This window comes from Lycium ferocissimum, chromosome 10 (genome assembly GCF_029784015.1).
Source record: "Lycium ferocissimum isolate CSIRO_LF1 chromosome 10, AGI_CSIRO_Lferr_CH_V1, whole genome shotgun sequence".
NCBI classification, from domain to species: domain Eukaryota; kingdom Viridiplantae; phylum Streptophyta; class Magnoliopsida; order Solanales; family Solanaceae; genus Lycium; species Lycium ferocissimum.
In genome coordinates, this window is record NC_081351.1 from 30,246,816 (window position 1) to 30,318,565 (window position 71,750).

The window sequence follows — 71,750 nt, forward strand, 5'->3', positions numbered from 1 at the left end:
CCTCTAATTATAAGTCATTACTAATATAACGAATTATTAAGTGATAAAATCTTCAATTATTTATGTTTTATTGTTTCTTCATATTTTAAGGTAATATAATTTTAAAATAGCTGAATATGCTTTGAAAATCGATCGAAAACACAAAATTTAGTTAATCAAAGGTTAGATTGCTTAACCAATACCACATGGATCAAAACCAAAATTTATCAATAACCGTTGGACCAAAAGCCCAATTATTTCAAATATAAAAAACCAAAGATATATATCATTTGATTAATTTGCTGTTTCAAAACAAACGGTCCATTTCGTTTTTGTCTTTACATTTCTAGTGTACCTGAGGCAACTAGTCCAAAAGTACTGCTAAATATTTGATTTCTAATTTTTTTACTATTGTTTTGATTATTGTGGAATGGTATGGGGAGTAGAAGAGATGAGAGAAAAGACAGTAAAAACGGTACAAACAAACATAAAAAAGGTTCAATAATTGAGAAGCTAAAAACAGGGTAGTTCATTGCTTTCAATAAGAGACATTTTGATAGCAACATATGTGCATTATTCCGATCCCCTAGTACATACTGTACATACTTTGAGTAGTTGTACTCAACTACTAGACATTGTAGCTATATTCCAGCTCTTCGAATAGAGACGAATTTAAAATTTTAATTTGATGGGTTCAATTTTTAAATGTTTATTATTGAATCTATTTTACTTAAAAAATTATAAATTCAAAATGTAGTAATTGTTATAATTTAGTAATTCCTTACATATATACTTATACTCCGTGCTAAAAATATTTTTTGAGTTCAGTTGAACCCATAATTTACTGGCTGCGTCCGCCTTTGCTTTCTGAACTCTTTATTCTAAAGCTCCTCCAAGAGCAAAACTATCTTTTTGCACAAGAGTTTTGCTTAACACGCGGTGTAAAAATATCTTTAACAATTAAATCATTACAAAAATGACCTCACACTGTTAAATATTCATGATGAAAAGTGAAACTAGTTATTCAGAAATAGAAAAGAATTAACTTACGTTGATAATGTAAAATTGTTTACACTATCAGTGGATATATAAGTTTAATCATTTGTGGAGTACAATATAATGGCTGTGAATTCAGGGTGAATTTATGAACATATGGGTCACACTTTATAGCAATATAGCTACTACTGCCTTCTCATATATTACTTGAAATTAATTATTAACGCTGTTGCTCCATCAATCCATATATATATATATATATATATATCGGACTCCAAATCGAGATGCAACTACAAAATCCTACTATTTGTTACATAACAATAGTGCATAGTAGTAGGGCCTCTTTTTACACATTCAAGTTGGTACTGATGAAAACTGGAAGTACTTATGAATTTACCTGTAGACCAGGGAAAATGACAGTAATAAGTCTCTGGATTGTTGGACCCCATTGAAATGGAACTTGAGTGTGTACAGAAAATTAATACGCAGACAAAAAATTTGAGATAATTCTGTTTATTACCGTCACTGTACCTTTTTTTCCCCTCACAATATGATGTTATTATTTACTCGTTTATTGCAAGTATATAAGCTGACAACTTAAGAAATAAGATAAAATAACCTGCAAAAATATGTTAACCTACACTAATATCGCAAAAAATATTTATATTACCCGTATATATAATTTAATTATTGAATCATTGTTTTTCTTGCGTTACGTGATGCCTTTTGATCATTATCTTATATAGTCTTGGACAATCTCATAACCTCGTGAGTTAGTTTTTGAGATTGAGTTAGACACCAGGTCCATCTGATTTCTTAGTTAAACCGATTTTGAACTACCTTATTATATTATCCACGATCTATATGTTTTAATATATTATCTTGGGCAATTGGTTCCTTTCATCCTTTAATTTGGATTACCTTCTTCGCTGCCGGCGAACTTTTGGAACCATATCTACTTCAAAATGACATGCTCTCTGTCTGCCTCAGGATTCTACTCTCACCTTATTCCCTCTGATAATATCTTTTGTATTTTTTTAACTATATGAACATTTAGGTCATTGGAGTATTTGGTTATTATAAAATGTTCTTTTTGTATATGGTCTGTTTGGTCAAATTTTTAAATTTTTTTATTTTGAAAAGTGTTCTTCAAAATACTATTTTTCTTGAAAAATAATGTATGTTTGACTAATCAATTTGAAAAATATTTTTGCCAATATTAGATCAACAATTTATGCTTGATTAAGGTTTCAAGAGTGCTTTCGGAGAAACACTGTTTCTTTTAGCACTTTTTTTTTTCTTCTAACAACTTGGCCAAACACCTCATCTCTATAAAATAAACAGTTTTTTTCTTCAATAAAAAGCACTTCTGCCTTCCCAGAAGTTTGCCAAATAGGCTAGAAGTCAGCTTTCCATATTTGGTTGTCAAGAGTACTGTTTATTCATGGAGTTTTAAATAAAAGAGATGTTTAAAGACAAATAAGGATTATAATTTGGTCAAATATATATAGCAATTAGATGTATGCTTTAAAGGGATGTGCCAAAACCTTAAGACATAGCATGAACCGAAGGAAGTAATTTATATTTGGTGTGTGATTCTTGGGGAGTTAGATTTTCTTCCAAAGACATCAAAATTCACATATCGACCTGCAAATGTTGCATTTAATCTCTAACCAAATAAGATGAGTAGATAAGGATTTTGTTTAAAGATGTGATTGAACTGAGACAATAAGTAGTGTGTGTTTTATATAGTTCCTAGAGAAGACATTAAAAGGTTAAGTATGCCAGACAAATAATTTGACAATAATAGAACGGCAATCATAACAGTATTTAATTCACACGAGGTACAATCAAGATCAAGTTTGACTCCTCATCTCCATTTTTTCTTTCAATTTATTACTGCGTGTGAGAATTAAATGTTTGGCACTTTATGTAGGGAATGATGTTCTTTTTTACTTCTTTTTCGGCGAATTGCTGGATGTTAATGTTTTGTCAGCATGCAATGTTGCATTATTCACTGAAAAGTAGTACTATGTGATTAATAAAGAAGAAGAGAGAAACCATATGCCCTTTTTAAACAAACTAGTATACCTACCCGCGCGATGCGCGGATTGTTCAAAAGAAAAAATAGAGAGGAGAGAGATAAGAAATAGATGTATATGAACCGTATGTGACATATTGCGGATATAATATTCTCAGATCAGTCTTATCACATACTAAAATGCGCCGATTGTTCAAAAGAAAAAATAGAGAGGAGAGATAAGAAATAGATGTATATGATCCATATGTGACATATCACAGATATAATATTCTCGGATCAGTCTTATCACATACTAACATTTTCCCATGGTATATATAGTTGCTTCAACTTCATTATTAACCATTTGTTTTGAGTTAAAAGTTGTGCAGCAAGAGAAGATGAAAAATTAGCATCAAAAACACCAATCTTTTCATCAGGTGAAAAGCGAATTTAGGTTTGCTAATATCTCCAGCGGTTGCCACTTCCATGCGGTAAAGAGTAGTCCAACATATCTGACAACAAAAAATTAAATAAAGGGACCAAAAAAATAGTTCTACAACTACATAAGGATCGAATGTATGATTTTTCATAAGTTGATCAAATAAATCGACCAACCTACTGTAACGACACAAGTCATTGGTAGCATTTGGAGCCTATCAAATATTAAAGAGTAGTGGCTAGTGATTGTAATTCAAACGTTTGAATAAACTAATGTTGGATATATTAAGTGTTTAATAACTATTCATCTTTGACTCAAATAGCACTCAATAGTCCAACAGTTCATCTATCTAGCACTCAAACTTTTATGCGTATAACCAAGCAGTGTTCTCCTTTAGTTCTTATTATTTCCGTAGACGTGCTGAAGCCAATCAAATAAAAAATGAATTGAAGAAGAAAAAAAAAGATGAATATTACACATTAGACTGGTTTTATACTTTACTAAAGAGGGTGTTTGATAACAAATTTGTCACTTAAGTTAAATAACTTAAGAGCCGATTAAAGGCTTTACAATATTTTTCTTTTGGAATTTGAGTAAACAAAAATATTTTTAATTGCCAATCACTGGTTCATATAACTTAAAATTGATATGTAAAAGCTTAAATCTCTTTATACATTTGTAAGATCATGCAGTTGATTATTTTGTAAACATGCTTTCAGTCCTCTACTATATAGAAGTGAGCTAATGATAATTTTTTACACGTTTGTGGTCTTATTTTGTATAGACAGGTTGTAGTATACCTCAGATACAACATTTTTTAAATCATTTGCTGACTTTCCGATCATTTTTGCTGCATCCCTATCCCACATCATCAAAATAATTGTACCGGTGTCATCTATCACTCCTAATTTTAGCTTGAACCTGGAAAGAGTCATTATAGAAACAATTTTAAGTTTGTTTATGAAAAAAGTTAAGGAAGTATGTATTATGGTCATACCTATGACTGGCAGATGGAACTTGCCCGCATTTTTTAAAATAGAACTTATTCCCCTCTGGCTCAACCTTCTTTGCGCACATTTTGCATGCTAAATAAGACCATCCATGCTCTAGGTCTATGTATACAATGGTTGCTACAATCCAGAAGTTTCCCGGTTGCTCATAAAAATTGGATATACAACTGTTATGGACAGAAAGATAAGGTAAAAGTTTTCTTTGTTGTCTTTGATTATTAATAATTAGGTACTCACATGCTTAGAGTCAATCAAAGCCTCAATAGTTTTAACTCCAACACTTCCAGATGCTAATTCATCTTCAATAGAATGAGTCTTTTGAGACGAAATTTGAGTAATTCTTTGTGAGCTTTCTCCACACACTGAGACGATTCTGTTTCACATTGTAACTTGAGATACGTTAATAAAGAGTAAGAATAAAATTTAATTTGAAATGACCATAAATTTAGCATGACTTATAGAAACCTGGAGCTAAAGTCAAGAATTTGAGGAAGATCTGAATTGATCCAAAGCTTGGAAACGTGCCATGTTCCTCACTGAATATTGTTTTGCACACTTAATTATATTAATAAGAGTTTGCTAATTGTACAAAGACATAGAATTGCAAAATAAGTAGACAACTTAATAACCTCGAAATCGATGTGCTCTAACCAACCGCATGACGACGACAACGAGTTATCATTCGATTCAATCAAATGTGGCTTGATCTGTTCCACAAAGTCGCCCCAAAATGTTGCGATATGTTGTTGCTCCTACAATTGTTATAAGGTTAAGCACATGATTCAAAATTACAAACTAATTAAGCATTTATTAGTTGTGGAAAGCTTACTTATAACCTTGTAGCTCAACGTTGATGAACATCCGGATGTTACCATCTTGGTTGACGGGATCCGTACGTCCCCATAACTCACAATTTGGCCGATAACATCTACAAAAGTATTGACCAAAGAAATCGGTCAAATTGGTCATAGTTGAGGAATGTTTAAAGCAATAATTTAAAGGAATTAATATGTATGTATGTTGAAGAACTGAAAAGTGCAGATTATTTCATGAAAGTGACATGGACATCCGTATGAATTCCCTTCAGCAGAATATTTGTTTGGTGCAAATGTAAATAGCCTTCAAACAGAATTGTAATTAAGCATTCCAATTGCATATGTAATATTGCACGTAGCTGCACATGAATAGATGCTAGATGGGCTGCAACAACACATAGTAAGCTTATTCACTTAAAAAACTAACTAATCAATATGTTTGAATAAGTTTCTATAGATTGAAGGAGTCATAAGTCCCTAGTTCTTGGTGGTTCTATCATGGTTCTTGCAAGACCATAGTGGAAAGAAACCTAGCTGATGTCTTCTTCTTTCTGCTTCACTGGCTCATGAAATCTTCTCTGTTATAATCACTTGCTTGTCCTTGTTGGTAGACTGTTGAAAATTGTGTGAATTTGGCCATTTTTCCTTTTTCTCAATTTTGGAATAGATCATTCCAACATTCGTTTCCTTGTGGCTTTAAATCACCTTTCCTTAAAAATTCTTTATTTGGATATACTATAGTGATCGCGACCTTCGAAATTCATTAAATACAACATGGTTGAGAGAAAAAAATCCATGGTTGTCAAAAATCCATGATTCAATTATCAAAACTCATGTTCGTTAAACTTGTTTGATGTGTTAACTCTTCTATAGCATGTCATTTGCACAAAGCGACCTAAAACAAATGAAATATTTTGCTTGGTAGTGTTGATGGAAAGGGTTGAATGAGAGATGTGCGTCATTACATTACACATATAACGTTTAATGAGAGAGAGTTGAAACTTAGCAGATCTATTATAAAATGAGTTTTCGTAAAAACTATTTTAAGGCCTATGATCCAAAAGTTACCGGTCTTACAATCCTAGGTATTAGGTGTGGTCTTGGTGATCATAGTTTAAACCTCGATCAATTAGATTTTTCGTGCATCGAGCGGTTTGCATCGATACATCCGCATGACTCCCGAAAGCGTTGAAAGCAAAAATCACAAACTTATGAAGCCAAATGCACGCTAAAAATAATGGCATGAGGCTTAAGAGTTAATTATAGACTTAGCATGACTACAATTAATATGTCATCAGCTTTAACTTGCATAGCTACAAAGTTAGTCTTTTTCACTCTTTGAAAGTTTTACATGTAATTCTAATGACAACATTTTCTTAATTTTGAGTGGTTTTCTTAAAAAAAAAAGTAGTACAAATGTTTCCTATAATAATAGTATGATCTGCTATTTGCTTTCAAGCATAGAGGTTTGTTTTTCTTTGCATAAAACATATATGATAAAAGTCCTGTTCAACTTCTCATCATAGAACGATATTAGTTGTTCTTTATTAGTTCTCCATTTGTTTCTCTGTTTTTTCTTCTTCTATTTCCTACAACTGCTGCAATTTAATTATAAAATAGTGTTTTTCTCAAATTATAAAATAGTAGCTTGGTTTGTAGGTATTAGCCATTCAAACCATGGACAATAGAAAGCAAATAACGGAAAGTAAAAGAAAAAAGGAAAAAGATTTAATTACCGAATAGTTCGGTGTCGTCAAAGTCTTGTGGATTAGACAACTGCTCATAGGGTCTGAATTTGAAGATACACATGTCGAAATATGGATCTTGTATTTCCTCAACAATGGTCTTCTGCGTGAAAATCAACTTACACTTGTGGTCTTTGGTCCTCGGTTCTCCTTATTTGGACAAACCATGAAATTCTTCATGATGTACAAACCCAATTCCTTGATTTCTTGGTTCATCGTTTTCAAACTTTGAATAATATTCCTGCCAACTTGCGTGAATGCGGCATACGCAAAAACACTAAATCGTAAATAAGACTAATTCTTGTATAATGATGCATATGTAAACGATGCAAAATAGAAGTAAAGTGAAAATATTTAACCTTTTCATCCATCGGAATAAGCTCGATTGAGAAAGGACTATCGAAGTGGTTTTTCCCAAAGCCTGGCAATACGAACCTTTAACCTCCAATTCATCGGCTTGGTGTTAATTTCGCTCATAAAATTACTTTGAGCCGCCATTAATTCCTCTGTTAATAGAGAAAAAGTGTGAATCAATAGTGACAGCGAGTCAGCGAGTAGAAACGAAAAGCCAATATTATAGAGCAACTGTTATAACAGAAGAGTAAAATCAACGTGTTCAAATTATTCAAGCATATAATTAAATAAATTGTGTTCATCAATGTGAAGTACAAAGAATTATGTTTAAAGAAATCGATTACTCACTTTAGTGCAAAGAGGGCTTTTTGCAGAGAACACTCAGGATTTCTGTCAAGAATTATGAGTGATGACAAACCGCTGCATCATGATTTATTGCCCTTTGTAAACTGCTCCATTATGAAAAAAGCAAGATCGTGGTATCCCTAATTTTAGGGTTCGTGGAGAAAGGTATTTAGGTGAAGGAGATGAGGAATGGGAACGTGGAGTTGATGTGGGTTACTTTAGGAGTAGGTTTTTTTTTTTTTTCCTTTCTGATTTCCCCCTTTTCCTTTTCCTTTTCCTTATTAATTGCCAACTTTTTAAAACTGAAACGTGGAAGTTTTATCACATGCTAACCATCTGGAATGTTGCCCTTTCCTTTTTTTTTTTTTTAAATCCACATTAAATAATTAATTATTAAATAATACTAACTAAACTGAAACGTGGAAGTTTTATCACATGCTAACCATCTGGAATGTTGCCCTTTCCTTTTTTTTTTTATTTATTTTTAAAATCCACATTAAATAATTAATTATTAAATAATACTAACTAATAACTACTTAATAACTAATTAACTATTTTCTAAACTAATTGTAACACATGGCATTCTGTTACGCTGCCACTTGGCACAATGCTATTGCAAACTATCCTCTTTTTAATTATATATAGATTATCAAAAATACTTTACTTGATAGATTTATATGTTGTTGCAATTAATCCAAAACCAGAAGATTTTATTGTCTGTGCCCCATCCACGGCGGATACCCGCCGGCCCACTACAGCTAACCAATTCAACCAACAAAAGCTACAAAGGCCTGTAATCCAATTCCATCTATTCTGTCGGCCCATTTTTGCAAAATACAGTTTAATTTGATGGTGACATTTTGTCCATTCAATAGGGCAGTTGTAGCTTTGTCACTATTAGGGTTCGAAGTTGTGACAAAAGTTAGATTGTAACTTCTTCACTAGAAATATTCTTTGAACGCATTTTGTTTTGGGTTGAGAGTTAGTTTACTTGGTGAGCTTCGTGCCTGCCACGGTTAAGGTAGACAGTTCAAACTCCATTAATAGTGTAGCATCTCCTTCACCTTTCCCATAAAAAAAACACATCTTATTTCTACGATTTTTTGGACAACATTTAGTATATTCAATTTGTATGCGACGTAGTTTGCCTCGGCACCTAATTTTAAAAATGTAATAATATTCTTGTAGTTATAACACTTTTAAAATTTATAATCCTAAACATCTCATACATACTTCTTCCATCCCAAAAAGATTGACACTTTTCGCTTTTCGAGAGTCAAACTTCTTAATTTTAACTGTTTGTTAGAATATGGAATCTTTAAACTTCTCGAAATAATATTTACATATTTGGAAACTACGTAAAAAGTATTATAAGTCACCATAATTAATAATTTAAAATATTTAAAAGACATGAAAAAATTACAGTCAAACAACAACTCGTTTGACTCTCGAAAAGCGAAAAGTGACAATCTTTTTGGGACGGAGGGAGTAACATTTACATGGCTATAGAGATTCTCATTAAGAATGAAATGATGTGTTTCCGATTATTAAATGGTCTTAATAAGTAAATATTCATAAAAAATAAAAAGTATTTCCCCCGCAAAAAAGATGTACTCGGATTAACAACAACTTTTATATTTCAAAAACGCATAAAATGTAAGTGCTTTAACTAAAACATTTCTAGCAAAAAGTATGCGATAACAATTTTTTTATTTAATTTTTGTAGCTTTATTTTTCGTAAATTGCTTCAAATAGTGTCATTCGTATGGGCTATAAAATGGCCTTACAATCTAGGAAATATGTACTTTAAGCCACTTAAAACGTGCAGAGCCCATATTAAAGTAGTAAGTGGCCTAATAGCACGTAAAAAAGCCCATCTCAGCATATGCATATGTTTTAACCGTGCAATCCTAACGTTCGGCTCTCACGCCGTCTATTACTCCGCTACCGCTTTGTACGTTTTTTTTCTTATTCTTCAACACGTGTTTTGATCTCCTTATACGCATTTTGCGCTTAGTTTCTACTGTGATGCTATTACTGATTGATTTTTCTTTGTTCTTATTTTTGTATGTGTTATTATGCAATTTAGTGAACTGTTTTCTCATATATATATGATCTATCAATTTTCTATTTTTTGAAAAAAGGCTTTTGGCCTATAAATGAGATTGTATATTTGCTCAGGTTTTAATAAAGGTGAATACATATTATTAACTACTCCTTCCGTTCACTTTTACTCGTTCAGTATGGACTTTGCACGCCCCTTAAGAAATAATAAATAAAGTGCATAATTTACTATGATACTCATATTAATTGGTGTATAGTCTTAGTAAATTTGGAAAATGAGTAATTAATGCTTGGGGTAAAACAGGCAAAGTAAATTATTTTTCTCTCGATATGCGAAAGTGGATAAGTAAAATTGAAAAGTTATTTTTGGAATAGTGGACAAGTAATAGTGAACGGAGGGAGTATGTAATGATTTTTATTCAGTACTTATGTTTTAGTTAATGAAATAGCTCTCCAAATAACAGTTTTAGGAAAGGGCTTTTGAGAGGTTCTGCAGATAATTCTTCTCTCTGGTTCATTTTTTTTTTTATACCCTGCAGTGCATCTTATTTATTCTAATAATCCATCTTTTTTTTTTTTTTTTTATACCCTGCAGTGCATCTTATTTATTCTAATAATCCATCTTTTTTTTTTGTTGCAGCTTGTTTGTTTGGCTACATTTCCTAATGTGACTGGAATCGACAGTTTTGATCCATATCAAGTAATTTTTTGTTCTCTCTTAATGGATGTTTCCTTTTTCCTATTTTAATCAGAACCACTATAAGAGTTGTTATCTTGATTGCTGGCATTATTCTTATGTCTGCTTTGTATAATTCATATGTATGTATTCCTTATATATTGTGCCAAATCAAACTAGACACTTAAATTAGGACGGAGGGAGTACATAATTTCCTGTGGCCCCGCGACACTGGTTTTTTCTTCTCAGCCAGCTTCTGATAATTGAAATTTACACCACCTTTTGGTGGCACCAATATAATTTGTGAACAGGTAAGAACAAAGCACTTGAGAGATAAGACAAACATGCATAATATACTAAAAGTTCTTCCCCTATTTTTGGTTGCTTGATTGCAACTAAAGTTTGTTTTTGCGGACATTTAATATATTTCCAAAGTGGCTGGACATAGACTTAATTCCTTGGTAGATGATAGAATTTAATTATTGCCTATCTTACTCTTTGAATTCATATATCAAAACAAGAGGAATTGGGAGCAGAGTTTCCAAAACCTATGGGATCTGAAAACTGTGTCTTCAACACATTGAAAACCAAAAACAGCAGAGACATCCAAAACCAAAAAGTTGACTTAGGTACACTACAGGAAAAAAAAGTTACTTTACTATATAGAAACCTGGTTATTGATGAATCAAATGATCAATTCTCTTCTTCCTCGTGCATCGTTTTTCATCTTTTAGCAAAAGCATCTTATCTTTAGGTGCAAACCTTAGTACTATATCAACAAAGACCATTTACGGATGGTTCTTTTAGTTCTGTATTCAGAAAAAGTTGCAAATCAGTAATTCTAAAAAACAGTTTTTACTTTTGTAGGAATTGTTTAAAGCTTTAATTGGGTTTATAGATTTTGCGGGACTTTATTTTTCTTTAACATCAGTTGACACACAGAAATATTTCTCAAAATCATAAATTTCAAGCAGTTGGACTTTGGTTTAGTATGCTTCAATTTTGCCTGATTTAACATGCCTTTATCAGTTTTAAATTTGGCTCTGATATACCTACTTAACCGGACTGGTTAGCTGAATGTAACTGAGAAAATGGGAATTTTGTGTGATGTACGGACCTGTCTTCTGATCGTAGATAAAATTATTCTTGTGCCAATATTTTATTAAGTGCCAGTTTCCTAAAGTAAAGTACAATGGTATCATATAAAATCTTATTCACAGCTGCATTCGGAATTGATTAAAGAAGTTGTATTACTGAAAACTGAGTGTTTATATCTCAGTGTATAATGTACTAAAATGTCCTTTCAATCTTGTGGTTATAAACTTGCCACGTATGATGTTTGAATTGTCAACTTAACGAATGAAAAGAACTTAAAAAAAAGAAAAGTAGGATACTTAAATTGGGACTGAGTGAGTAACAAAAAAAGATAAAGTATAATTTAAGTTGCAACATTCTTCTTCATCACCATCAGAGTTATTTTTTGTGTTTGCAGGTTGGGCTTTGCTACTTTTGTTTTATTCCATGATGTCATTTCAGGTTTTCTGGATATTTACTGGCAGCACTAGGATCTCTGTTGTGGCTACGGAAAAACAAACCCAAGACTTTGATCCCTATTATATATGCATGTGCTGGACTTGTGGCAACAATTCCATCCATTACTAGGTCAGTTGTCTTCTCATAACTTATTACTGCCGAAGCAAGAAAATCTTATGAGCCAGCTCTTTTACATGAATTAAGCTTTGAAATCTCTTTGGTTGTAACTTGAAATGGTTCATTTGACCAGAAAAGACGAAGATACTCAAAATTTTCTTTATTGCGTCCAGCTTTAATTTTGAGATGAATACTTTAGGATAAGTGTCCGACTCGGAAGAAATTTCTTCTGTTCAAACAAACATAGTTGCATGTGCTTCCTACTCCCTTTGTCCAAAATTTGTGCTGGATTCAACATCATGATGTGCTAAGCTGCTGTTGTATTTTCAGTTATCTGAGGGTGGCTTGGGATGGCACCTTCTAAAAGTAGAAGGCTTCAAACTATTCATCTCATCGACAATTGCTTTAATCAGTTGGCAGTTTGTTGCATGCCCGGAGACCGTCTAACTGAGGGATTTTCTTGTAGTAGATGAGATGACATAAGGTACTACGAGTACGATCTATCTGCTTCTGTAACCTTTATGTAACCTTTATGTAACTGTCAAGGCCATATATCTTCCAAGATATTTTGGCATAGGCGACCAAAAAAAGCTTTTTTCCATCATTGATTTCTATAATTATATTGTTAATTGGCCTAGTATCTGGTGTTCTTGTGCATGTGGATGTACGTGCTAATCGCAATCTGCAATAGTTGATATAGTAGCTTTTAGTTTCTGATTACTGCTCATTCCAAGAGGCGATATATGATATTTGTGGAATCATGGCTTTAACATTCTTTTATTTAGAGAAAGCAAACCAAGAGCATGTAAACGGCACATATAAATCGTACTGGGAAGCCCTCTTGCTATGATATCTAACTTGTTTGGTTTTTGATAATGTTAGTTGATTTTCAAGCAAAGTGGTGTGTTCTCTGGGCTCAAGAGTATTAGATTAAAAGTTGGCATCGAATAGCAAGGTGATTTCTTCTCATCTGTTTTAAGTTGGTAGACAAAAGTTACCCAATATATGTGCCGATGGGGGTAGAAGTACCCGATGATATAGTAGTCTAGGTGCACACAAACTAGCATGAACGCAACAGCTATCTAAAAAATGGAAAACTAAAAGTTGTCATTGACGGCACATTTGAATCGCGAATATGGGGTGACACAAATGAAAAACTGGTGACATGAAAGGTTAAGTATTTTCATTCAGTGAAACGAGGTGAAGGTAAAGAGTTTATTACTATTCTGCACACTGAGGTAAAAATTGGTCCTGGAGATACAGCAAAGGAGACTACATTAGATCAGCCAAATGGTTATCTGACTCATGTTTGAGCACTTTTTCTGTCGATATAATACCATTAGCAAAACCTTACTGGTTGCATCATGCAACATTAATGTAACCTTTGGATACACTTCACCTTGTGAAAATCATCATATTCAAAACATTTTAGCAAGGACATATTAGAACAAGGAAACTAACTGAACTAAAAAGTAATCCAACAAATCCAGTATCACAGAAGACATCAAACTATGGTCTACAACAGCTTAAGATTTCCCAGCCGATAAGGCGAGAATAGTATATTTAAAAGAGAGAAGGAATAAAAAAGTTTTGACATGTTCAACCATCAGGCCAGCCATCTCCATAACCTATTCAACAGCTAAACATAAAACCCCCACTAAAAAGAAATCCATCATGCAGTTCCTACTGGGCTTTCTTCCTCGCAAATTTGTTTGGCTTCCTAACTTTTGATGAGGAAGCTGGTGTTACTCGAGATGGTGGGGTGACCTCTTCCACAACTCGGAATATGTTGACATCCAAGATTGTGGCTCCATCTTCTCCACAGGTAAGATTGAACACACACACGTCAAATTCTTCAAGGAAATTTTCGAGAACAAACCTTCTCCAACCACCAGTTAGACCACCACCATAATCTGTGTTTTGGAATTTGGCCTGCCACGTCTTCTCCTTAATCCGAAGCATAACATCTAGGTTCCTGCGAGGCAGATGGACCCTTGCCCACTCGGATGGAATTTACTGCAGCATTTCAATTGATTCAGCAGCCAAATTTTTGTATAACTACGAATGCATAAATATAGAGCATAACATTTATTTACCTTGTAAAACCCTTTATATACATGAGAGGGACGCATAACCACCAGAAAACTGTTTGGTGTTACAGCTGCAGTTGCCAAGTCAAATGCTTTTTGTTTCTCCTCGTCATTTATAGCCCGTCTGTTAGATGTCAACTCCAGGGTATACCCACCAGTTCTACTACTTGTACCTTGTATTGTTATCAAGTTATGTAAAATCCGTCAAAGTCATTAAACCATGAATAGTTTCACCTCTCAAGTCAAATAATTAAGCAAAATCATGAATTATATGTTATTGAGATTCAAGTCAGAAGGCTTACTTTTGATTTCCCTAGACCGCAAATTGACATTAGCTCGAGTACCCCGTGCACTAGATCTTGGAGTCAATGTATGCTTACTATGTTTCTTTGTTGCAGTGGCCTCAAACACATCATGTGAAGATTCATCAGTTGCATCGTTACTTTCTGTTACAGGCCTCTTTGTCCTGCCTCAACTTGCAACATCAGTGTGATCACATTTTTTGACGAAATATGAAGCTTGTTTCTCACACGAGCTCTGCTTATCAAACATTAAAACATCAAACCGCGAGTCTCCATTGTACTTAAAGATCAACAAGTCATCTTCCTCTAGTGAATGGGCGTCGACGAATTCTTTCCACCCATGTTTGAGGAATAATGTATCTCCATTTGCAGTCAGTCCTACATTCCATGTTGCACCACTTGGACCTTTTAAGACTAACGGAACCTGCTAGCTTTTCTCTCAAATTGTTGGCAAATTTTGGGGGAATGGCCTGCAATTTCATCATCCCTCGTTACGATTCATGTTTCATGTACAACAAGAACACTAGCTAAGATCGCCAAAATCCAAATAAACGAAAGGAGCACGACAAAGCAGAGAAAATTTCTAGTTTGTGGCAGCATATGGCAGAGTCAATATTTGTACTTGGAAAATTCTTTTCTCTCAAAATGGAAATAACTATGAACTAGACATAGTGAAAAGAACTCACATATTACTATGCATTAAAAAAACTACTGTTGTTACAACAACCCCCCATACCCCACCTTGTGCGATTACACTAGATATGTTGTTGTTGTTGTTGTTACAACAACTCAAATGACTTTTAATAAACTGACTCATTCTAGGCTATAAGCATAAAAAGTTATTTTTGTCATTGATGCAAGAACAAGTTATTCTCTAAGGGAGTAGCTCTATTTTGGTCCTTCAAATCTAACACTGAGCATTTTTAGTCCCTCAGATTTGCTAAAGTGGAGCATATTTGGTCCAGCTAACAGAATTAACTTAACGGTGATCAGTGGCGGAGCCAGAATTTTCATTAAGAGGGTTCAAAAATATGAAAAAGTAAATACATGAAGAAGACAAGGGGGTTCAACATCTACTATATACATAATAAATAATTTTAACCATATATATAGAGGGTATTTTCCGCCGAAGGGGGTTCGGATCCTCAACTCTACCTAGCTCCACTGGCGACAGTGACTACCAAAAAATGCGGCACAAATTGAAAAACCCGACAACCAAAAATCGAAGGACTCGTTCGGTTTGATCCCAATTTTTTGATAAATCAAGCTAACTAAGCTCACTCTTTTTTTTTTTGCGCCAAAAATCGGCAATAAAAAAAAAAAAAAAACGACTGAGCTCAATTGATTCTTCGGTCGGTTTATGTAAAAGGTTTGACCAGAGTTTTGACCAAAAAATCGACCGATTTGGTCGGTTTCTTAAAAAAAAAAAAAACAAATAAAACCGACCGATTATACTAAAACTATTATTGCGGAATATTTAAACGACAAGCTCCGGTAGTTTTTATTTTTCCAATTTTTGGCGCAAATATAATCGATCGAACTCAGCCGCTTTTATTTAAAACATATAGATCGAGTCCGTCGGCTTTTCCCTACTCCCATAGATATGCGACAATTTTAACTAAAAACTCTGAAAAAGTACCACCAAAAAAGCAACAATTAACCGAAAATGTGACATCTTTTCTCCAAAAAATAAAAATCAATATATATATATATATATATATATATATATATATATATTATTTTTTTTAAGAAAGAACACCTCAACATTTGAGCAGCACCACATAGCAAGTCACATAGGAATCACCAAAAATAATTAAAAGAAGAAGTTGAAGTCTTGAAGATCAGAGAAGAAAAAAATGGCATGCATTGTCGATAAATTTCCAATTGTTCATTATATCAATGGTTCCACATACAAGTTGCTGATCAAAAAGCCCAGAGAGAATCTGAAAGAATTGAACCACTTGGAAATGAGACCAGTACATCTCCTCTTCCCATTTCCTACAACTCTTACATCCATTTCTCATTCTTCCAATGGAAAAAAATGAGGGAAAAAATAGCTAGAAACAAAGGAAGAATTTCTCAGATCCCTTTATGCATGAAGTAAAAGGAAAGTCAAAAAGAAAAAGAAAAATTGCAAATAAGATCAAATCTTTAATTGAAGAATAGAACATTTTTATTTATCTATTGTAGAACTCACCTGATTGTAGATTTCTTGATTCTAGAACTTGAGAGAGTGCAAGAGACTTGAAAGTGTAGAAGAGTTGAGAGAAGCAAATGAAGGAGTAGTTGAGGATTATAATAGGATTTATATTTGAGATATTATAAACATTTAATATTCGATTTTTATTGACCTGAAGACGCTCTAGATGATATGGATGCGGAGTCCTCGAGGTAGTGGTCGCTCTAGATGATATCGGAGCCAAGTCCTCGAGGTAGTAGTCAATCCGATGTAGCTAGACATTAGTCGACGAGTACCCGTTAATATTTCTCTCGGGATTATTGAAGAAGAAAACACATTTTAATAGTCTAATTTTTCATTCATGAGATTTGAATTCGAAAATTCTAATTAATGACAGAGATCTTATCAATCTATCATAATTTTGATTGAATTTTCATTGATCACTCCATCGTGACCTTCGTCACTTCACTAATAAAAAAACAGGTTTTACCGACATCAAAAAATGGCTATGTCCGACCTGTGACGAGGTCGGTTTTAAAAAACCGACCTCAAAAGTAGGTCGGAAAAGAGTGGGTCGGTAATATAACCGACCTCATGAGGTCGCAAAAAACCGACCTCACGAGGTCGGTAAAATTTTTTACGTCAGATATTTATTATATAAATTACCGACCTCGTTAGGTCGGTAAATTATATTAATAATATAATGATATGAGTTTAACGACCTCACGAATATGATTATGTAACATATTGTTTTATATTTTCGTCATCGTGAGATCGGAATTTTATAATTTTTGCAAAATATTTACAGAAACCCGACCTCATGAGGTCGGTAATTTCTAATTTTTTGGGAAAATTTTACAGAAAACCGACCTCATGAGGTCGGTAATTTGTAATTTTTGGGAAAATTTTACAAAAAACCGACCTCATGAGGTCGGTAAATTGCAATTTGTAGAAAATTTCGCAGAAAACCGACATCATGAGGTCGGTAATTTACAATATCTGGGAAAATTTTCCATAAAACCGACCTCATGAGGTCGTTAATTTTTAATTTTTGGAAAATTTTTGCAGAAACCGACCTCATGAGGTCGGTATTCTGGAAAAAAATTGATAGAATCTAACTACTATTCCAGCTGCCCCCCTGTCACGATGAAAACAATTTTATATTCAACTAAAACCAAGTCAAATAGCTGCCAACAATTCACCAAACTACTACAAATCCATAAAACATTAAGCTACTTCAACAAACACATATACTACAACCACCAATACATCAAATTCAATTCGAAACTACTTCAAAATTGAATCAAAACGTCATTCAAACATTCAAAAGAGACATTAAACTACTTCAACCTTTACAAACATCCACAAAACATTAAACTAATCTACACTAGTTAGTCTACAACACTAGACTACTTCACCCCTCGCAAACATCTACAAAACACTTACACAACCCACAAATCCACCACAACATTAACATTCAAACATGCCTTTGTGTGTTTGACACGTGAGTCCCATCATTATCCGCACCACTAGATTGAGTATGGGGGTTACGAGCATCATCGACATGAGGGAATCCCCTCCGAAGCAAGTAATGCATCTAATTGGGCCCTCATACCGTCAAACTGCATATCCCTTCGCCTCTCCCTTTCCTCTGAGGCCTGTAGTTGGCTAGATAGCTCGGCAATCTTTTGCTCCATGGCCATAGCTCTCACTCGATCAAACGACTCGGTATTGGAAGAATGTAGGCCTTCCAGGGGCGACCGGTATTGACGAAATGCACGATGTGGCATTCCGTAAGCTGTGCCAAATCTAGTGGGACCACCAACACTCTCAAGCCACCTTTCCTCCCTTTGTTCTTCTGTCAGCTGTGTGTTGGGTGGCTGAGTACGAAGAAACTCCGCCTTTGAATGTTGATATTGATTCTGAAATTAGAAAGTAAAATTAGCAACCAAGTTAAATCTCGAATTCAACAGAAAAAACTATCAAATGTCTAGTAAACAACCAAAATAGAACAAGGTTGAAATCACTCAGACTCATCAACACCAATTGAAAAAATCAGGTTACATGTCAGATCAGTACAGTGAGCTAATAGTAGTTGACATCAAATAAATAACGATCAGATAGAGAGAGAGAAGTCATTTAACATTCTAACTGTGAAGCTAGTAATTGAATTGCAATTCTTTCATCATCTTGCCTATACCACGTTCAAGCACAAAATCTTAAATTAACTTCATCTTCCTTCCTTATCTTATTTTTTCCATTTTCCATGGGTTGAAAGTTGCATTTTAATTTGAGTTGTAAATGCAACAGAGAGGTGTGGGTAAATCTAATCACAACCCACTCGACATCATCGTCTACACTGGTTATAAGCTTTCGTTTATGAGTTTGAGACTTGAAATGAGAAGTATGTCTCCATACTTTGACCTTCCACTGCTAGGAAATTTAGTTTTCTGACCATTCCTGTCCAAGAAAATGTGTTTTTCACTGTCCAAAAATTCTTTCTTGTCAAAGCAGCTTCCGGCTCTTTGCATTATTTAGATGCTTCGAAAATGTGTGACACTATAATATCTGTTGTCTATGGAGCAGCTAATGACATTGTACTCCTACACCTTAATTAATAATCATGTCATACTAAAACAAACCGTTTCTTCAGAGTAACATACACGGAAACATACATATTCAGCCTACCATACTACCACAGTTATATGCTCGTTTCAAAAAAATCAACAATGAACTGATGTAGTACTTTCTATGGCCATGTTTGCCCTGAGAATAAAAAATTTGCTTAACTAAACCACATGACACAACTACCATTCTTTGGCCATGTTTGCCTAAATATTGTTCTTTGATTAACAAACCGATGTAACATAAGACATAAGTACCCATTTGAGAAATTTAAGGAACAAACTGTTCTAATCTTTTTATATCATATTTGTCCTAAAAAACAAACCGTTAATTAACCAACTTACATCACAGAAGAACCTATTTTGATAATTTCGAGAATGAACTGTCTAATCTTTTAGGTGGTCACCTTTGGCCTAAAATCAAATCTTTTCTTCTCAACCTTTGCTTCAAAACTGTTGTGAAGCACTCATATGCGTGTTGGAAATATTTTCTCTCACGTGTGACTTACATATTCAGTTTACTTCAATCCATATACAAATTAAACTAGATGAAGTAGATGATATTACATCTTAACCAATCAGTTTTCAAGTAAGTCACTCGCTACAGACAACTTAATCTAACAAACAAAATATGAAAAATAAAAGGAAGCTTACGTAGGTCCGCTCAGCCCGTTCCTCACACCACTGGTCTGGATCATTAGTGTTTGCCTTCTTCTTCACGTGAGTGATCTTGAACGCCTCATCTTGAAGCACTGGCGTCCCCCGTTTTAGTTCCTACAAAAGAATAAATTGATTAGACATAAAGAAAATAAAGTAAATTCATAATCCTACAAGTAGACTTAAGGTAAACTTGCCAGCTTCCTCCTCACGGCCTCTTGGCTCATAGCCCCACTAGTGTGTAGGGAGCCACCTTTCGTTGAATTTCTAGCCTTCTTCCCTATGTCACTTAGTTGTAAGAATCTTTCATTAGTTGCCCAGTAATGAAGTAGCTTGGCATAGTTTTCGGGAAGGATCCACTTGGGCTTCTTATTAGATTCACGAACCCTTCCTAACATGTCACCTAGTAAGTCACGAGCTTTCTTCTTGAAGTTTTGGGCTAGCTGCTTCTCATGTTCCGGGCGCCAGACACATTTTTCCTGCAATGAAAAGTAAATGAGTTTATTCATAAGGAATCAATCAATATAACCGGATTGTACACTTAAAAATAATAAATGCATAGACCTTAAATGCATAATAGATTAGTCTCTGGCGATTTGGTGACATCTGGCCCCAAGTAGGTGAGTCTTTAAATAGTTTTTCTATCTCATCCGTAAGGATTCTTGAAGCTTTGTCTGGTAACCAACTACCAAAAATATAAAAATTAAACACTTAGAATTGATTTAGAGCATAATCTTTGGATAAAGGCAACTGGTTATAGGAGTGCTTCTAGCAGAAGGAAACTCATACCCGTATCCTACAGGCTCGATGATGAGTCGCCCTGATGAATCATAAGATTCCAGTTGTGAAGCACTTACACCTTCACGTAAGTCATTCGCGGTAGGATTGTGAGGCGCAGATCTACTTTCTTGAAGATCAGGACCCGTAATATTGTACTGTTCAGTAGATGATGAAGAATGATGTGATGCAGTCGGGCTAGGAGTGGCCGTTGGAGTACCACTAGATGTAGCCTGCTGAGATCCGGAAGTATACCGAGTGAAGCCCTGTGGGGTAGGATAGCCTTGTGTGGAGATCATCGAGGGGCTCTGGGGAGGCGCCTCAGTAAAGCCCTCGCGTGGAGCCATATAGGGCCGACCAAAGCTGTATGGAGGTGGAAGACTATATGTAATGCCGTTCATGAGGGGATCATAAGGCAATGGAGCACCGCGTGGTGGGAGACGTGGTGACGGGCTTCTATCTCTAATCACAAGGTCTTGTTGTGGTCTCTGGGAAACCCCCGTCTCCTTAGCCTTCTTTGTTTTCTTACCCTTTTTTTCACACCCATCTATACAATAATATATGTAAGTATCGCAAATATAAATTAATCGAAAAGCAATACATAGTAGTAGTAATACATGTTTGTTACTCTAATACACTTTATTAGATTTGGCTACCAAAAATAAAACACGCTATAGTTCAAAATGCAAGCAAGTGGCAGATGAAGAGGTGGAAGTCCCAGTGAAAATAAATGGAAAGAATATCATCTAACCTTGATGGTTTTGGTCTGTAATGTAGCTTTTGGAAGAAGAAGAGGTGGAAGTCGCAGTTGTGAAAGAGACAGCTAAGGGACACCCAAAATGGAAACTGATGAAGCTTCAGTTGCTCCTTCAACTACATCAGAAACTGATGTAAATATGCAGGATGGTGCAGCTGCTTCAGGGGCTGACAATGCTGTTCCGGAGTCTGGAGACAAACCTGTCCAGATGGAGACAGTTGCTAAAGTGAATATGAAATTCATTGTAAAGACCTTCATATATTATCTGGATCCAGTGTGTGAAATGTTTCTATTTCAGCCAAAGTAGTAAACAACATACCAGCAGACTTTAAACTATGGCCTAACAGATAACTATAGTCATTCATTTGCTAAATAAATACAGATTTTATAACATCTTGCAAGAAGCAGTACATACTATAAGACGACGATGAAATCTAACTCAATAACACAAATTAAGACCCAACGACTCCTATCTCGCTTGAGAGCCTCACATGTATACTGCAGTGGTTAAATAGTGTAGTTGTATAATCAAGTATTTAGATGGTAACACCAACCCTACTCTAAAATGACTTCTTCCAACAGACAATACTCCAAAACATTGCATAACCATTATTTCTTGGAAGAAGAAAAAAGTGAGCTTATGAAACAAAGAACAAGAGTAAAAATACTTTGCAATTACACAAACATAAATTAGGAAAACACTGATTTAAGCCTCACTAGTTTGTGAAAAACTCTTAAAAGTTGTTGGCTATTAGTAAGATTGTCTAGTACTGAGAATTCGATGTGGTCTGAAGATTTGCTTATTGACAGGATATCAGTGTGTGGTGTTGCCCACTTTACTGATAATTTGACAATAAGTAAGAGGAGGGTGGATTTCATTGGTATTTCTTAATGCGGGGCAAGATGGGAATTATGGTTTTTTAGGTCGGAAAGTCTGCTACGATGATGGATAATGATTTATACAATCATTCACAAATAGTTTGCATGGAGAACCTGATGGTTTGGACCATTACGACTGTTTTTTCATGATCAGGGGAAAAATGGAAAATAAGGTTTTTTGGTGGGAAACACTTGATGGGAAGATACAGATTGATGGAACCATTCATTTACAACTGTTTTGGATGGATAACCTGATTCTAGGTATAGGGGAGATGATGTGTTGCAGAGGTGAAGTTGATTGCTGGTATAGTGCTGGTGGAAAACAGCACTGCCATGTGCAGCAGTTGGTAAGCAGCAGCTCAGTGACAATTCATGAAGACTGGAAACTGTTTAGGCATCTAGCATATTTTGGAGCAACTAGAAGGTAGAGTTGCAGGCCACTGATAGATTGGACTAGTTTACACAATCTGAGATCATACATCATTGCGGGAAATGAGGTTGCTAAGTTACGGAAAATATGCACAATCATGTGCGGGTGGTTCTTGAATATTGTGCGTACTCTAGCACAATTATTTGGTGGATGAGGGCATTTGGTAAGATGAGGAAACCATGCTTTCTACGGATGGTATGGTGAAATGTTTGGTTTTTTAGGAAATATAGTCATGAGAACAAACCCGATTGGACATAATCGGTGTACTTTGAAGAACTCGGGGCAATTCGATGCAATGATCAAGTACACCGGGAGAGTAAACGATCATGATGAGGTGGAAAATTGATTGGTCTTGGTTAGTGTGGAAAAGAAGTTTTTGGCAATTGTGGCTCGGACACCGTCGATTCCATTTAGCATGGATAACAATGGTGACCGGGGAATCGAAGGCCGGTCGCTAAATGATGTGCAACTAGAGGAATCGGTGTAGCTCGGATTGCGAACATCTTCTTTGGGGCATAACACTGTTGTTCTTAACAAAGATTCTACATTAAAAGAAAAACTACAGTGGTCATGTCACATAATTAATCGATGCTTCTTTGGTGGATATTGACAACTGGCGATAGAAGCATCACAAATGCAACAGCTATTGTTGCTGGTGTGAACCAGGAGGGAAACATAATGATAAAAAAAAAAAAAAAATATGCAGAGAAGGCTGGAGGTGTTTGCTAGACACCAGAATGATACATGGAGAAATAAGGAGTAATGCTGCTTTTTGACTGCTGGTGTGGAAAATAGGCTGCTGGTGTGAGAACAACTTTGCACATCTGCAGGAATTGGAATAAGTCATCACTGATCTATCAATAATGTGGAAATGAGGTGGTGTAATTTGAGAAAAAAGAAACAAAGGCTGCAAGATACACGCAAAGATACGTAGTTACAGGAATCACCGCACTTGAACATTGAGCAAATCTTGTTGTTTACGACGTACAAAATACAATATACTATAGTTACAAGTATATTGAAGGAAAGTCAGGTAATGTAAAGCAACTTAAATACATATGTTTATCGATTTTAGCCTTTTGCTGTAATCCACAGGATCTAAAGGAGGTAGATAGTATGTTAGACTTCATTGACTTCTTTTAAGTTTAGGACTATCATAGATGTCCTTCTTCTTTTTGTATTTGTTCAGAAGGATTGTTGATTCTTGTACTGCTTGACTAGCTTCATGCTAAGTTTCCTTTTTTAGTTTTCAATATACTAGTTACTTACCTTGTCAAAAAAAATGATGGAGGTGCTTGAAAGCGCCGTTATCTCCGCCGTACTTAATATCCTTCGTCGCTCTTGCTTGGAACAGTAGAAAGCAATAAGGCAATAAATAGGATTCTTGATGGAATGTTCAGTCTGGAAGAATGTTCAGTCTTGAGGGAGCAACAATAGGTTGTTGGATTCACAAAGAAGGCAAGGCTTGTGTTACACATGTGGTCATACATATATCTATGGTCATCAGTACAAAAATAAGCAACTCAATGGTATTTCTGCAGCTGAGGATCAACAAAAGGAAGAACCAGAGGAGGAAATTGTAGCAATAGATGATGAGGAACCCATAATCTTCAATGAATCAGAGATTGTCGAAGAAGCTATTAGTTCGCATGCATTGTCAGGAACTGTGTTTCCTCTTACTATCAGTCTTATAGGAGAAGTCAAGAAACAAATAGGAACTGTGTTTCCTCTTACTATCAGTCTTATAGGAGAAGTCAAGAAACAAATGGTACCTGTACTGTTACACTCCAGTAGTACACATAGTTTCTTGGATATGAAGACTGCTAAGAAGATGGGAAGTGTGATTAGACAATGAAAGTGACTGTAGTAGATGGCAATCAGGTTATGAGTAATCACATATGTCTCAGTTTGAAATGGAGAATACATGGAATTGAGTTTGAAGACTGTGTCAAGCTTATCAACTTAGGAGCTTCAGACATGATACTAGGGGGTGACTGAAATAAAAAACACAATCCTGTATTACAGGACTTTGAGAAGTATGAAGCTCAAATAACATCTCCGGAAAGCACAATGAATAATGTTTCCTGGACAACAAAATAAGATTCAAAATTTCATTTAAGCTCCAGAAAGCACCTCCATCATTTTTTTTTGACAAGGTAACTAGTATATTGAAAACTAAAAAAGGAAACTTAGCACGAAGCTAGTCAGGCAGTACAAGAATCAACAATCCTTCTGAACAAATACAAAAAGAAGAAGGACATCTATGATAGTCCTAAACTTGAAAGAAGTCAATGAAGTCTAACATACTATCTACCTTCTTTAGATCCTGTGGATTACAGCAAAAGGCTAAAATCGATAAACATATGTATTTAAGTTGCTTTACATTACCTGACTTTCCTTCAAAACATCTGGCATACAGGACAAGAGCATGACAAAATTGACACACAAGCACAAGATGATATGCAGAATAAGGTAGCCAAGAAGTGAATAAAAGACCTGCAGGTTATGAAGTAACTTCAGGAAACTTGCAACAGCAAAATGAGATACCTGCAGGTCTTGCTAATCAGGAGAACAACTTTGTATCTCCATCTAAAGTTGTTGAGATATGTGGAAATATCTAGAACAATGTCAAGGATGGTTTTGCTGGGGAAAAAACAACAGCAGACAGTCAGGAATTTAACAAACCACCTACAAGTACATCAGGTCATAGCAAATCCATGGAACTCAAATCCATATAATCTCAAATCCATGCAAAAAGCAGAACCAGGTCATAGCAAATCCTGGAACTCAACAGGCTAGCAGAGAGGATACTAGTACATCAGGTCAAGTAAATGCAGGCAATTTGCAGGTTTGTCTAACATAGGCAATTTGCAGGTTTGTCTAACATTCACTAATGTACATCAGGTCATGACTACCATTTTGTCAAGTTCATATTTTCTACATGCTTGCTAGTTATGTTAGTTTGCCTCAATAGGACTAGTAAGGTAAAACTCTACAAAAGGAAAAAATTCATAAAACGTACCACTACACCATCAATATTGTCAAGTGCATTACCCTTCTCAGATCTCTAAAATGTCGAAATGGCTCAAAGAATGTCTTCGTTGAGGTATCTGAAATGGAACAAAAGAGAAAGAAACAACATAAGGATGCTTTTAAGAGGCTAAGGAGGAAGAATAAAGATGCACATTTATGTTCTTTCATAAAAGTTGCCAACTCCAAAACACTGATAGTATTCGAAAATCGAGTAATAAAGCTAAACCATTCCAGATAGAACCTATAAATAGGAAGTAAACAATCAGCTACTAATTTTAAACATGTAAAGAAAATATGTAAGTCTAAACAAAATACTTACTAATTGCTATTAATCCTCATCCCCATCCCCATCTCCCTCTTCTGACCATTCTTCCTCATCAGTTGTTTCGTTTTCATTATTACATTCGTTCACCTCTGCATTAATATCTTCTGCATTTATTTCTTCCAATATGTGTTCTGCATGCTCTAAATCATCTTCTAACTCATTGTCAACTGTTTGGTGAACAACTGATATGTCGTCATCCTGGAACGCAACAGCAATTCTCCACTTCCACTCGACCCACGGGTTTGACTTTAATTACCACCCACCAAGCAAACTTATCTCGGGACGCGCGAGGATAAGGAGCATAGTACACTTGTCTAACATTTTGTGCAATAATGAAAGGATCATAAGCCGCGTACTCCTCGTGTGATTGACTTCTATGATGTTATCTTTGCTCGAGTACCCTTGTACCTCTATTTGGGGTTGGATCAAACCACTTGCACCGAAAAAGTACAATTCTTTTTTTGCCACCACCAGAATATTCCAGTTCTAGGATCTCCTTAATTACACCATAATAATCGACCCCGGCTTGGTTTCCATCCCCACCTTTAACCCAAACCCCGCTGTTGTTAGTTTTCGTATGCTTAGATCGTTCTTCGGTAGTAAATTTAAAACCATTTACCACATATTTGTCCATAGAATAGACCATACCAGTCCCCAAGATATGTCCTTTAAAAGTTGGTCATGGTAACCATACTACGTCTTCGTAAACCTATTAATAGTTAAGAAATAGTAAGTTAGCAATAATATAATGCGCACTTTTTAAATTATATTAGCTTTCTGAAAAGGCTGTAACACTTACATAATCGTTAAACCACTTCCCAAACTGGTCGTACACTTTTTCAATGCCATTTAAATGCACAAAGTAGCTGTCCGACAAAATGGAGTTTGAGTTAGTTGTTATGCTTTGTACTTGGATATTTAGTGCAAAATAATAATTACTTACTCATAATATCGTTGAACTTCCGGGCAATTTAGCAAGACATGTATCGATGCAGATTTAGACTCCATATCATTAAATTCTCTTGTACTTTTTTTTGAACCTGAACCCGGTCGATTGAAGATTGATATCGGCTTCGCTAAAGCATCATTCTCACCTCCTTCATAATGCCGATTGGGTCTGTTTCGCAAGCATGGCACATCATTCCCAAAGTAGTAAGAACAGAAATGAGCTGTTTCCTTAGCAAGGTAGGCTTCGCAAATTGATCCTTCAACTCTATGTTTCTGCTTGATACCCCGTTTAGACTTGCCAATAGTTCTGCATAATGTTATTTTAAGCATGATTTTTTTTAAATAAATTAGTAGAGAGAAATAAATAAAAATTTACACCTATTACCTCTCGAAGGGATACATCCAACGACAATGAACTGGGCCTCCGAGTCGAGCTTCTTTGCGCAAGATGAATTGGAAGATGTTCCATCACATCGAAGAACCCCGGTGGAAGAATTTTCTCCAGCTTACTTGTTATTACACTAATATTCTGATGCATCCGATCCGGGTTGTCTACTCTCAACGTCGGAACACGGTCTTTGAAGAACAAACTAATTTCTCGTCATAGGCTTCAGTTGATTCGAGCAGTAAGCTACTAAATGCAATGGGAGTAAAGTTTCCATGAAAACATGACAATCATGGCTTTTCATCCCATGTAACTTTCCTTGCGCCATATCAACACGTTTTTCCAAATTTGATGCATACCCATCAGGCATCTTCAAGTTCTTAACCCATTCACAAATCTTTCTCTTATGATCCATTGTGAATGAATAACTAGCCTTGGGCTTGAAGACCCCGTTCCCTTTGTCCTGCAACCATAACTCTTTACGCATACAATATTCCTGTAAGTCCAATCTTGCCTTTGGATTATCTTTTGTCTTGCCCTTGACATCCATTCTGTGTTGAATAAATTATCAAAGTAATTTTTTTCAATGTGCATAACATCAAGATTATGCCGGAGAAGATTATCCTTCCAATATGGTAACTCCCAAAATATGCTCGTTTGGTCCGATTATGTGCAAGCCATACCCATCGAACTTGTACGGTGGTTCTTCAGTAACTTTTGGAAAGTTCTCAACCCTCTCCCAAATTTCCTCTCCTGAAAGTCTTGGAGGTGGATAGTTTCGTTCAATTTTGTTCTTCCTAAATGCATTTTTCATACTCCTAAACTCATGATCCATTGGCAAGAACTGACGGTGACAATCAAACCATGAATTTTTTTTTGCCATGCTTTAAAGTGAACGATTTAGTATTCTCCGTACGCAAGAAGGACAAGCTAACTTTCGGCGGTCATCCACCCGACAACATCCCGTAGGCGGGAAAATCATTAATAGTCCACATTAAAGTGGCCCGCAAATTAAAATTTCGCTAAGAGAAACGTCAAACGTCTCAACCCCTTCAACCCACAACATTTTCAACTCATCAATCAAAGGTTGCAAGTATACATCAATCAAAACTTTTGGATTACGTGGGCCAGGAATGATGCAAGTAAGGAATATATAAGGACTAGTCATGCACAACTCTGGTGGAAGATTATATGGTGTTAAGAAAACAGGCCAGCAAGAATATGGTGTAGCAGAAACAGAATGTGGAGTGAATCCATCGGAACATAAACCCAACCTAATGTTTCGTGGTTCAGCCGCAAAGTCTGGATATGTTGTGTCAAAATGTTTCCAAGCCTCTCCGTCTGATGGATGACACATAACACCAGGCGGCCTTCTATTTTCACTGTGCCATCTCATATGAGGAGCGGAGCTATTTGATGCGTACAACCTCTTTAACCTTGGTGTAAGAGGTAAGTAATGCATCGCCTTAACGGCAACCCTCTTCCCGCTACGAGTCCGCTTAAAACGAGCTCTTCCACAAAACTTACAAGATTCTAGACCTTCATCATCCTTATAGTATAACATGCATCCATTTTCACAACAATCAATTCTCATCGACGAGAGTCCTAATTTAGACACTAGTCTCTTCACCTTATAGTAATTTTCAGGTATCTCTAAATTCGGGTCAACTAATTCATGTATAAGGCCAATCACAAAGATCCATTGCACCTCGAGGAACATTCCAATCTGCTTTGATGCTTAATAATCTAACAAAAATAGACAATTGAGAGTGGGACTCCCGTCATATAAAGGGCCGACTAGCCTTTTTCAACCTGTTCCAAAAAACGACTAGCTTCTTCATTTGGAGCTTCTTCACCATGGTTACCGATTCAAAATCGGAACGCATCCCATAAGCATCTTGAACCATGTCGTGCATTCTAGAATTTTGGACATTAGGTTCCACCGCCCTACTACTTTCACCAACAACAAAGTCTTGAAATCTACCAAAATTACTATTCATTTCTCCATGACTAGTCCATACTGTATAATCTTTTTGAAAGCCGTCTCTATAAAGATGAAGCCTAACAATCTCTGGTTTCTCGTAATTCCTACATTGACATATCACACAAGGGCACCTAACCAAGCCATGACTTAGAAAAGTTTCAAGTGTCATTGCATAGCCAACAAAAGCATCGACACCGTCTACAAATTCTTGCCTCATCCCCCCTCGGTTTTCGTTTGTCCTATTATACATCCAATTACGAGATTCCATCTACACAAATAACACCAAATTTGAAATTATTAGGGAACAAATTCAATGTTTAATTTAATTCAATGTTCAAAACCCAAATCACCAGTCGCCCTAATTAGCAAATTAAAGCTTCAGACTAGGAATTCCCAGCTGGTAACTGAGAAAAGCTTTAATAGTTCATAAATCAAAAGATTGCTAGCATGCAGGTTAATCACTAAATAATGAAAAAAGAAACAAAGACAGCAAAAGAATGGAAGACAACAGACAACAAGATAACAATTACGGTGTTTCTAATTCCAAATTACACTAAGCATCAATTCAACAATTAAAATAGAGAAAGCACATTTTGAGATAGGAAAATACATACCAGAAAGATTAAGGATGCTGTCTACTGATCGTCAAAGTTGTCAATAGAGGCAGCACAATGATCTCCTAAATCAAGCACAAACAACTGAGAAAAGAAAAGGGAAGATTGGGTCAATTCTCTCCAGGTGTCGAACATTTTAGTTAGAGTACCAAAAAAAAAAAAAAAAAAAAGGGAAGTAACTTTGGGAATTAAAACGAAAAACGAAATTAGTGAATCAAAGGAGAAATTAGGGCTTACCCAGAAGATGGAAAATGAAGTGAAGAAAAGGGCGTGAGATATGGGGAAAATGAAGTGAAGAAATTAAGTTTGAGAGCATAGAAAATGGGGGAGGGATTTGGAAGAAGTAATCAATTAGGCAAACTCTTTTATCTCAATGTCATTTCTAAAACAAGCTTTTTTCAGAAAGGACATTTAGTTAAAAGTGTTTGCCGGTACATCTTTGTTCAGTTCAACAAACTATAGTGAAAATTAAGTGGTTCAACACAACCATTAGAACAAAAGAAAAGCTATCTAACAACAAACAAAAAAAAACAATGCAGAAAGAATGTTATTTTTCAACTAGATTTTCGACATGAATCAATTAAGCAAAGGGTATAACACGGAAGAGAGGGTGGATGACTACCATTTAACACCCATTCTGCTGCTCTTCTTCTGTGGTGCTCGGCTATGGCGATTAGGAGTAAGATAAGGTAGGGACGGCGGCGGAGGCGGAGATGACTGGCAGGAATGACGGTGGCGGCGCCGGATTTATTAGGGTTAGACGGAGAGGGGAGAGAAAAGGTGAGAGGAAAAGAGGGAGAACTGGGACTAAGCTCGATCTTGCGTCTGGATAGATTAATTATTTCAATAATTATACCGACCTCATGAGGTCGGTATGTTTTATAATTTTATTTTTTATTTAAAATAATACCGACCTCGTGAGGTCGGTATTCTTTTAAATTAAAAATAAAGTTATAATATTTGTCATCAAATAAATTTCCGACCTAGTGAGGTCGGTACATTATTTTTTCAAATTTTGTTAGAGTATTACCGACCTCATGAGGTCGGTTTATTTTAAAAAAAATTAAAAAATAAATATTACGACTTTACCGACCTCATGAGGTCGTTTTTTTTCCGACCTCATGAGGTCGGTTTTTTTCCGACCTCAACTGAGGTCGGTTTTTTGAGGTCGGTTAAACCAGTTTTTTTAGTAGTGCTTGTCATTTATTTTTATTTTCTTAATATTATATTTTTAAATATTTTAAATTACCAATTAATTTAATTGATAGTGCTTTTAAGGTCATTTCTAAGTAGACTGGTTTTGCGCACGTGTGTTGCACGCGTATATCGAATTATGCCGTACACGATCCCATTTCCTGTAATTCTTACACTCATCTCTCATTATGCCAAAGGAAAAAACAATTGGGGGTTTTTTTGTGTGGCGGGGGCCGGGGCCGGGGGGGAGGCGAAAACAAACTTTGACTAGTGGGAAAACAAGATGAGCAAGCTGTGGAACACTCGTTACACATCCCAAAGACTAGTCTTCCACCAACACTCTGATTTCGAGAACACAGAATGGATTCCTTCCTTACTGTGGTCTCACCGTATTCGTCTGGAAATTACATATGGATTCATCAAACGGCTCTTGCATATGATGGCTTCCTCTCAACAAAAGGGTTATCTTTGGTTGGGAAAGAGTGAAAGTCACTTTGTATAAGTCATTGATAATTCGTTCCTTGTGTTCAGACATTGCCGACAAGGAAACAATAATCGATTAAAATCCACCATTAGCGTAGTTAATTATATCTCAGCAATTCAGCGTATGCAATTGAAAGAAAACCCCCAAAAAATCCAGATGCTTATTATCTGTATATACCTTCTTTGTTCTTTCTCTTGGAAAACAAACTAAAAACAAAGGAGGTATTTTTCAGATCCCCTTATGGATGCAGTAGAAGGTGAGTCAAAAAGAAAAGAAAATTGCAAGAAAATCAAATCTTCGAAGAATAGAACACTTTTATTTATTTATTAAGAACTCAACTGTAGATTTCCTGAATATAAAACTTGAGAGAAAGAAAGAGAACTGAAAGTCTAGAAAAGTATGGAGAGCATCAACTGAAGGAGTACTCGAGTTGAAGATGACCATAGGTTTTTTACTTCTTGAGATTTTTCTTTTTGATATTTTTCTTGACCATTCAATATGTTGTGTTTAATGGCGAACTAATGTGAATTCACATTAGATGAGGGACTATTAAATGAGAAAACCTTAATTAGAAGAATCTTTTTGTTTTCAAAATTTGAATTCGAAAACTCTAATTAATGGTAGAGATCTCGTCATATTTTTGAGCGAATTTTCATTGATCACTCCGTCTTGTATGCCATTATCATGTCTTTTCTTTACGTTATGCTCTTTTAATGATTTTTATGTCATTTTTAAGTAGGCTAGTTTCTTCACACGTGAGTTGCACGTGTATGCTGAGTTAAAGTAATATCAACACAAGTTTTAGTAATTAGTAGAAAAATTTGTAGTTAATGAACTAGAAGGAAATTTTTTAATTATTGCAAAATGTCTCTTTTGAAAGATAAGAAAACTTTCACAAATTAAAGTTCATTTCTCCTTTGAGAAGATAAATCGTTGTTTTTGAAATCAAAATTTATTTCCTGAAAGTCTAGAAAAGTTTGGAGAGTATCATGGAAGGAGTAATCAAGTTGAAGATGGCAGGAGATTTTATAATCATTTGAGATTTTTCGTTTTGGCTTCTGCCCAACGACTGGTTTACACATCCGTCTTCACCCTTGCAAAACCACGCCTTGATTAGGGGATTCTTTGAATTTCAGTAGCAACTGAAAAACCTGGAAATCGTCTCATCTTAATTTGAGTTTTTTCTTGAGTTGGTGCAGAAACAAGAAGCCTGAGGTGGAGATACAGTCTTTTTTGGGTTTCTGCTTATTACTTTAGTCAGGTACGTTTTCGTTTAAAAAAGAGGTCAAAGGAAGAGAATGAGTTTTACTATGCTTGAGAAAAATGATGATCTGATTGATGTTTTATTTTTATTTTTAAATACTTTATCGGAGATGTTTCTATTTGTTGTTTCTTGTACTTCAATTTTACTGCTCTTTTTTTTTTTTTTACTGCTCTATCGGGTTTTTATAGTATTTTGCCATGGTTTATTGACTTCTGTTATTGCTTTTTTCATACTGTTTTAAATTGCTTGTCCTTGTGCCGACGATCTATTGGAAACAACCTCTCTATCCTTCCAAGACCCCACTTGTGGGAATTCATTGGGTATGTCGTTATTGTTGAGATTTTTCTTAATCATTCAGTTTTCTGTGTTTAATGGCACACCAATTTGAATTTGCGTCACATAAGGGCCTATTAAATGATAAAACACTACTTATAAAAATTTCTTCATTTTCAAAAACTCTAATCAATGATAGATATCTCATCAATCTCGTCATATTTTTTAGTCAATTTTCATTGATCATCGGTCCTTCATGCTGCCATTGTCACATGTCCTGTCTTTTCTTTACGTTATAGTCTTTAAATTATTATAACTGATAATGCTTTTTATGTCATTTTTAATAATATTAGTTCATTAGCAAATGCGTTGCACGTATATGTCGAGTCGTGTAGTACATGTTTTTGTAAAGGGAGGAGAACTCAAGTCGAAGATGGCAATAGGTTTTATAATCCTTTGAGTTGAAGTCTTGAAGATCACAGAAGAAAAAATGGCATGCATGGTCAATAAATTTCCAATTATTCATTAAATCTAAGGTTTCACTTACAAGTTGCTGATCAAAAAGCCCAGAGAGAATCTGATAGAATAGAAGCACTTGGAAATGAGACCAGTACATCTCTTACCATTTCCTGCAAATGAGACCAGTACATCACCTCTAACCATTTCCTGCAACTCTTACATCCATTTCTCTTTTTAGCAAAGGAAAAAAATGAAAAACAAACTAGAAACAAAGGAGGAATTTCTCAGATCCCTTTATGCATGTAGTAAAAGGAAAGTCAAAAAGAAAAGAAAAGTTGCAAAAAAGATCAAATCTTTACTTGAAGAATAGAACACTTTTATTTATCTATTGTAGAACTCACCTGATTGTAGATTTCTTGATTCTAGAACTTGAGAGAGCGCGAGACACTTGAAAGTGTAGAAGTGTTGAGAGAAGCAAATGAAGGGGTAGTTGAAGATTATAATAGGATTTATACTTGAGATATTTTAACCATTTAATATTCTGTGTTTATTGACCTGAAGACGCTCTAGATGATATCGAAGCTGAGTCCTCGAGGTAGTTGTCGCTCTAGATGATATTGAAGCGGAGTCCTCGAGGTAGTGGTCGCTCTAGATGATATCGAAGCAGAGTCCTCGAGGTAGTAGTCAATCCGATGTAGCTAGACATTAGTAGGCGAGTACCCATTAATATTTTTCTCGGGATTATTGAAGAAGAAAACACATTTAATAGTCTAATTTTTCATTCATGAGATTTGAATTCGAAAATTCTAATTAGTGATAGAGATCTTATCAGTCTCGTCATAATTTTGACTGAATTTTCATTGATGACTCCATCGTGACCTTCGTCACTTGTCATGTCTTTTTATTTTTTAAATGTTATACATTTTAAATTGCCAATTAATTTAATTGATAGTAATTTTAAGGTCATTTCTAAGTAGACAGGTTTTTCGTACGTGTGTTGCACGTGCACGTTGAATTATGCAGTACACTATCCCATTTCCTGCAACTCTTACACTCATCTCTCATTATGCCAAAGGAAAAAAAGCAATTGGCGGGGGTGGGGTGTGGGATGGGGAGGGAAAACAAACTTTGACGTGCAAGGAGTGGAACACACGTTACACGTCCCAGAGACTAGTCTTCCACCAACACTCTAATTCCGAGAACACATAATGGATTCCTTCCTTACTGTGCTCTCACCGTATTCGTCTGGAAATTACATATAGATTTATCAAACGGCCTTTGCATCCGATGGCTTCCACTCAACAAAGGAGTTGTATTTGTTGGAAAAGAGTGAAAGTCACATTGTATAATCATTGATAGTTCGGACCTTGTGTTTAGACATCACCGACAAGGAAATGATGATAGATTAAAATCCACCATTAGTGTAATTAATTATATCTCAACAATTCAGCGCATGCAATTGAAAGAAAACCCCCCAAAAATCCAGATGCTTATTATCTGTATATACCCTCTTTGTTCTTTCTCTAGGAAAACGAACAATAAACAAAGGAGGTATTTTTCAGATCCCTTTATGGGTGCAGTGGAAGGTGAGTCAAAGAGAAAATCAAATCTTTGAAGAATAGAACATTTTTATTTATTTATTAAGAACTCACCTATAGATTTTCCTGATTATAAAACTTCAGAGAAAGAAAGAGAACCGAGAGTCTAGAAAAGTATGAAGAGTATCAACTGAAGGAGTACTTGAGTTGAAGATGAAAATTGGTTTTACAATTCTTAAAATTTTTCTTTTTGATATTTTTCTTGATCATTCAATATATTGCGTTTAATGGCGAACTACTTTGAATTCACGTTAGATGAGGGACGATTAAATGAGAAAACGTTAATTATAAGAATCTTTTGTTTTCAAAATTTGAATTCGAAAACTCTAATTAATGATAGAGATTTGTCAATCTCGTTATATTTTTGAGTGAATTTTCATTGATCACTCCGTCCTGTATGCCGTTATCATGTCTTTTCTTTATGTTGTGCTCTTTAAATATTTTTAAATATATTAAATTGTTGTAACTTATAATGATTTTTATGTCATTTTTAAGTATGCTAGTTTATTCACACGTGTGTTGCACGTGTATGCTGAGTTAAAGTATTCTCAACACAAGTTTTAGTAATTATTAGAAAAATATGTAGTTAATGAACGAGAAGGAAAAACTTTAATTATTGCAACATCTCTTTTGAAAGATAAGAAAACTTTCACAAATTAAAGTTCATTTCTCCTTTGAGAAGATAAATAATTGTTTTTGAAATCAAAATTTATTTCCGGAAAGTCTAGAAAAGTTTGGAGAGTATCATGGAAGGAGTAATCAAGTTGAAGATGGCAGAAGATTTTATAATCATTTGAGATTTTTCGTTTTAGCCTCCGCCCAACGACTGGTTTACACATCCGTCTTCAGCCTTGCAAAACCACGCCTTGATTAGGGGATTCTTGAAATTTCTGTAGCAATTGAAAAACCTGGAAATCGTTAATTTGAGGTTTTTCCTGAGTTGGTGTGGAAACAACAAGCCTGAGGTGGATATACAATCTTTTTTGGGTTTCTGCTTATTGCCTTAGTCAGGTACATTTTTGTTTAAAAAAGAGTTAAAAGGAAGAGAATGAGTTTTACTATGCTTGTGAAAAATGATGATCTGATTGATGTTTTTATTTTTATTTTTAAATACTTTATCTGAGATGTTTCTATTTGTTGTTTCTTGTACTTCAATTTTACTGCTCTTTTTTTTTTGACTGCTCTATCAGGTTTTTATAGTATTTAGCCATGGTTTATTGACTTTCGTTATTTTTTTTCATACTGCTTTGAATTGCTTGTCCTTGTGCCGAGGGTCTACTGGAAACAACCTCTCTATCCTTCCCAGACCCCACTTGTGGGATTTCACCGAGTATGTCGTTGTTGTTGAGATTTTTCTTAACCATTCAGTTTTCTGTGTTTAATGGCAGACCAATTTGAATTTGCGACACATAAGGGCCTATTAAATGATAAAACACTAATTATAAAAAAAATTTCATTTTTAAAAACTCTAATTAATTATAGAGATCTCATCAATGTCGTTATATTTTTTAGTCAATTTTCATTGATCCTCCGTCCTTCATGCTGCCATTTTCACTTGTCCTGTCTTTTCTTTACGTTATATTCTTTAAATATATTAAATTATTATAACCGATAATGCTTTTTATGTCATTTTTTAATAATATTAGCTTCTTGGCACGTGTGTCGCACGTATATGTCGAGTCGTATAGTACACGTTTTTGTAAAGGGAAGGAGTTCTCAAGTCGAAGATTGCAATAGGTTTTATAATTCTTTGACTTGAAGTTTTGAAGATCAGAGAAGAAAAAAATGGCATGCATGGTCCATAAATTTCCAATTATTCATTAAATCAAAGGTTTCACTTATAAGTTGCTGATCAAAAAGCCCAGAGAGAATCTGAAAGAATAGAACCACTTGGAAATGAGACTAGTACATCTCCTCTCCCATTTCCTGCAACTCTTACATCCATTTTTCATTCTGCCAAAGGAAAAAAAAATTGGGGAAAAAAGTGAAAAACAAAATAGAAACTGAGGAATTTCTTAGATCCCTTTATGCATGCAGTAAAATGAAAGTAAAAAAGAAAAGAAAAGTTACAAACAAGATAAAATCTTTAATTGAAGAATAGAACACTTCTTTTATCTATTGTAGAATACACCTGATTGTAGATTTCTTGATTCTAGAACTTGAGAGAGTGCGAGACACTTGAAAGTGTAGAAGAGTTGAGAGAAGCAAATGAAGGGGTATTTGAAGATTATAATAGGATTTATACTTGAGATATTTTAACCATTTAATATTTGGTGTTTATTGACCTGAAGACGCTCTAGATGATATCAAAGCGGAGTCCTTGAGGTAGTTGTCGCTCTTGATGATATCGAAGCGGAGTACTCGAGGTACTGGTCGCTCTACATTATATCGAAGCGGAGTCCTCGAGGTAGTAGTCAATCCGATGTAGATAGACATTACTAGACAAGTACCCATTAATATTTCTCTCAGGATTATTGAAGAACAAAACACATTTAATAGTATAATTTTTCATTCATGAGATTTGAATTCGAAAATTCTGATTAATGACAGAGATCTTATCACTCTCATCATAATTTTGACTGAATTTTCATTGATCACTCCGTCGTGACCTTCGTCACTTGCCATGTCTTATTATTTTTTTAATGTTATACATTTTAAATTACCAATTACTTTAATTGATAGTGCTTTTAAGATCATTTCTAAGTAGACTGGTTTTTCGCACGTGCACGACCAATTATGCAGTAAACGATCCCATTTCCAGCAACTGTTACACTCAGCTCTCATTATGCCAAAGGAAAAAAAATTATTGGGAGTTGGTGGAGGGGGGACTTTGACTAGTTGGAAAACAAGATGAGCAAGGAGTGGAACATGCGTGACACGTCCCAGAGACTAATTTTCCACCAACACTCTGATTCCGAGAACACAGAATAGATTCCTTCCTTGCTGTGGTCTCACCGTATTCGTCTGGAAATTACATATAGATTCATCAAACGTCCCTTGCATCCGATGGCTTTTTCTCAACAAAGGGGTTATCTTTGGTTGGGAAAGAGTTAACGTTGCATTGTATAAGTCATTGATAGTTCGTTCCTTGTGTTTAGACATCGCCGACAAGGAAATGATAATCGATTAAGCATCCACCATTAGCGTAATTAATTATATCTCAACAATTCAACGATGCAATTGAAAGAAAATGCCAAAAAAATCCAAATGCTTATTATCTGTATATACCCTCTTTGTTCTCTCTGTAGGAAAACAAACTACAAACAAAGGAGGTATTTTTCAGATCCCTTTATGGATGCAGTAGAAGGAGCGTCAAAAAGAAAAGAAAATTGCAAGAAAATCAAATCTTTGAAGAATAGAACACTTTTATTTATTTATTAAGAACTCACCTGTAGATTTTCCTGATTATAAAACTTCAGAGAAACAAAGAGAAACGCGAGTCTAGAAAAGTATGGAGAGTATCAACTGAAGGAGTACTCGAGTTGAAGATGACAATAGGTTTTATAATTCTTGAGATTTTTCTTTTTGATATTTTTCTTGATCATTCAATATATTGTGTTTAATGGCTAACTAATCTGAATTCACGTTAGATGAGGGACTATTAAATGAGAAAACGTTTCTTTTGTTTTCAAAATTTGAATTCGAAAACTCTAATTAATGATAGAGATTGGTCAATCTCGTCATATTTTTGAGTGAATTTTCATTGATCACTCCATCTTGTACGCCGTTATCATGTCTTTTCTTTATGTTATGCTCTTTAAATATTTTTAAATGTATTAAATCATTGTAACTTATAATGATTTTTATGTCATTTTTAAGTATGCTAGTTTCTTCACACGTGTATGCTTAGTTAAAGTAATATCAACACAAGTTTTAGTAATTAGTAGAAAAAACATGTAGTTAATGAACGAGAAGGAAAAACTTTAATTATTACAAGATGTCTCTTTTGAAAGATAAGAACACAATCACAAATTAAAGTTCATTTCTCTTTTGACAAGATAAATTGTTGTTTTTTTAAATCAAAATTTATTTCCTGAAATTCTAGAAAAGTTTGGAGAGTATCATGGAAGGAGTACTCAAATTGAAGATGGAAGTACATTTTATAATCATTTGAGAATTTTCGTCTTGGCTTCTGCCCAACGGCTGGTTTACACATCCGTCTTCACCCTTGCAAAATCATGCCATGATTAGGGGATTCTTGGAATTTCAGTAGCAACCGAAAAACCTGGAGATGGTCTCATCTTAATTTGAGGTTTTTCTTGAGTTAGTGCAGAAACAACAAGCCTGAGGTAGATATACAATCTTTTTTGGGTTTCTGCTTATTACCTTAGTCAAGTACATTTTTGTTAAAAAAAAAAGAGGTAAAAGGAAGAGAATGGGTTTTACTATGCTTGAGAAAAAAGGTGATCTGACTGATGTTTTTTAAAAAAAAAATACTTTATCTGAGATGTTTCTATTTGTTGTTTCTTGTACTTCAATTTTACTGCTTTTTTTTTTTTGGACTGCTCTATCAGGCTTTTATAGGATTTTGCTACGGTTTATTGACTTCCGTTATTTCTTTTTTCATATTGCTTTGAATTTCTTGTCCTTGTGCCGAGGGTCTATGGAAACAACCTCTCTATCCTTCCCATACCCCAACTCGTGGGATTTCACCGCATATGTTGTTGTTGTTCAGATTTTTCTTTTTCATATTTTTCTTAACCATTCAGTTTTCTATGTTTAGTGGCAGACCAATTTGAATTTGCGTCACACTAGAACTTGGAGAGAATTTAGGGGCAGCGTCAATCAACCTTTTGAGGAATCAGGCATTTGTTTTTGGTTGTTGTCTTTATTTGCTTTTGTTGCTTTTCATTTTCCTTTTTTTTTTCAGCCTCTTTATTAGTTGTAACTTTTATTATTATTTCTGTTTTATAAAAAAAAATATCACCCAAGAAGTATTACTTAGTGGCATTAAAAAAAGTTCCTTAAGAATTGGAGCTTAATGGCTATGGGGTGTGTTTCATAAAATACAATTGTTAATATCTCTATCACGTACTTGTCTTGATTAGTCGTGTCATTGAAGTCCTGTCATATCCTTATTTTATGTCAAAATATATTATATACTGCTGATATTAAAAAAACTTTAACTCTATCATTGTATTTCTCAATTTCAAAAACTTTTTCTATTACCCTTAATGAAATGATCTACAATCAAATAAATATCTTTGGCTTATTTTAGACCACAAGTTTTCAAAGTCTTCCTTTCTTTGTTAAAATCCGTGTCTAGTCTAACTATTTCACATAATTTCGGATGGAGGGATTAGTACTTTTTAGGTCATTTTTAAGTATACTAAGTTTCTCGCACGTGCATTTCACGTGTATGCCGAATTATGCATTACACAGTCTCATTTCCTGTAACTCTTACACTTATCTCTCATTTGTCCTAAAGTGATGTGCAAGTAAAGGATAAAAGTGCATATGACATTAAGGTTGTCTTCATATGTACCAACACTTCATGAATTATGTTTTCTAAGCCACTCATTCCCACTCTTCTGCAAAAATTGGGTGCAGAAAATTTTGTAAAAAATTGTATGTTATTACATTCAATGAGGGTGCACTTTATTGTTATTATGGAATAATATTAATGGTGTAAGAAATACTATAGTATCAAGTGGCGATAACGTATAAGCAAATATATATTGTTACTTGTAAATATCTTTTAATTAATCTAATAATATAACAGCCCAGCCCGCTAGTGATACTGGCCGCTTTAGGTCTAGGCTCGCACGGCTTTAAATCGCGTCACTAGGGTGTAAGGCCTGCTTACTTATATACCCAACATCTCCTGTGTTTTGCTGATGTGGCACTTTCCTCCTAAGCTGGGGTGTCACATACACCCCTTCTTATGGACTCAACATCCTCACTGAGCTTTGCCCCACCGCATGGTATTTGCCTAGACTCAAAGACTGAGGTTTGCCCCGCCTACCCCGGATTTTCCTAAACTCAGTTGAACTCTGGCCCACCATTGACAAAGCTGACATCTGAGTGGCTCTGATACCATCTATAACAGCCCAACCCACTAGTGATATTGTCCGCTTTGGGCCTAGGCCCGCACGACTTTAAAACACGTGGCTAGGAGGTAAGGCATGCTTACTTATATACCCAACACCTCTCCTGTGTTTTGCCGATGTGGGACGTTCCTCCTAAGCTGGGTTGTCACATACACCCCCTCTTATGGACTCAGCGTCCTCACTGAGGTTTACCCCACCACATGGGATTTGCCTAAACTCAGTTGAACTCTGGCTCACCATCGACAAGGCTGACACATGAGTAGCTCTGATACCATTTGTAACAGCGCAGGCCGCTAGTGATACTCTCCGCTTTGGGCCTTGGCCCACACGGCTTTAAAACACGTCATTAGGGTGTAAGGCCTACTTACTTATATACCCAACATCTCTCCCGTGTTTTGTCGATGTGGAACTTTCCTCCTAAGCTGGGGCGTCACAAATACTTTGGCCAGTTTTTAAATCTATACTACATACTTTATCTTCTATGATACTCTTAGTTCCATAAAACTTTATACTAGAAAATTCGACTCTAAGCTATGAAGGTAGATCTAGACCAGAAATCGGCGAGTGCAACTCCGACACTTGAAACTCTAGCCTTTGGGGGACGAATCTCAAGTCTGATGATCTTGAATCCAGCTCCGTAGCTCCGGTGACATTGATTGATCAAGAGAACTTGGAGAGAATTTAGGGGCGGTGTCAGTTGACATTTTAAGGAATTAGACAACTGTTTTTCGCTGTTGTCTTTATTTGCTTTTGTAGCTTTTCATTTTCCTTTTTTCCGCTTCTTTATTAGTTGTAACATATATTATTATTTCTATTTTAGTAAAATATCACCCACTAATGTAACAGCCCAGCCCACTAGTGATATTGTCCGCTTTGGTACTATTGTCCACTAAGTTTCTCACTTGTGTGTTGCACGAGTTATGCAGTACACAATCTCATTTTCTGCAACTCTTACATTCATTTCTCATTTGTCATAAAGTGATGTGCAAGTAAAGGGTAAAAGTGCTTATGACATTAAGGTGTCTTCAGGTGAACCAATACTTCAAGAACTAGGTTTTCTGAGCCGCTTCTTCCCACCCTACTGCTGAAATTGGGTGCAGAAAATTTGTAAAAAAAAATATATGTTGTTACATTCAATGAGGTTGCACTTTGTTGTTATTATGGAATAATAGTAATGGTGTAAAAAATACTGTAGTATCAATATATAATTGAAGTCGCGATAGCATATATGCAAATTTATATTGTTATTTGTAATTATCTTTTATGTAATCTAATTATTTGGCCAGTCTTTAAATCAACACTACATTCTTTATCTTCTATGATATGATATTCTTAGTTCCTTAGAAATTTATACCAGAGAATTCAACTCTTACCTATGAAGGTGAAGCCAGACCACAAATCGGCGAGTGCAACTCCAACACTTGAAAATCTAGCCTTTGGGGGATAAATCTCAGCTCCGATTATATATCTTGAATACAGCTCGGTAGCTCCGACGACTTTGATGGGTCAAGAGAACTTTGATCCAAAGCAGAAATCGGCGAGTGCAGTCCGACGCTTGAAAATCTAGCCATTGGGGGATGAATCCCAACTCCGATGATCTTGAATCCAACTCCGTAGCTCAAACGACTTTGATGGATCAAGAGAACTTGGAGAGAATTTAGGGGCGGTGTTGCTCGACATTTTGAGGAAATAGGCAACTGTTTTTGGCTGTTCTTTATTTGCTTTTGTTGCTTTTCATTTTACTTTTTTCCACGTCTTTATTAGTTGTAACTTTTATTATTAATTCTATTTTAATAACATATCACCCACTCACTAAGTATTACATAGTGGTATTAAAAAAGTTCTTTGAAATGGCGCTTAATGGCTATGGGTGTGTGATTCATAAAATACAGTTGTCAATATTTTTATTTCGTACTAGTTTTGATTTGTCATTGAAGTCACATTGTCATATCCTTTTTTTATGTCAATTTTTTTTTTTTTTAAATACGGTCAGTGGGTTTTTTGTCCCCACCAACTCTTTTATTAAATAATCAAAATCCAAATAAGTCTGTACACAAATAAGCAAAGAAAAGGAAAAGTCCAAACAAAGGTAAAAGAAAAGAACAAGACCAAGAGTCTAGAAGGGAAGTAAAGTAAAATTTGTCCGATCTCCTTCTTCTCATCTGCTACTTCACTGCTCAAGATCGTTGATGCTCTTGTTCTTCTTCGATTCCAGATAAGTTCCTGTTGATTTGAATGACATTTTCCCTTTTTGATTTCCACTCCCTTAGCTGAATGCTTATGCTTTGTAGATCTTCCTTCTCAATGAAGTTGCAGCTGAGATTTGTCATCATTCTTCCAATTAGAAGCTGCAGAGGAGCAATTTGAAGATTTTCTTGAGCTATGTGCCCTTCGTTATCAATTTGAAAATATATTTATCAAAATATATTTTATACAACTGATATAAAAAGCTTAAACTCTATAGTTGTATTTCTCAATTACAAAACTTCCTCTTTTATCCTTAAGGAAATGATTTATAACTACATAAATATCATTGACTTATTTTAGACTACAAGTTTTAAAGTCTTCCGTTTTTTTTTAAATTCCGTGCATAGTCAAATTATATCACATAATTTAGGACAGAGAGTAGTACTTTTTAGGTCATTTCTGAGTATACTAAGTTTCTCGCACGTCGGTTGCACGAGTTATGCAGTACACAATCTCAGTTCCTGCAACTCTTACCCTCATATCTCATTTGTGTTAAAGTGATGTGCAAGTAAAGGTTAGAAGTGCATATGACATTAAGGTTGTCTTCGGATGAACCAATGCTTCATGAATTATGTTTTCTAAGCCACTCCTTCCCACTCTGCTGCTGAAAATTGGGTGCAGAAAATTTTGTAAAAAAATGTATGATGTTACTTATTGTTACATTCAAAGAGGTTGCACTTTGTTGTTATTATGGAATAATATTAATGGTGTGAAAGTACTATAGTATCAATATATAATTGAAGTCACGATAGCCTATATGCAAATTTATATTGTTACTTGTAATTATCTTTTAAGTAATCTAAATATTTAGCCAGTCTTTAAATCTACGTAACATACTTTATCATCTATGATATTCTTAGTTCCTTAGAAATTTATACTAGAGAATTCAACTCTAACCTATGAAGGTGGATTCAGACCATAAATTGGCGAGTGCAGCTTCGACGCTTAAAAATGTTGGGGGATGAATCACAGCTCCTATTATATATCTTGAATCCAGCTCTGTAGCTCCGGCGACTTTGATGTGTCAAGAGAATTTGGATCCAGAGCATAAATCGGTGAGTGCAACTCCGACACTTGAAAATCTAGCCTTTGGGGGATGAATCCTAGCTCTGATGATCTTGAATCCAACTCCGTAGCTCCTACAACTTTAATGGATCAAGAGAACTTGGAGAGAATTTAGGGGCGGTGTCAGTCGACACTTTGAGGAATTAGGCAAGTGTTTTTGGCTATTGTCTTTATTTGCTTTTGTTGCTTTTCATTTTCCTTTTTTCCGCTTCTTTATTAGTTGTAACTTTTGTTATTATTTCTATTTTAATAAAATATCACCCACTAGGTATTACTTAGAGGAATTAAAAAACGTTCCTTAGAAATGGAGCTTAATGGCTATGGGGTGTGTGATTCATAAAATACAATTTTCACTATCTCAATTTCTAAACTTCCCTTTTAATCCTTATGAAATAATTTATAACCACACAAATATCCTTGGCTTGCTTTAGACCACAAGTTTCAAAAGTCTTTCTTTCTTAAACTCCGTATCTAGTCAAACTATATCACATAATTTCGGACGGAGGGAGTAGTAGTACTTTTTAGGTCATTTCTAAGTATACTAAGTTTATCGCACGTGCGTTGCACGTGTATACCGAATTATGCAGTACACGATCTCATTTCGTGGAACTTTTACACTAGTCTCTCGTTCTGCCAAAGGGAGGGGGGATGGAAAACAAAATAGAAACAAATGATGTATTTTCTGTAGATCCCTTTATGCCTGTAGTAGAAGGAATATCAAAAAGGAAAGAAAAAATACGAAAAAGAAAATATAGAAATCTTTGAAGATTAGAACACTTTTACTTATTTATTAATTACTCACCTGATTGTAGATTTCTTTATTATAAAACTAGAGAAAAAGAGAGAGACCTGAAAATAGGGCGGGGCATAAACACCCAAAACCGAAAAACCGGACCGAACCGAATTAGTTCTGTTTTTTCGGTTTCAGTTTTTTGGTGTTTTGATTCGGTTTCGGGTTTTTTTTTATATATAACAAATTCAGTGTTTTGGTTCAGTGTTCGGTTCCGAGTCAACGGTTCTTCGGTATTTCGGTTTAACCGAAGATTTACTACCCATTTTTTTTTTAAAGATTTACTATATGAATACAATTTTTTTTTACAACAGTCAATCCACTCTCTCAGGCCCAAATTTAATGTATCCAAGCCCATCCCTATAGATTATAGACTCACCCTAATTTCATTCACTTAACCTAAGCCCTAACTTCATTTCCTCACTTCCTCAGTTCCTCTCCTCTGTCCTCAGTTTAATGAACTGATGAATTGCAGTCAATTTAATGATCAGTTTGACATCCATAATACAAAAGATTACATCACGAGTTCAAATTTTCCAGTACTCATTCTTAAATGTGATGTATGTCCCGAATATAGCTAATATTGGTGCATCTTTAGTTGTTTGGTTTATGTATATCAGAAGTTCAAAACCTTTGGTAACTGTTCTTCATGTTGGCCTTTGATAGGCTCTGTTCATGATTCATTTTCTTGTTGCTTCTTAGCTGCTTAATATTATTTTCTATATGATATCAACTTCTATGTCCTCGTAGTGTTTTAAGTTAGGTAACAAAACAATGTAGTATTGAAAGTTAACATAGAAGTCAATATTTTGGTGATGATGTTTACTTATCTATAGGACTTCATCATATATATAAAGCATCTCATTTTGAAACAATCAATAGCATGCAATAATCAGTACTCCGCAGTCTGCGCAGAGCCACCAAACTAAATTGATTTTGCTCGATAAAATAATTATTAACTAATAAAAATGCCCACCCCTAAATTTACAAGCAGAAATTAGCCCATTTTAGGCCCATGCTGAAAAAAAATCGAATTAGAAAACCGAAATGGATCCGAACCGAACTTCAAAAAATCGAACCGAACAGAACTAATTCAGTGCGGTGTTCAGTGTCCACTTTCAAAAAATCGAACCGAACTTTGAAAAAACCAAACCAAAGAACCGAACGCCCACCCTTACCTGAAAGTCTCGAAAAGATAAGAGTATCAATCAAAGGAGTACTCAACTTGAATATGGCAATAGGTTTTATAATCCTTTGAGATTTTTCGTTTTGATATTATTCATAATTATTCACTATTCTGTATTTACTGGCGGACTAATCTGAATTTGCGTCACATAATTGCATATTAAATGAGTAAACACTAATTACAAGAATATCTTCATATTCTAAATTTGAATCTGAAAACTCTAATTAATGATAGAGATCTCATAAATCTCGTCATATTTTTTAATGAATTTCCATTGATCACTCTGTCCTGCATGTCGCCATTACCACTGGCCATGTCTTTCCTCTTGTCATACTCTTTAATTATTTTTTTTAAATAAATTAAATTATTGTAATTTATTATGCTTTTTATGTCATGTTTAAGTATACTAGTCCTTGACACGTATGTTGCACATTTATGCCGAGTCGTGTAGTGGTAATAGATTTTATAATCCTTTGAAATTTTTCATCACCATTCGCTATTTTGTATTTACCGGAGCACTTATCTAAATATGTGTCACATAAGAACCTATTAAATGAAAAAACACTAATTATAAAAAAATTATCATTTTCTAAATTTGAATTCGAACACTCCAATTAATGATAGAGATCTCATCAATCTCGTCATATATTTAAGTGAATTTTCATTCATCACTCCGTTCTACATGCCTCCATTGCCAGTTTGTCGTGGCTTTTCTTTAAGTTATACTCTTTAAATATTTTTAAATATATTAAATTATTGTACCTTATAATGCTTTTTATGTCATTTTCAAGTATACTAGTCCTTGGCACGTGCGTTGCACGTGTATGTCGAGTCATGTAGTGGCAAATGTTTTACAATCCTTTGAGATTGTCTTTTTGATATTTTTCATAACCATTCACTATTTTGTATTTACTGGGGAACTTATATGAATTTGCATCACATAAGAGCCTATTAAATGAGAAAACACTAATTATTATAATTTCTTCATTTTTAAAATTTGAATTCGAACACTCTAATTAATTATAGAGATCTCATTAATCTCATCATATTTTTAGTGAATTTTCGTTGATTACTGTATCATGCATGTCCCCATTGGCACTTTCTACGTTATACTCTTTAAATATTTTTAAATTTATTAAATTATTATCATAATATTTTTCATGTCATTTTAAGTATACCAGTTCCTTGACACGTGCGTTGCACGTGTATTTCTAGTCATGTAGCGGCAATAAGTTTTATAATTCTCTGAGATGTTTCTGTTCAAGATTTTTTCTTTTTAATATTTTTCATCATGACCATTCACTATTTTGTACCACAACACATAAAAGGAAATTCTTGGCAATAATTGATTTAAGCCTCTTGTAACTGTTGTATTTTTATAACCCCTCTCGTCTTTATTCGACAAGTAGTAAATTTGAATTGCCGAAATTGAACAGTTGTTTTCAAGGAATAACTCAACGTCCAAGAGTAGACATATAAAACACTAGACACTCTCATTCGCCTCTTCATTTCAATTCAAGTTTTCCGGATGATATCTAATTAGCAGATCCAAGAGGAGGTGTTTGAACCGGTAGGGGTGACACTATTTTGCTTCTTCATTCAATTCAAGTATTAAGGGAATCTAAAAGTGACTGAGAGGATACCGATTTGTTTCTTCATTTTATTCAATCCAATTTTGGTCGTTAATTCTCATACGATTAGTGAAAGGCTCAGATTATGTGATGGTAAGTTTGATTCTATCCAAATCTCATTTTTCCATTTACTATGTTTTTCTTCCTCTTGTGTTCACCTATATATTGATGGTTCGATCTAGCAAGTGCCATAGCATCATGAGAGATGCTAGCTTAGGTCTGCATTTTCTTAAATTTATTTTCCCTATTGAGAATCTTCAAGGTAGTAGCATGACAAATTACACATCCTCAACTTTTTGTAAGACAAATTTTTAGTGAGTTTTCATTGATCACTCCGTCTTGCATCCCGCCATTATCACTTGTCATATCTTTTCTTTACCTTATAGTAGTTAAATGTTTTTATATATATTAAATTATTATAAATTATAACACTCTTTATGTCATTTTTAGTACATTAGTTCAATTCCTTGGCACTTGCGTTGCACGTGTATGCCGAGTCGTGTAGTGGCAATAGGTTTATAATCCTTTGACATTTTACTTTTTGATATTTATCATAACCATTCTCAATTCTGCATTTACTGGAGGACAAATCTGAATTTGCATCACATAAGAGCCTATTAAATGAGAAAACACTAATTAAAATAATTTCTTCATTTTAAAAATTTGAATTCGAACACTAAAAAATAATGACAGAGATCTCACAGTGTGATCGCATAGAGACTTTGGAATATACAAGATAAATGGTGTTGAAAGATGGGACAAGAGGGATTGCTTAGGTGTTAAGCGCCGTCCAACCTCCAACCCTAAGGTTTTGGGTTCGACTAATCTTGGGAGCAAAAGGGTAAAAGCTCCTAGAGAGGGGTAAGAAAAAAAAATTATTCGAAAAAATCTCAACATATTTTTGAGTGAATTTTCATTTATCACTCCCTCCTGCATACCGTCACTGTCACTTGTCATGTCTTTTCTTTACGTTATCCTCTTTAAATATTTTTAAATATATCAAAATTGTTGTAACTTACAACGCTTTTTATGTCATTTTAAGTCTAGTAGTTTCATGGCATATGAGTTGCACATGTACTCCGAGTCATGTAATACACATATTTGTAAAGTAACATCAACATTAATTTTTAAATAATCAGGAGAAAAAACATGCAATCAAACAAACGAGAAGAAAATTTTAGTTATTACAAGATGTCTCTCCTTACTCTTTAATGTAGGTGTATAGCCGCATAGGGTTAAAAGAGGAAGAAAGGGTGATTGGTGGTAAAGGTAGTGGCGCAGAGAGGAATAAAAAAAATAAAAACTTAAAACTAGGGGCAATGGTCAAATTTGCCCTTGAACTATGCGAAAGGATCAAATTTGCTCATGAACTATGCGAAAGGGTCAAATTACCCTGCGTTTTAAAAATAATCCTTAATTGTTTGACACGTAGCATTACCGGATGCTACGCTTCCACAGTTTGAAAAACGATAAATTGTTCCATTTTGCATAGTTCGGGGGAAATTTGACCCCAATTAGTAACGATGAGGGCATATTTGATCCCATCTATTAACAGTGGACAAATTTATATCATCTCGCATGTTCAATGGCAAATTTGACCATTTACCTAGAATTTAATGCTTTTATGTTTTAAGAGCGGGAAAATGACACTTGTATAGCTACTCCAGATATTGGTGGTGTGAATTAGAAAACATATCATGTCAAATCCTAATTTAGTAATTTACTGAATAGAAACATGCGTTTTAGCTCGTAAAAGGAATATGTAATTATGTAGTACTCTACTGGATATCAATTCCTTTTAATGCTTATCGCTCCACTTGAAAATTAAAAAGAAAAATAATTTACCAAAAAGAAGTTCACAAGATGGATAACTTATTAGTTATTACTACTCCCTCTGTCCCAGTTTGTTTGACACTTTTCGTTTTTTCGAGAGTCAAACTTCATAATTTTGACTGTGTGTTTGAACATAGAATCTTTAAATTTTTCGAAATAAAATTTACATATTTGAAAACTACGTAAAAAGTACTATAAGTCACCATAATTAATAATTTAAAATATTTAAATGATATATGAAAAAATTACAATCAAAGAACAACTCGTTTGACTCTCGAAAAGCAAAAAGTGTCAAATAAATTAAGACGGATGGAGTATAATTTATTGCACAATAGCATCCATTCAAATCAAACAAAAAATGGTAATTAAATCATAACAAATGATATAATTTGTTCAAATATTATACTTACAAAACTAATACAATATAGTATCATACATTGCGAAATGATGAATAACAACCATCCGAACAAGATGTCAAAAGGAGTAATTAATGCTATATTTTTTCCTTATTTATAATTTAGGAAATTTGTTGGGTCATTTGACTTCGGAAAACGTGTATGCCAAGATACGAGGAAAAAAGATTACGACAGTTACGCCCAATTGCAGAAATCTCTTGCAGAAAATCCCCCTTTTTTTTTCAACCAATTAAAACCTTCACTTTTATAAACCAAAAAAAAAAAAAAAAAAAACTTCCTGTTTTGGGATTTACCGAAAACCGACATTAAAAGCCTATAAAAAGCAACATACACCTCGTACTATGGAAAACAAAATCATAAACCAAATTGCATATTTTGCTACGTTCCACAGTTTCTTCACATTGTAAAAAGTTCTAAGAGTAATGGCACGAGGTAGAAACACGGAAAACACAGCCCATAAGCGGCAAAGAAGGGAGGAAGAAGAAGAAGAAGAAGAAGAAATCGGTAGTAAAAGAAGGGCAGCGTCACATTTTTTTGAGTTAGAAGCAGACGTTGACAGCGACGAGGAAGGAGAAGACGAAGAAGAAGAAGCAGAAGAAGGTTTCATTGACGATGATTCCAACGAAATAGACAATTCTTTCCTCCAACGACGTCATGTTATTCATCCACAAATTGGTGAAGACGAAGACGAGGAAGACATTGACGAATTTACACGTAGAATTGTAGAAAGATACGGAAGCAAATCGAGATATGAAGAAGAGAAAGATGCAACAGAGGTTCTTGACTTTTACCTACAATAAAAGATTCCAAGTTATGGATGGTTAAGTGTGCAGTTGGGCATGAGAGAGAAGTAGCTGCATATTTAATGCAGAAGCAAATTGACAAATCGTTTAAACTGCAAATTAAATCAGTAATTGCACTTGATCATCTCCAGAATTACATATACGTTGAAGCAGATAAAGAATCTCATGTTAGGGATGCATGTAGGGGGATGCGCAATATTTTCTTGAAAAATAAGATTGTAATGGTTCCAAACAAGGAGATGTCTGATGTGCTTACTGTGAAAAACAGAGAATCAGAATTTTCAAATGATTCTTGGGTGAGATTGAAGACTGGGAATTACAAAGGAGACCTTGCACAAGTTGTGAATGTGGATGATATTCGATGAAGAGTTACCGTGAAATTGATACCAAGAATTGATTTTCAGGCTTTGGTTAACAAATTTGAAGGTAATTTACCACTGGAAAATTCGAAGAAATTCTGTCCTCCACCGAGATATTGGAGTGCTAGTAAAGCCAAGCCATTGGGAATTCCAGTGAAGCGACAGAGAGATTTAGTTACTGGGGATTACTTTGATACAGTTAATGGCATGAAATTCAAAGATGGTTTTTTGTATAAACCAGTGTCCTTTAGGTCGATCAGTAACAATGTTAAGCCAACTCCGGATGATCTTGAGAAATTTCGCGGAGCTAGAGATGATGATAATGATACAGAAAGTTTATCTTTTTCTACACTGCTTGCAAAAAATCAGAAGAAAAAATATTTAAGGAAGGAGATCGAGTTGTTGTTCTCAATGGAGAACTGAAAACCATAAAAGGACGGGTTCTGAAAGTTGATGATGATATTGTTTACCTCAAATCAGATAGCATAGCTTTGCCTGAGAGTGTTGCAATCCACAGCAAAGATTTGACCAAGATATTTGAACTTGGATATCATGTTAAAGTTGTTTCTGGAATTAAGGAACGTGAAATTGGTACAATTACTTCAGCTAAAGGACATGTAGTAACTGTACTGCCCGAAAAATCTACTAACACATTCGATGTGTTGGCTGATCATAGCCAGGAAAGTTCTGAGGTTGCATATTGTACTAAAGATTATAACAACAAAAGTAGATATGGGGTTGTAACAATAACTAATTTCAGACCTCCACCTCCTAGGAAACGAGGCAGATTTGGAAGAGCAAGGCGTGATCCATTATTGAATATTCGAATTAAAATACGTCAAGGACCTTATAATGGGATGACTGGGACAGTTGTGGAAGTTAGAGGGAATAAAATGAGGATAGAATTGGAGGCTCAAATGAATTTTGTTTATGTTGATCGCGATTAAATTTATGAGAACGTGGAAATGGAGAATTCTAGTTGCATGGAAGAACGATATGGCCGAGGGGGTGAGACTCCTATGTACTGTCTAAGAACTCCACTTCGTCCATGGATGACTCCACCAAGAGATTCTCCTGCAACACCTATTCATGAAGGAATGAGAACACCAATGCGAAGTCGAGCATGGAATCCTCAGTAACTAATTGGACTAGCTTTAGCATTCTGTGAGCTTTTACTTATTTCTAGTTTTTTCTTAATGTAAATATATTTCGCCCTTACGTTTATTCTGAAGCATGGTATTTGATAGTTTGATATGCAAAGTTAGATTTATGATCTTTTTCAAGTCGTTTTGATTGTCTTGCTAGCTTCCTAAATGTACAATACTAATAGCTTTACAGTAATTGTCAGATCAATCTGATATCCAAATTATTCCAGTTCCTCAGTAGTAGACCCGACCATAAGTTAGATATGTTATGTTTGCAAACACAGAATTTTAATGTGTCATGATCATAAGTAAGAGGGATGGGATGGAAAGGAGGAACTTTTAATCCTCAAATTTAATGTGACAATTCAATTTTGACTAATTAATGTACTTGAGTTCTTTGTTTTTCTTCTCTTTATTTTCTGAAACAGTAGAACTAACTAAAGCAAGTAGTACAAAAGAAGAACAAAGGACTTACTAAGGACACATACTACAATCCCATATTTGCTATATTTTCTGCTACATAAAGTGTCAAATAGAATTTAATAAAGTATCTGAAGCCAACTGAATTAGATCAATTTCAAGGTGAAAGGCATGCTTGGAGATTACCGCTGATTAAGGTCGGGACAGAATTCGAAACTGCAATCTTCAGATCACTCCAAAAGTTCGTGAGTCCAAAACAGTATACATATGAGAGTGATAACGGAACAGTTCTAATGAATCTAAAGTAGTAATAGATGTGAAACTTTGATTTCTCATTCTAGAAGATGTCCTGTTTTTTACATACCCTCCACACACAGACCAACAGCAAATGTTTCACGGCAATTGGATTAACTACAGACACAAGACTTATTCACAAAGAGAAATCTACGACTTTAAGAAAATGAGAAGCTTTTCACACAGTATCTATACTAACAGTCTGAACAAGAGTGCTCAGACAACGCCCACAACAAAACATCTAAGCTACTGATGGCATGTCCAACCTGGTCAAATGTTTGATAACCTACTTTAAGCGCTTCTCCATAACATTGATGTGTATTCCTTTTCTTATCCAATGTATCCAAGTTCGCTAATATTATCTTCCAGCAAAATGCCAAATCTGAAACAAAGAGTAATTAGGCACTGATGATCGAATTGACCAAAAACATCCTTAAGTTGATAAAAGGAAAGCCCAGATGCTGAAATAGTAAATGTGATCAGGAAAAAGAAAAGAAAGAAACTGAAATAGTAAAAGGAAGGTAAATCATCATTTTGTCATCAACATTTGCATAAAATCACAACTATAATTTTATGTCGGTACCATAACCCCCTTCATTTGTTGAAAATTTGTGGCACTTTGCATTTCTCAAAACACCGGTGGGCTGTAATAGCACTACATAAGCAAATGAATAGCTAGAAACCAGAGTTTGGCAACATAAACTTTCTAAAGTACTGCAACAGGGTTTCGCGATTCTTCCAATCTGAAAACAACCGTAAAAAGACATGTGACACTCATATGACCACTCTCTCAAGTTTTTGGCAAAAATGTGGTGGAACGGCACTGTGTACTGATTTCGAAAACCTTTTAGTAGCAAAGTGTCACCTTGTAAATAATACAACACCGATCAAAGCATAGATAGATTATTCAACTCTACCAAATGCAATGGAACCATAATTATTAGAATCAAGGAGAGTTTACCCCTCACCTTGTATCAGGCAAAAAGTAATCTTTCCTACAGCTTGTTATGTCAAAGGACTCTAGCTTGTCAAGGATGAAAGGATAGCCGACTCGTTAGAAGTTATCCCATTTCGGTAATCTAGGCCCTTCTTCCCAATTGCACATATATGTACACGCATTTCATTATTCCCAATGAGCTCGAATATGCAGATATCTCCCATCTGGATGTCATTATCTCGGACAAATGCAGACCATCCTCCACAAAATGTGTGCAGTGTTTGTACCTTTACAGTGGGAATTGAATTTACAGTCCAACATTCTCCCTTCAAGTTATGAAGCACAATCTCCGTTCTGCATTTTGGGAGGTGTTCCATTGAGAACTGATATGGAACTTTCTGTGAAAGACGTAAAAGGCTAAGAACATGAATTTAAAGCAAAGAATAGTATGAGAAACACCTAAGGAACAAGTATCAACAGAAATGAAGAGAATGCCAAAGGTGTAATCTTTTCAAGACCAGAATAGTCAGTTGAGTGATAGAACAGCTTTTGTAAATATTCTGCTTTTTTTTTAAGTAAATAAAAAGGCTTTATTTACAGCACATCAAGGTAGTGTCAAAAGTATGTGCATTGAGCCATAAAACAGCTAGCCTCGCACCTTTTATCTCTTACCAAATAACCAGTTAAACCAGTTTTAATTTTCTCCTTCTTGAGCAATCTCAACTCAATTTCTAACCCTACATAGACTCGCATTACGAAGAAAAAAACCAGCCACCCAAGACCTTACTCAGAGGTTAGTAGAAAGAGAGAAATAAAGTGGTAGAAATCAGGTAGACCTTTGATACTTATAAACTTGTTCTAAAAGACTCAGGATTTTGACCTCATTATTTCACACCTCTTTGTTTCTACACGCGAGAAAGGAGAGAATCAGAAAGGGATCAAGTCTCCCAAGCATAAAAAATACAGGAATAGGTAGAAGAGAACAACAACTAGGTAATAATAAGACATAATCAAATGGGAAATGCAGCATGGAGTACATGAAGGTTAATACATAGATACATTTTAATAAGATCATATCTAAATGCAGTTGATCCAAACACATTAATGTTCCAAACCTGATTGCACTTGATCTTAGACCAGAAAAACCAGATACTGGCACCCACTACCAGTTTGAGTGTCCAGTCAAATCTTAATAAATAGCCTGGACACCACCAAGCCCAGCACGGTTACAAGGCTTGAGGAAAAGTGAAAAAAGTATTAGACATTCTGGTTACATATCCCATAACATATACTATGGGTTGTTACTATATCACAATATACACGATAATCTAACGCGTCTTATTCTTTAATTAGAGCTTGTAACAAGCTGAAATCTGACGGATTAACTATTATACGAATGAAACTGAGCTCAGTTTGATTACCATACAATGCAAGTGTTGACTTCAAGCTGGGCTAGAATAAGTTTTGCATGAACTCGATCTCGAGCTCGAGTTTGTTCATGAAAAGAGTAGAGATCAAGCTCGTTTAGCTTGAGTTCATTAATGTGAACAGTTGTATATTTAAAGTTGTGAAAGTCGTATAAAATGAAATCGCGTTAAACATTATGCAACGTCCCAATGGAATGAGTTTCATATCATTATAATGGATGGAGTATTTAAATATAAATTTCATCTAGATGCTTCTTAAGCAAAGTAACACAATTTTAGAGATAGGCCATATGAACATTATATTCTTTAAAAATCATTTATTTCGATGTACGCCCAATAGAATAGACACCACTAAATATATAATTACTCTTATAGGTTACAGACGAAAAAAAGGTATCACTAACAAGATTCACATCATTCACAAGGATGCCTGGAGCACCTACAACTTACAATTGCCGTGACTTGCTTATAAGCAAAAGTTGAGGTATAAGATTCACTCGGATTACAATTTTCTGATTTCTTTTGACTGTTGATTTTATGTTCTGTTAGAAGGGCCTTAACAAAAAGAATTATCTATTAGAAGGCAAAGAGGGTCAAATACCAAACGCATCAGCTCTATAAAGAGACAAAATTAGACGCTAAGTCCAGTGGACATTTAGTTTCTACATAGGAAATAATTATTCATGTCGGTAAACAAATTTTTGACATATATTAAACATTAGAGGAAAAATGAATAAACCAGACGGACAGAAAAGATTGGAACTACAACACTAAATAAAAAGATAAAACATGCAAAAAAGCTACTCACCAAAGTGTAAGAGCCACTAATGTTGAACTTTTTCATGATCCGCACAAAATGAGGGAAATTAGAAATGAAAGATTCAGCAGCTAATTTCTCTTCAGGTACTGATTTCATGGACATGCAGCCCTTGGTGAAAGAACCCTGTTTATCTTGAGAACTAGTAGGTTTCCTGATTTCTGTTCGAGCATGACAGTTAAAAAGATTCAATACAAGTGTAGTGTCAGGAAGGACAGCTAAAATAAGTTAGTTAACTTGATCTTTGACTGATAATGGAGCTCATGACTCTTTAAAATATTACCGGGTTTCTCTTTGTCATGAGCAGATCCTTTTTTATCATATGCCGTGGCCTTCGCTACCCGCTGTAAACAGCGATTAGAATTTGCTCCCGCTTTCCTGGACTTACATCCAGAAATTTTAGCATAATCAGCAACTTGTCCTTCATGAATTACCTTATTACTGTAATCATTTCCTTCCTTTTCCACCCTCAGAACACGCACGCGTAATTCACACTTGTGAACAAGCTCAAAGATGCAGACATCTCCCAAATCAATGTTATTGTCGCGAACAAAGGATAACCACCCTCCGCAAAAGGTATGTGATGTTTGTACTCTTGTAGTTGGGATTGAATTCACAGTCCAAGTTTTTCCTTTTAAATTATGAAGTAAAATCTTCACCTTGCATTTGGGAAGATGTTCCGTGGCAAACTGGTAAGGGATGTTCTGCCAAGAAAATATGAACGAGACCAACAAATCAAACGATGCAAGTGCAGGTGTGGTGAATAAGAATAAACTTGTCTAATCGCTGCAATACTAGTCTAACCAAAACATCAAATAAAGCCAATGTCTCCAGAGTGACTCATCTCCTAAGATGAAGCAAATCCAACATGTAAAAGCTTAGGCATACATTAAACCAATCACTAATGATACAGAAGGCTACAAAAGGCAACTGAATGCCGCACGTTTATTCATAAGGTTTTGAAGTTGCAGAAAGACATTACAAGAAATGTTATTTTAAGGAAAACGGAAGACCTACTCACCAGGGTGTATGAGCCACTGATGTTGAACCTCTTCATAACTTTCGTAAAGCTGGGGAAACTTGAAGTAAATGAACAGGCAACCTTATCCGCTTCTTGTGCAGACATCCACATATCTTCCTCGGAGGTATCATTGTCTATTTTCACCTCTACTTTAGATTCAAAATACCAATTACTATTCCAAATCTATAACTAAAAATTTTGTTATATAGTTGTTTGCTAACAGCTGAAATTTCATTGCCTTTACGAAAACAACAAAAAATCTAGTTAAGAGAATTGCAAGGCATAAATGTATACAAATGATGTGCATAGCAAGAAATATTACAAAGTCATAAAGATTCGGACCAACACATGAGGAAGTAAGTGTGAAGTGTCGAATCTCTAAACATTTAGCTTTTAGATGAGGCGGTTGCACAATTCAATGGGAAAAATTGTTGTTTACGAAGTGTCTATTCATGATTAAAAGGAACTGTAACATCAAGTTGGCTTGATTAAACTTATGGACAACTTAACAACACTTTCTAACTAGAAAATAGAACTGCCAACAATAAAAATAAAGAATAATCTAACCATTCACCTGGGTTGTTGCAGACAGCCCCTGCTTGAGATGGTACAGCAATAGTAACTGTATTATTTAACGCATCTCCAGCATTCTCTTCTGAAGGAATCTGAGTGCTTCTCATTTTCTTCGGAACACCTTCAACGATGCAATCTAATAAAGCTGAGTTTCCTCGGTCTCTTTTTCTCAAAGCAAGATTGTACAAATTTGTTGCTGCTTGACTGCAATCAGCGTTATAAGCAGCTTCTTTCTCACATGAACTTTCATCAAATGCTTGCACAGTGAAATGCAAATCACCATCATATCTGAAAACCAAAGAATCCCCAGTTTCGAGGCAGTGATCATTAACAAATGAAACCCATCCATTGTGGAAGAATAAACCGTCATCTCGCTGTATTAAGTCCACAGGCCAAGAATTTCCACTGGGACCCACCAAAAGTGCTGTTCCGGGAGCCCTTCCTTCCATATGTTTAATGAATTTTGATGGAATTTTCTGCAATAGAGAAATCAAAACAGTAAATGAACTTTGCAAGAGTTGATCAACCATGTCGTTCTAAGAGTTGATAACACTAAGTTCTTCATTATAACATGCATAGGCAAGCCGTTTCAAGAGCAATGTTACTCAAAACATTTATACAAAAGGGATACTGATCTCTATTACAAAACTTTTCATACTGCCTTGAAATAACCACGTGGAAAAAGTATCACACGCCTGGCCACATACTCCTCAGGAAGTTGCACACGTTAGCCTTGCGTAGCCCATTCATATGGACCCCGCCGCGCACCTATGCAGGGCCCTAAGCTAAGGCGCCTTATACTCTGAATACTAAGATCTCAGTTTAGAATAGATTATGAAGCTTGTTAAACTTAAAAGATGAATGTATCATTGTCTGATACGTATCACATCCAATACTCATATATATATGACATAATTGTTTCCTAAGTGAAGTAACTGCAGCTTAAAGTACTACTACCTCTGCCTGAAGGTGTTTGACTGAGCACGGTTTAAGAATGAACGGAAGACTTTCAAAACTTGTGGTCTAAAACAAGTCATAAATGCTTGCGTGGTTGTAAATCATTTCATTAAGGATAAAATGGTAAGTTTAAAGTTAAATTGTTACTACTAAATATAGAAACGAGTCAAAAAGAGTATCACATAAATTGGGACAGAGGGAATACTACTAAATTAGCACTTAAATGAAAAGCAATCCCAATGCAGCATTCACACTCATCATGCATTTGTAATGAGTAGTCCTTATAATTTCACTAAAGTTAGTATCTTTGATCCAAAAACAACATTCTTGGTCAACCCCTTTCTTCACAACACGTTTGCCCAATGCAGCAATAATACCAACAAACCCAACACAGGGAAAAAAAAATTAATCCTTTTCATATTCCAGCACAACATAGAGGAACCAAAAAAAAAAAATCAACAAACAAGAATGTTACCAACAAGTTGTGAAGCAAAAAGTAATACAGAAATGTGAACCAAAAGTTACCATTTTTTCAGAATTCATAGAAGGGTTAAAACCCACAAGAAAATGAGGCCTTTTTGCATCCCACATCTCTATATTAAGTCACTTCTTCACAATAAAAATTTGAAGTTAAAACCCTAAAGAACCCTACAAAATTTCTTCAACCCCATTTTCTTAGAATTTCATTTTTGAGAATTTGGGGATGTGAAATTAAGCAAATAAAATACACAGAAAGAAAAGAATTTTAGAAAGCAGATGTTGAAATTCGAGAAAAATGGAAATTAATTCACTCGTAAAAGAGAGAATTTTAGATGAAAAATAACAATTTCTGTACAGAGCAATGACACGAGCGCGGGTGAGTGAAATTCCTGTAATACCCTCTGAGATGAAGCGTGAGTTACACGCGGAACAAAATACTCGATTTTTTGCCTTGGTTGGAGGGCTGTGACGTGTGCGTGGAAAATAAGGCGCGTTGGTCAAGTGAAATATGTGATCCAAGAGTTGATAACACATGTGATGTTTTACGGATTAGATCCAAGTTACAATTGGGTCGTCCCAAGTTCCCCCTATATTTTTTATTTTATTTTTACAATTTTACTGGAAAAGAGAACATAATCCGAATGATTATTATACTAGGATTTAGATGATGATAATTCATTCATGCTAGTTATTTTATATTTTACTACTTCCTCCTTTCCAAAAAGATTGATACTTTTCGCTTTTCGAGAATCAAACTTTTTATTTTTACCGTGTGATTTAACGTAAAATCTTTTATTTTTCTAAATGAAATTTACATATTTAAAAATTACGTAAAAAGTACTATAAGTCATCGTAATTGATAATTTAAAATATTTAAAAAACGTATGAAAAAATTACGATCAAAGAACAACTCGTTTGATTCTCGAAAAGTGAAAAGTATCAATCTTTTGGGATGGAGGGAGTATAATTTATGCATTATTATTCCCCACCTAACTTGTCAAACGAACTAGATGACCCTTAATTTTTTTCGCATGATTTTTTGAGGGTCAAACTACACTTTTATTCTAAATTTGAATATATCTTTTTCATCATTTTCATGTGAGAGAAATTCTATAACCGGCTACTTGTGTGATCTTTAGATATCTCTTTCAATTTAAAAAAAAAAAAAAACAAATCAGTTTATATTAAATTTAGCTCTTGAAATTAGTCAAGTCAGATACAAGTGAAATGAGATAAACAAATTGGAATGAAAATAGCGGGAGTAGGGACAATGTGCTAATTTTATAGTATGTAAGCACCTACAATCAAACCTCTCTATAATGGCGTCATTTGTCCAAATTCTTTTTGACTGCTACGTACTGCAAGATGTTGTTATGAAAACATATAACACAACATAACATGAAAAGTCGATTTCGAAGTAAACTTGATTGTTATAGCGAAACGTTGTTATAGAGGAAATTGTTATAGAGAGGTCTGACTATACTTCATTTTTAACATAACTATATTGCAAATGACACAGAACTTAGCCTAATTTACTCCCTACAGGATAGCCCCTGATAAATTTATTTATTAGTTCAGAAAAATGCAAATGAAAAGAGAAGTCTAGACACTATAACTAATTAAAACTCATGGCAATAGATTTCTTATTTGTTTGTGTGCAATCAATTAGTTAGAACTTACAAGTCACAAACATCTCCTGACTTTGCCTTGTTACTTGGTAGAACCACAAGTATATAATAAGGTGTTCCCTGCATATAGCAGACTCGTATATATAAGATTAACAGAAAATGATTACCAGATGGACTTCTATGGTTGCATTTTTACGCAGTCCATTGCAGTAACAAATTTCTTTGATACTTGCTATAATACAAGCTACAAAGTCAAACTATCTTATGTTTCTCTATGTGGTGGACAAGTGTTAACATTCCATTTTTATGTTAGAAGATACTTATATGTTGTAATTAACCCATCGGCCTAGAGAAATTTAAGGTTTGCCTTTGTTATCTTATTCTTTCTTCAGGTGTTTTATTGATCATCATTAGCCTTTCACTTGCTTTCTAAAAATACTCTTAGCTTTTCATGTCTAATTGACAACCCTCTGACCCTTAGCTATAAGCCTATAACTTATATATCCCATACTCTCCTCTCACCAAGAATCTGAGTTTCATTACTCATATGATGAGGATTACTTGATCTTTCCAAAAACTTTTATCCTTGTTGAATTTAGTTTTTATTTTTATTTTTTGTAGTGCAGCCTTGGTAGTTTCCCCAAGGCAGCTTGTTAGAAAAAAACCAGAATGCATATCTCAAGTTGTTTTCTCATTTTCTTCCTCCTCCCTTCTCTTCTTTTTTCATTATCTTATGCACTTTCCGATGAAGAAGCATCATTTATTGCACGACGTCAACTCTTAATGTTGCCTGAAGATGGTGACTTACCGGACAATTATGAATACGAGCTCAATCTAAACTTTACTTTCTCAAATTCCAGGCTTAGGCGTGCCTATATCGCTCTAAAAGCCTGGAAAGTGGCTGTTTATTCTGACCCTTTTAATTTCACCAGTAACTGGGAAGGTCCAGACATTTGCAACTACAAAGGCGTGTTTTGTTCCCCTGCTCTTGATGATCCTAGTGTCACGGTCGTTGCTGGAATTGATCTCAACCATGCAGATATTGCAGGCCACCTTCCTGTTGAATTAGGATTATTAACAGATACAGCTCTAATCCATCTCAACTCTAATCGATTTTGTGGAATCATTCCAGAAAGTCTCAAAAGGTTAGAGTTTTTGCACGAATTAGATGTTAGCAACAACCTTTTGGTTGGCCCTTTTCCTAAGGTAGTTCTCTCGATGCCTAGTCTTAAGTACCTTGATCTAAGGTTTAATAATTTTGAGGGAGCAGTGCCTCCAGAATTGTTCTACAAAGATCTTGATGCTCTTTTCTTGAATGACAATCGTTTCACCTCCACCGTCCCGGATACTCTTGGAAATTCTTCGGCTTCTGTAATTGTGTTTGCAAATAACAAATTTACAGGATGCATTCCTAGTAGCATTGGTAAGATGGCAGACTTGAATGAGATTGTTTTCTCGAATAATGATCTTGCTGGATGTTTGCCTGCTGAGATCGGATTGCTTAAGAATGTAACAGTGTTTAATGTTGCTGGAAATTCATTTTTCGGGACCTTGCCAAAGACCTTTAATGGGCTTTCTCAGATTGAGCTGTTAGACTTTTCAAACAATGATTTAAGTGGAATAATTCCTGAAGATCTTTGTCGCTTGCCACATTTGAAGAATCTCACATTTGCATTAAATTATTTCAATGGTGAAGGTAAAGCTTGCGAAAATTTATCTTCAAGAAAAGATGTGACTTTTGATGATACAAATAATTGTTTGCAGAATAGACCAAAACAAAAGTCTCAACATCAGTGTGATTCTGTTGTGAGCAAGCCAATTGATTGTGGCAAATGCGAAAAACTATCACCAAATTCTCCCCCCAAGAAACCTTCCATGCTAAAACCCCAGCCTCCCAAGCCAAAGCCTAATCCACCACACGTCTCTAAGTCACCACAACCTCCTGAACCACAACCCATACACTCTCCACCTCCGCGTGTTCATTCTCCTCCACCACGACCCGTTCACTCCTTACCTCCACCTGTCCATTCTCCTCCAGCACGACCCGTCCACTCCCCACCTCCGCATGTCCATTCCCCTCCACCACGACCCGTCCATTCCCCACCTCCACCTGCTCATTCTCCTCCACAGCGACCAGTCCACTCCCCACCTCTACCGGTCCATTCTCCTCCATCTAAACCCGTCCACTCTCCACCTCCACCTGTCCATTCTCCTCCTCCACAACCCATTCACTCTCCTCCTAAACGACCTGTTTACTCCCCACCTCCATCGGAACCCATCCGCTCGCCACCCCCTCCAGCACATTCTCCGTCACCACCACTCATTCATTCCCCACCTCCTCCTGTACATTCTCCTCCACCGCCACTCGTTCATTCTCCAGCCCCACCTGTCCATTTGCCTCCACCAAAACCCGTCCATTCCCCACCTCCACCTATCCATTCTCCACCACAACCTGTCCACTCCCTACCACCGCCTGTCCGTTCTCCTCCACCAAAACCAGTCCACTCTGCACCTCCACGTGAACCTGTCCATTCTCCTCCACCAAAACCTATTAATTCCCCACCTCTAGCTGTTCATTCTCCTCCCCCACAATCTATCAACTCCCCACCTCCACGAGTCTATTCTCCTACACAACTACCTATTCACTCACCACCAACACAACCAGCACATGTTCAGTACTCTCCTCCGCCTCCTATTCACTCTTCTCCGCCACCTTCTGTTCAATCACCACAACCAGTGTCCTCACCTCCGCCACCGTCAATATCTCCATCACCTCCTCCTCCAAGATTGTCTCCACCTCCACCTTTCGAAGATGTTGCACTTCCACCAAACATTGGTTCGGTTTATGCATCACCACCGCCACCAATATTCCAAGGATATTAATCGGTGGATATTCATTTCTTTTCGATTATTTTATAACATGTTTACTAAATATAAAAAGAAATGTATCCTCACACCCTTTTATCTCTTGTAGCTAGTATGAGCTTTAGTTATAGTACTCCACATTCCTTTCTTCTGCAAATGTGCATTAGAAAAGGAACCTTCGGTTATTTTAGATGTATAGTTCAGATTCTGATAAAAATGTGTAATATCGATCATTACATTTGTTTTTTTTCAAGCTCATTGACAATGGGTGAGCCATTCTTTTAAAAAGAAAGAAAAAAATGTTTGTTGTTTTGTTTTTCTTTTTGTTTTTCCACATGAAGCCATGCATGATTATGTACTTTTGGAGATTACCTCATCTGATTACCCTATGTTAGATCGCCTGTAGACGGTAGCAGGGGCGTCTCAACGTATTGGAGGTCTACGGTGAAACTCTAATACGAGGCCTTAACTTAACACACTCATTAATTCATTTTTCTTCGTTATATAAGGTTGGATTAAGCTAGGATTAAGCTTAGGAATTCACAATTAAAAATGAAAAATTAGATTTTATGTTTTTGTTTCCGCCTATAACAACGAAATATCGTTTAAATTTCACTGATGTTATAGATGTATAACACCCATTCACTATATCAGCCAAAAAACTTCAGATCCAAAGAATGTTATAGAGAGGGCTGATTGTTATAGTAAGAAATGGGCCCAAAAAGTTGTAGCAACTTTTTAAAAAATATCCAAAATTGAAAATAATAAATATACACATAGGAAAAGTAGGCCCCCCAAAGTTATGGGAGCAATTTGCAGGATTGTCATTCGCTGGGGGTGGTCTTTAATTTTTGTCCCTCAAAATGGTGGTCTTTAACTTTTATCCTTCCGGCAGAATTTGGGTCTTAAAGGCAGAATTTGCAAATTTCTGCCTTAAGGCCCAAATTCTGTCTTGCGAATTTTTTATTCTTATTTTTTTTAAAAAAATTTTTACTGAGCTGGGGTTCGAATTCACAACCTCGGAATATTAGGCGAAGGGCAAAACTTAAAGACCACCAATTTGAAGGAAAAATATTAAAGACCACCCTGAAGGGCAATCCGCGCAAAAAAAAAAATATATATATATATATGGGCCTAAGGCAATGGCCTTATCCGCCTAATGCTCAAGACACCCCTGGACCGTACAGTCTTGAGGCATGATAAATAAGTTGTTTATCGCTTTGATTGCATTTTACATAACATATTTTTCTTTTTAAGTCATTTAAATAGAGGGTGAAAATCATTTTTTCAATAGTCAACTTTGAAATAAAACTCCCCCTCAACTTTGAACAATAGTCATTCTCCCTCCTTTATCCTAATTGAATTTTTCAAATTCCTATTTTACCCTTACATTATCAACTTGTCTTTTTTTTATTTTGCTTCTTTAGAATCATGGTTTTTTTTATCTCTTTAATCTATGTAATAAATTTTGCATAAAAAAATAAATATTATTGTCGAGACAGAAAAAAAAAAGTAAGAAATACTAGTTGAGTATATAATTTCATGCCGTTCTATAATGAAATAAATGAGAAGAATAATTTTTTTTATTAATAATAATCAAAACTCTAATATCTATTTATACAAGTAAAAATAACAGGGAATGGTAACTTTATACTATTTCAATGCAGATAATACAAAATAATTAATAAAAATAGAGGTTTATTCTAAAACAAATTCCTAAAAGATTATCTATTTATATTATAAATGAAATAATTTAAAATATTCCACTAATGATAATAGCTTTATTTTATCCTTGATCAGATATGCGTATAGGAATGATACGACACAATTTAATTCAGAGGTGTCTTTGTTTTTCTTTAACTTCTTGCACTGTTGCACATCTAAACATACAAAAGTATTTGTATTTCTCTTATAATATATCTAACAGAATGTAATGCTTCAATTTTAATGTATCCCTTGCAGTGCAAAGCTCAAAATTTTCTTTCTTTTTTTTCCTCTTCTCCATGTTGATGAAAAAGTAAGCCTAATTATCTTGTCCATTGAACCCATTTGGGTTATGCTCGACTGATTAACTAATCGATATGTAGGGATTCATAAAATCCTTTTGTTCTTTAACTGTGAAAATAGAAAATTATATTGCTTGTCATAGTTATAAGATAGAATACCAAATTATAAGATGCAGTACAGTAGAAGGCGTGCATGAAATGAGAGGAAGTTTCAAAATATTGTTGATTGTATTACCAGCTTTCTCACAAGTCACAACCTTATATGTAGTAGATACGCTAGCTAGTTCATGATAATCATTTTTTCTAACCAGACATGAAATTTATTCAGAATATTGTAAAGAAGCAAAGATTTTACACAAGACGGAATAAAGGATGGAAAGCTTTTTTATATATAAAATATATCTATGTATTGAATTTGGACCCAAAGGCTGCATTTTGGACTCATTTAAATCGAACAAGGCAACAACTCATTGCCAAAAGCTGCATGGCTGATGGCTCAATTAGAGAAAAATAACCAAAAACATTGAATAGGTAGGAGTAATAAATAAAATAAAAATAGCAAAAGTGAACGATTTACGTGCGCACCCATACAGTGCAATAATAGCTATAAGGGCATGCGCACTGCAGTTTAATTCTAATAATTATTTAGGTTAATTTGTTACTAATATTAGTTTAAGGTAGTGACTGTGGCCTGTGATGATTTGGACATTTAACAATATTTGACTTAAAAATAGACCTACAATGACATGCATTAATTGTGGTTAAAATCCGAGATTGCTGGAAAATAAGCTAAAATCTTTTTTTTCCCCAATGGAATAAGCTAAAATCCTTTAGGACAAAACCCTAGGCTCTCTCCTCTTGCCTCTCTCCTTTGAGACCATGGAGATTTAGGGCAGCCATGGCTGCCACCGTCTCTCCCCAGCCTTTGGCTACAGGAGAGCCTCCCCAAAACCCTACAAATACCAATACAAACCCTATTCATGCCGATAGATTGAATCAAACAAAATCAACCGTCAACTTTTCTCAAACTAGTTTGATACCTATTGAAGTTGTTCATGGAATTCCTACATTAAAATTTACGTTGGATGAACGACAAGCTTTCGCTAGGGAGGAGGGACTTCATCAAGCCACTGTGGTTAAACTATCCATGGGATCACCGGATTTGCCAGCTTTAAGATCGATTTTGTCTAAGTTCCTCGGCATTAAGGGACATTGTCTCGTCGGGTCGCTTGCTCAAAGACAACTTCTTATTCGTATGGATCAATATGATGATTTTATGGCTGCATTATCAAGAAGTGTGAATTATTTCATGCACAACGGCAAAGACCATCAAATTAGGATTTTCCCATGGACTATTAGATTCAACCCTAAGGAGGAGCCTTCACGCGTGCAAAGATGAATTTCGTTTCCAAACCTATCGACCGATTTGTTTGCAAGAGATTTTGATTTCCATTGCTTCGGCTTGAAAAAACCTATTGATGTGGATAAGGCCACGCAAGTGAGATCAAGAACTAGCACGGCTAGGGTTAGGGCGATCCTCGACTTATTGGACAAACATCCGGATCGTATTCCACTTCAAAGTGTGGATAAAGTTACGGGCAGAATTATTGACGAGTTTCAGAAGGTCGTGTATGATAATTTGCCTCAATACTGCACCCATTGTAGGCACCAAGGTCATGATGAAAAAAAGTGTCAACTGTTAATTGGAGAAAATGCAGTGGTTCAAAAAGAAGATATTGCAGCAATGGAGATTGAGAGACCTTCGGTTGAGAAATTGCAAGGAGATGCACGTGATTATCTAAACACTAAGAAGAAAAAACAAAAGGGAGCTAACATGGGAGATATTCAAGTAGCTCGAGCATTGACTAGGGTGTCCAAAAACCTCGCTGAAAGCTCATGGGTTGGAAAGGAAGCTGCTCCAGATTTGCGTCCTAATCCGAAAAGGAATGAGGGTAGTCCATTGGGTAATAGTAAATCTGAGGCATTCCATTCTCTTAATAAAGAATGAAAATCAGGAGATTTTGGTTGGAAAGGTGCAAGAGGTGGTGCAACCGGCCAAAATCAACGAGTTGCCTAGTTTTGGTGATACAGGTGTCCAATTGGGAATTCAATGGTTTCCGACAGGCTATGGATTTGAACAATGCTAGAGATGATGCTGGAAGTGAAGGTTGGATAGTGGTCTCACACAAACAATCTATTAGTCCTCAAATTGTCAAAGAACTTAATGTGACAAAGGAACAAGGCATTCCAACAAAGGCCATTGTGTGTCCTAACACTTTTAAGGCTCTTTCAGGTAGAGAGGAGCACCAATCTGCGTCAGAATGTTCTAATCGTCATATTACACATTCGGAATTGGCAAACATGCTAATGCAGCAACAAGTTGCAAGTTTGGTTTGTCCGGTCCCCGTCTTGAAGCTGTTGATGGTCACATTGAACACTTCGGCGTTTGAGATCCCTACTCAGTCTATAGAGATATTTGGTGAGCAACATGATGACTCTAGGCAGTAAGTAATGCCCACGGAATGACCAATGTGTGGAAAAGATTGTGGCCTCCGCTCCAGAACGTTTAAGCAATAACGTTGAAACGAAGAGTGACCAAAAAGGTGGTACGAGTGTAAAGAGTTGGGCGGACATAGTGGAGGAGGATGGGCGAGGTTTCATCCCCTTCAATGCAAGCAAGTTTGAGTCCAAAGAGCCCCGATTTGTGCCAAGCCATGCAATGGTTCTTCCATCTTTAGTTGGGGTCAGCTTGTGGCGCAAATGAGTGCACCTTTAAATGTAAGTGTTCCGAATATTCAATTAAACCCTACTAATGTTTTTCATGCTTTAGTGTCACACGATATGGAAGATTTGAATGCTATGGATAATCCTACTAAATGGAAGCCTATTGGAATTGTGGCCAAGATGTATGAGCCTGGAGCTTTAGTGGAAGACCCTTTGAAAGCTTTTGATGGTGATTTGGGCTTTGACATATTTGATGAAGAAGATGAGAATGAAATATTGGATGAATGCTTTGCTAAGGTGGCTAGGGATGGAGATCTTTCACCTAGGCAACAAAGGAGTGGATTCAAGACAAAAAAGACTCATGAAAGAAAACATAGTTGGGATGGTAAAGTATCTGAGGAGGTTGTTCTAAGGCAACTGCCAATAAGAGTGGCAAAACAGAAGGAGACAAGGTTAAACTACATCAACAAGCACTACAACAAATATGATATTTAGCTACGAAAATGCTAGCTACGGCATAAAATTCGTCACTAATTATTCACTTTTCGTGACAAAAGTTACATTTCGTCCTTAAATACATGAGGCACATATTTTTAGTGACGAAACACAAAATTTCGTAGCAAAGTTTTGTCCCCTAAAGTTTCCCTCCAATAAATGAGTTGGCGCCATTTATTGAGTTCTATTAGCCACGAATTTATAGTTATTAGTGACACATTATTTTGTCATTAATGATGTACCCAATTTATGACAAACTTATTTTCGTCCTAAAATTAGTTAAATTTTGAGACGAAAAACTTTTTTGTCGCAAAAACTATGTTGATACATTAGCGACAAATTAGAATTTGTAGTTAATCATTGTAAGTTTTAGCTACAAAATTTTATGTTTAATTGTGACCTTAGTTTTTGTCACTAATAACATAAACAATTAGTGATTGCAATTTATTGTCCCTAATCAACATGCGACTTAGTGACAACAAATTTTTGTCGGAAAATATGTAATGTTTTAAATAGCGACGATTTAAAAGTTGTAGTTGAATGATTTAACTATTATGCGACATTAAAAAAATTTGTAGCTAAAATCAATGATCTTTGTTTCCGATTGTTTATGGTGACAAGTTATCAATGTTCGAGTGTTTTACGATAGCGAAATTTTAAGAAAATTTAGGATATTTATGAAAAAAGCAAAGCGGTGCGAAGAAAGGAGGATGAGATCACCTTAATTTTTATATTTAATGATCACCTTAATTTTTGTCACTAATACTATAAGCAATTAGTGATTTGAGCAATTTATTGTCTCTAATCAACATGTGACTTAGTGACAAAAAACAATTTGTCACAAAATATGTCACGTTTTTAAATAGCGACGATTTAAAATTTGTAGTTGAATAAATCAACTAGTTGTGATGAAAAATATTCATAGCTAAATATAAAGGATCTTTGTCTACGATAATTTATGATGACAAGTGACAACTAACTAATATTTTTTCAAGTGCTCTTAATAGGAATAAAAAATACTAAATCATAGAATAATGTGGTAGCGCCCAACTACATCTTATGAGAATTAAAGGCAAGTATCAAAGCAAACATAAAACGTAATGTGAGTTGGGGTCATGATTCCACATAGACCAATTATACGAAGAAAATAAAAGAAATAAAAGTAAGGAACAAGAAAAGAAATAAAGTGATGTTAGATCATGATTTTAGAAGAAGCAATTCACCAACGACGACAAAGAAGTAACTAAGCAAAATTCAAAGAAAGAAAAGAATTAGATTTTGTTTTATCTTGGGATTCGTTAAATGGTATCACTTTTTAATATATTTGCATGATTTAATAAGTGTGTGTGGGGACTAAATAATTGTAGTGCTTATGATATCATTTTGTCAAGCTACTATTATGGCAATGCACGACATCGCATTTGTAGTTGAATAAATCAACTAGTTGTGATGAAAAATATTCATAGCTAAATATAAAGGATCTTTGTCTACGATAATTTATGATAACAAGTGACAACTAACTAATATTTTCATGTTTTGTTAAATTATTTTCATATTTTATATTATTAAAGAATAAAAAAAAAAAGGTGTGCTCAATTTCTAAAATGGATTCGGGCCTATTTTTTTTTTTGGTCGACAAGCATAAAAGTTGAATGTCCAATTAATGACGAAGGTTGAAGACAACTAAAAGAAATTAGTGGAGATGAAGTGTTAGATATCTTAGATTAACTTTGAATTGTATTATTAAACTCACAGTAATAAATTTTTATTATTCTTGTAAATTAGTTTTATACATAAAAGACATGTTTGTCCTTCAAATGTTCGTTAGGCCTACCTCTAGCATAAAGAGGTCCCTTGCATTATAGAACGCGTTGCGTTATGTGCAATAATGTGTTTTATGTGCAATAACATATCCTTGCAGTAGCATCGACTCATTTTCTCTTTTCTTTTCTTGTTTTATCTTTTTTTTTTTTAAATTTATTTTCAAAATGAACATTACTGGTGCTAAGGGAACCGGCGGAGCATCCATATTTCACACGGTCTAAAGTTAAGAAAATAAACTTACTTTTTATAGAAATGAGGAAAATTTTACCAAAGACGAGATAATTATTATTGTCCCAACTACTTTCGAGTAGGCACGGGACATAAAAGAAGAAAAAAAAAAAAAAAATTAAAAACAAAACAAAAAAAAGTTCAGTCATGCAAGGTTGGTCTACTGGAAGTGAAACAGTC

The 71,750-nt window shown here is 35.1% G+C and overlaps 5 protein-coding genes, 1 long non-coding RNA gene and 1 pseudogene across 14 annotated transcripts; 3 read left to right on the forward strand and 4 right to left on the reverse strand.

The window, feature by feature from the left end:
- The first annotated feature begins 9,517 nt into the window (after nt 1-9,517).
- LOC132033314 (uncharacterized) lies at nt 9,518-12,697 on the forward strand. Of its 2 annotated transcripts, none has more exons than XR_009408705.1 (4): nt 9,518-9,657; nt 10,408-10,467; nt 11,936-12,105; nt 12,424-12,697. It is a non-coding gene; the product is annotated as an uncharacterized LOC132033314 (long non-coding RNA). The 2 variants fall into 2 exon arrangements; XR_009408704.1 differs by lacking the exon at nt 9,518-9,657 and adding an exon at nt 10,160-10,254.
- A 568-nt stretch (nt 12,698-13,265) lies between these two features.
- LOC132033313 (B3 domain-containing protein REM16-like) lies at nt 13,266-16,663 on the reverse strand (annotated as a pseudogene).
- A 1,549-nt stretch (nt 16,664-18,212) lies between these two features.
- On the reverse strand, nt 18,213-21,697 carry LOC132033315 (uncharacterized). The gene is made up of 5 exons (XM_059423259.1): nt 20,735-21,697; nt 20,510-20,630; nt 20,332-20,424; nt 19,943-20,062; nt 18,213-18,586 (listed from the first exon to the last, which is right to left on the reverse strand). Exons 1-5 carry the CDS (start codon nt 21,121-21,123, stop codon nt 18,221-18,223), a joined length of 1,089 nt encoding a protein of 362 aa, XP_059279242.1. The 5' UTR covers nt 21,124-21,697; the 3' UTR covers nt 18,213-18,220.
- A 3,511-nt stretch (nt 21,698-25,208) lies between these two features.
- LOC132033316 (uncharacterized) lies at nt 25,209-27,594 on the reverse strand. The gene is made up of 5 exons (XM_059423260.1): nt 27,480-27,594; nt 27,090-27,401; nt 26,946-27,012; nt 25,811-25,898; nt 25,209-25,476 (listed from the first exon to the last, which is right to left on the reverse strand). The coding sequence occupies exons 1-4, from the start codon at nt 27,494-27,496 to the stop codon at nt 25,848-25,850; spliced, it is 447 nt and encodes a 148-aa protein (XP_059279243.1). The 5' UTR covers nt 27,497-27,594; the 3' UTR covers nt 25,209-25,476; nt 25,811-25,847.
- Nucleotides 27,595-50,989: 23,395 nt separating this feature from the next.
- On the forward strand, nt 50,990-52,676 carry LOC132034788 (putative transcription elongation factor SPT5 homolog 1). The gene is made up of 4 exons (XM_059425148.1): nt 50,990-51,343; nt 51,502-51,666; nt 51,775-52,063; nt 52,210-52,676. Exons 1-4 carry the CDS (start codon nt 50,990-50,992, stop codon nt 52,674-52,676), a joined length of 1,275 nt encoding a protein of 424 aa, XP_059281131.1.
- A 929-nt stretch (nt 52,677-53,605) lies between these two features.
- Nucleotides 53,606-60,306, reverse strand: LOC132033317 (B3 domain-containing protein Os01g0723500-like). 8 transcript variants are annotated; one of them, XR_009408708.1, is made up of 7 exons: nt 59,846-59,913; nt 58,365-58,839; nt 57,791-57,939; nt 57,053-57,473; nt 56,761-56,930; nt 54,557-54,923; nt 53,606-53,950 (listed from the first exon to the last, which is right to left on the reverse strand). XR_009408708.1 is itself a non-coding variant. In XM_059423265.1 (6 exons), the coding sequence occupies exons 2-6, from the start codon at nt 58,810-58,812 to the stop codon at nt 54,609-54,611; spliced, it is 1,503 nt and encodes a 500-aa protein (XP_059279248.1). In that variant the 5' UTR covers nt 58,813-58,839; nt 60,223-60,306; the 3' UTR covers nt 54,078-54,608. The 8 variants fall into 8 exon arrangements, 5 of the variants coding, with proteins under 5 accessions (XP_059279248.1, XP_059279247.1, XP_059279246.1 ...); XR_009408707.1 differs by having other exon boundaries at nt 53,606-53,970; XR_009408706.1 differs by having other exon boundaries at nt 53,606-54,049.
- A 1,609-nt stretch (nt 60,307-61,915) lies between these two features.
- LOC132035308 (pollen-specific leucine-rich repeat extensin-like protein 3) lies at nt 61,916-64,401 on the forward strand. Its single transcript, XM_059425578.1, has one exon. It carries the CDS (start codon nt 62,098-62,100, stop codon nt 64,309-64,311), a length of 2,214 nt encoding a protein of 737 aa, XP_059281561.1. The 5' UTR covers nt 61,916-62,097; the 3' UTR covers nt 64,312-64,401.
- Nucleotides 64,402-71,750: the final 7,349 nt, after the last annotated feature.

Excerpts from the sequence above, each read along its gene's own strand:
- LOC132033315 (XM_059423259.1), bottom strand. The coding sequence starts at position 21,123 with ATGAACGGCATTACATATAGTCTTCCACCTCCATACAGCTTTGGTCGG. Across the intron at positions 20,063-20,331 it reads TAGGTGACATGTTAGGAAGG|GAACTAAAACGGGGGACGCC; the intron begins GTTCGTGAATCT and ends ATTCTTTTGTAG. Across the intron at positions 18,587-19,942 it reads AACGGGCTGAGCGGACCTAC|AATCAATATCAACATTCAAA; the intron begins GTAAGCTTCCTT and ends TTCTAATTTCAG.
- LOC132033317 (XM_059423262.1), bottom strand. The coding sequence starts at position 59,911 with ATGTGGGATGCAAAAAGGCCTCATTTTCTTGTGGGTTTTAACCCTTCT. Across the intron at positions 57,940-58,364 it reads GGCTGTCTGCAACAACCCAG|TAGAGGTGAAAATAGACAAT; the intron begins GTGAATGGTTAG and ends TTGAATCTAAAG. Across the intron at positions 56,931-57,052 it reads TCATGACAAAGAGAAACCCG|AAATCAGGAAACCTACTAGT; the intron begins GTAATATTTTAA and ends ATGCTCGAACAG.
- LOC132033316 (XM_059423260.1), bottom strand. Across the intron at positions 27,013-27,089 it reads GAAGTTCAACGATATTATGA|CTACTTTGTGCATTTAAATG; the intron begins GTAAGTAATTAT and ends TTTGTCGGACAG. Across the intron at positions 25,899-26,945 it reads GGAAGTGGTTTAACGATTAT|ATACCTCAACGAAGACATTC; the intron begins GTAAGTGTTACA and ends GTTCCATTTCAG.
- LOC132034788 (XM_059425148.1), top strand. The coding sequence starts at position 50,990 with ATGGCACGAGGTAGAAACACGGAAAACACAGCCCATAAGCGGCAAAGA. Across the intron at positions 51,344-51,501 it reads AAGAGAAAGATGCAACAGAG|AATTACATATACGTTGAAGC; the intron begins GTTCTTGACTTT and ends GATCATCTCCAG. Across the intron at positions 52,064-52,209 it reads TGATGATAATGATACAGAAA|ATAGCATAGCTTTGCCTGAG; the intron begins GTTTATCTTTTT and ends ACCTCAAATCAG.
- LOC132035308 (XM_059425578.1), top strand. The coding sequence starts at position 62,098 with ATGCATATCTCAAGTTGTTTTCTCATTTTCTTCCTCCTCCCTTCTCTT.